The sequence below is a fragment of the Triturus cristatus genome, chromosome 11 (genome assembly GCF_964204655.1).
Source record: "Triturus cristatus chromosome 11, aTriCri1.1, whole genome shotgun sequence".
Classification (NCBI taxonomy): domain Eukaryota; kingdom Metazoa; phylum Chordata; class Amphibia; order Caudata; family Salamandridae; genus Triturus; species Triturus cristatus.
The window spans coordinates 608,966,803-609,038,891 of record NC_140594.1 but is presented as its reverse complement, the minus strand read 5'-3'; positions in this window follow the sequence as shown (position 1 = coordinate 609,038,891).

Below are 72,089 nucleotides of genomic sequence, written 5' to 3'. Positions count from 1 at the left end.
GTGAGACCGATCTGCCAGTAGCCCGCTGTCAGGTCGAAGATGCTGAGGTAGCGGGCAGCCCCCATGCGGTCGATCAATTCATCCGCTCGGGGGATGGGATGAGCGTCGGTCCTGGTGACAGCATTCAAGCCCCGATAGTCGACGCAGAATCGGAGTTCAGGAGTGGTGCCGGGGGCAGCAGCTTTGGGGACCAGCACGACCGGGCTGGCCCAGGGGCTGTCCGAGGGCTCGATGACCCCGAGCGTGAGCATCTTGGATACTTCCTCTTGGATGCAGGCCCGCACCCGATCTGGTACGCGGTATGCCCGGTGTCTGATAGGGGGACTGTCCCCAGTGTCCACGTCGTGCAAGCACCAGGGGGTGACCCCTGGGGTGAGGGAAAACAAGGTAGCAAACTGCAGCAGGAGGTCCTGGCAGCCTTGGCGCTGCTCTGGGGTGAGGGCATCGGAGAGCCGGACCCCGTCCACGGAACCATCTTTCTCCTGAGTCTTCAGGAGATCAGGTAGAGGCTCGGAGTCTTCTTCCGCTCCACTGTCTGTAGCCATCAGGAGGCTGAGTTCCGAGCGCACAAAGTGGGGTTTGAGTCTGTTGGTGTGGAGGACCCGGAGGGGGTTCCGGGGAGATTCCATATCGATGAGATAGGTGACGGGGCTCTTGCGTTCGACCACTTTGAAGGGCCCCGTCCACTTGTTCTGCAAGGCACATGGTTCGGTGGGGGACATCACCCACACTTGTTGACCAGGTTCGAATTCGACGGAGGAGGCATTTTGATCGTACCATTTTTTCATGTCCTCCTGACTGGCCTCAAGATTCGCTTTTGCCATTTCCCTGAATCGCTGGGTCTGATTGCGTAGTTTCAGGAGGTACTTGAAGACGTCTGGAGGGGTCTTTAGGGGGGCCATCTCCCAACCTTCTTTGACTAGGCTGAGGGGCCCTCACACAGGGTGCCCGTACAAGAGTTCGAAAGGGCTAAAACCGAGGGACTTCTGGGGAACTTCTCGATAGGCGAAGAGGAGGCACGGAAGTAGTACATCCCACTGGCGACGGAGGGGCTCTTCCAATCCCCCAATCATTCCCTTGAGCGTGCGGTTGAATCGCTCAACTAGTCCGTTTCCTTGAGGGTGATAGGGGGTCGTGAATCGGTAGGTGACCCCGCACTGTTGCCAGAGGGACTTCATATATTTCGAAATAAAGTTTGTGCCTCGGTCGCTGACGACTTCTCGGGGGAAGCCCACCCGGGAGAAGATCCCCATTAAGACCCGGCCGACCACCGGGGCTGTTACAGTTCGTTCGGGCACAGCCTCGGGGTAGCGGGTGGCGTGGTCCACCAGTACCAGGATGAACCGATGTCCTTGTGCTGTGCGGGGGTCCAGGGGCCCCACAATGTCTATTCCCACCCTCTCGAACGGGGTGGTGACAACTGGGAAGGGTTGCAGAGGTGCTTTGAGTTTGCGGCCGCTCTTCCCGCTGGCCTGGCACGTGGGGCAGGACCGGCAGTGGTTGAGGACGTCGTTTCTCATCTTCGGCCAGAAAAAGTGGGTCACCAGGCGACTGTAGGTTTTGTCCTGGCCCAGGTGTCCAGCCAGAGGGACATCGTGGGCCAAATTTAACAGGAAGTCTCTGAAACGGAGGGGCACCACCAGCACTCGACTGGCCCCTAACTCCGCGATTCTCTGTTCACTGTATAACAGGTCGTTATCCCAATAGATCCAATGGGCTCCGGTGGTGTCCCCTGCGCTCTGGGCGATGGCTTGCTGGCGGAGTCCCTCGAGGGAGGGACAGGTCTTCTGCTCTTGACGGAACTGTTCCTGGGTGGGCCCCCCTTCTTGACGCCACTGAGCCAGGTCGGGAAGGTCCTGGGGCTGGGCGACCCCTTCGGGGGTTTGCTCTGGGGGGTTGGTATAGTCGGTGTCCTCTACTGGAGCGATCGGGGGAGGAGGTGCAGGCCATTCTGGTTCTTCTGGTCGGGGGATGGCACGGGCGGCCATGGACCGGGTGGTTACGCACGCCCAGTCTGGGAGGCCCAACATCCCCAGGTGCTCTCTTCTTTCGACGGCGGCCCACGGGGAACTCTCAAGATCATTCCCCAGGAGACAGTCCACGGGGGCATCATCCCGGACCGTCACCTTCAACATGCCGGAGACCCCTCCCCATTCGAAGGGGACGCAGGCCATTCGACATAGACTCTCTGAATTGTCGGCTGAACGGACGGGGCAGAGAATGTTCGGCAGGATCTGCTCTGGTTTTACCAGGTGACAGCGGACGGCCGTCACACTGGCCCCTGTGTCACGTAGTGCTTCGGCCCGGCGCCCATTAATGTTCACCCACTGGCTATATTTTCTGGTGTTGGCGGGTAGGGGGGCCCGCGGGACCATGTCTTTTCCCCCTAGGCACGCTAGAACCATGGCGGCCGGTTCCCACTCTTGTTGTGCCTGCTCGTATTCTTCTTGTTCTTCGGAGATTTGTTCTCCCCCCAGGGCGGCGGCAGCTACCTGGCGGGGTTTTGGAGTTTGGTTCTGTGGACAGTTCGGGTCATTGGCGTAGTGGCTGACTCGCTGGCATCGGTGACACGTGACGTTGGCTCGGAACCCCGGGCGCATCGGGGGGTTGCCCCGGCTGGCCGGGGGCGGGGTGCTGGCAGCGGGAGCGGCCGGGACGGTGTCTCTCCCTCGCCCCTGGCCTCCTTCTCCTCCTCGGGGACGGTGCTGACCTTGGTTGTTCCGGTTCTGTTCGTGTGGCCCTCTCCGGCCCACTCGGGTGCTTTCCCACCGGTCAGCTTCGGCGGCGAGTTGCCGTGGGTCAGTCAATTTACTGTCGAGGAGGTGCTGCCTGAGCTCGACGAAGCAGTTGTTAGAGAGGTGCTCCCACACCATGAGATTAAAAAGTTGCTCGTAGGTCGTTACGTGGCTTCCCTTGATCCAACCCTCGAAGGCTCGGCTGAAATAGTTGACATATTCCACCCAAGTTGTACCCGGGATCCGGGTGCAGTCCCGAAACCTCTGGCGGTACATTTCGGGTGTGAGCCCATATCGGGTGAGGAGGGCAGCCTTCATGTGGTCATAGGATGACATCTGATGGTCTGGGAGCTGTAGCAGGGCATCGCGGCCTTCGTTGACGAACCTCCCCCATAGGCCGGCTCCCCAGTCACTTCGATCGATCCGGTGGGAGGTCATGGCGATCTCGTAGGCCTTGAACCACTGTTGTATGTCGTCCTCTCGGACATACTCTCGAACGACATCCTTGGGGATGTGGACTTTCTTTTCTGTCGCTCCCGGGGTGCGCGGTCGCTCGGGCACCTCCGGTTCTTTGTTCTGCTTCTGTAGTTCTATTTCTGCCAGTTTGCGCTCGTGTTCGTATGCTAATCTCTTTTCTTCGAGCTCTCTCTGCCTCTGTTTTTCTTCCCGTTCTTCTCGGAGCCGCAGATGTTCTAGGTTCAGTTTTTGCTCGGCTAATTTTAGTTCACCGTCCATTTTGAGCCATGCCATTTCTAACTCATGTAGTCTGTTTTTTTCTCTTTCTTGGATCTCTTCCTGCGAGAGGCCCGTTCCTCGCTCCTCGGGAGCCGTGGCGTTCCTCTCTGATGCTGCACTGTTTCGGTCTGGGGATCTGGCGACCCCGGTTTCTGCCCACGACTCAATGGCGTGCTTGAAATCGTCTTTGGTACTCAGGCCGGTGGTAGCAATGCCTAGTTCCATGCAGAATTGTTTCAATTCACGATGGCTGTACTCTTCCAATTTATCCATCTGGAATTTCTCGGTGGATCCGCTCTCTTTGGTTGACATTGTGGTTTTTGTCGTGGGGCGAGCTACTCTCTGTACGATTACGCGTTGATTCGGATCGCGCCGCTGGCCACCAATGTTAGACGGACCGGGAGGGTCGGCCGAGGACAAGGGGAGAGGTCTCCGGGGAGAGCCGTCTCCAGCGATCGTACAGATGAGTAACTTCCCCCCCACAGATGTACACCACACAAGGATAGGATTTAACGTTCTTTATAAGCGATTTCTTAAGGTACGATGGAATGGTACAAGGAGGTCTGGACTCAGGGGTCCCCTCGATTCTAGTCTCTTGGTTTGGGAAAGGGGGTAGCGGGACAGTCTGGTTACCAATCTGGTAGATGTGATGATGGATAGCTCACAATCCTCGAGCTCGGTGTTCTAGCTTGGACGGGCCGCGGCAGCGCCAGCAGGTCCCGGTGAAGGTGGTCGTTACACGGTCCGCGGCAGCGCCAGCAGGTCCCGATGAAGGTGGTCGTTACACGGTCCGCGGCAGCGCCAGCAGGTCCCGACGAGGATGGAGGATGCAGAAGGCCGCGGCAGCGCCAGCAGGCAGGACGATAGTTCACAAGGCAGGGCTACGGCAGCGCCGGTAGTCCGTCAAGGCTGAGTTCTTCTCGGTGTCTCTCGACTCCAGGATACAACTGCCTTCCTGCTCTGGAGCTGCCCTAGTTATAGGTCTGGCGCCCTTTGATGTCCGGACCCTCGCACTTGGAGGTCGGGAGGTCCGGGATGAGGGAGTCCAGACAACCAGCAGGGGGGTGGAGCCAGCGCCGGGGGGAGCTGGAGGGCGATCGGCACCTGGCGGGGGAGAGCCATCGACACTTCTTTCTCCCATCGACCTGCCAAGTGGTCCGTTCACCTCCTGGGTGGATGGTGGTGCCGGGATGTCGGGGCCTGGCCAGGCCCAGGGTTAGGGTCGAGCTGAGGCCACGCGGCCTCGTGGTGCCGTGTCCAAGATGGCGGCTGGTCCGGCCTGGGGAGCCGGTGGTGGTTCGGCCCCATGAGACATAGATGTCCGGGGGCAGGAGCTCCGTCTGGAGACGGGGTGCGGGTTGTTTCTGTGGGTAACACCTGGAGGGCCGGGGCTTGGGCCCTGTCATGCGGGGAGGGAGCAAGCCCTTCATGTGGCCTGTCCAACATGCGTCCCCCCCAGCTGAAGGCGGGGAGAGTCACCCATCCTCTTGGGGACTCTCCTCGTCGAGGCGGGAAAAGCGTGACAGGCCATCTGCGTTGGCGTGGTCTTGGCCCGGTCGATGTTCTACAGTGAAGTCCATCCCCTGCAGGGAGATGGACCAGCGCAATAGTTTGGGGTTTTCCCCCCGCATCTGCATTAGCCACTGCAGGGGTCGATGATCTGTTTGCACCCGGAAGTGGGTACCGAAGAGATAGGGCCGGAGCTTTTTGAGGGCCCACACCACTGCGAAGGCCTCCCTCTCGATTGTGCTCCAGCGCTGTTCTCGGGCCAGGAGGTGTCTGCTGATGAAGGCCACCGGCTGGTCAAGTCCCTCGGGGTTCAGCTGGGAGAGGACCGCCCCGATGCCGTGGTCGGAGGCATCCGTTTGCACAATGAATTCCCGACTGTAATCGGGGGCCTGGAGCACAGGGGCAGTGCACAGGGCGGCTTTCAGCTTCTCGAAGGCCGCTTGACAGTCTGGGGTCCAGTTAATCTTCTTCGGGTGGTTTTTGGATGTGAGACCCGTGAGGGGCCCCACAATGCTGCCATAGTCCCTCACGAACCGCCGGTAGTAGCCGGTGAGCCCCACGAAGGCTCGGACCTCGGTCTGCGTGACTGGGGGCTGCCAGGACTGGATGGCAGCGATTTTGAGTTGCAGAGGGGCCACTAGACCGCTTCCCACCTGGTGTCCGAGGTAGGTCATGGATCCCTGACCAATTTGGCACTTGCCGGCCTTGATTGTGAGGCCGGCCCGCTGGAGGGCCTGCAGGACCTCTCGGAGGTGGTGGAGGTGGTCGGACCAGTGGCGGCTGTACACAGCGATATCGTCCAGGTAGGCGGCGCTGAACTCCTCGAGCCCCGCCAAGACCTGGTTCACTAGTCGCTGAAAAGTAGCTGGGGCATTCTTCATGCCGAAGGGCATGACTTTGAAGTGGTAGTGGCCATCGGGGGTAGAAAAGGTGGACCGTTCTTGGGCCCGGGGCGTGAGACCGATCTGCCAGTAGCCCGCTGTCAGGTCGAAGATGCTGAGGTAGCGGGCAGCCCCCATGCGGTCGATCAATTCATCCGCTCGGGGGATAGGATGAGCGTCGGTCCTGGTGACAGCATTCAAGCCCCGATAGTCGACGCAGAATCGGAGTTCAGGAGTGGTGCCGGGGGCAGCAGCTTTGGGGACCAGCACGACCGGGCTGGCCCAGGGGCTGTCCGAGGGCTCGATGACCCCGAGCGTGAGCATCTTGGATACTTCCTCTTGGATGCAGGCCCGCACCCGATCTGGTACGCGGTATGCCCGGTGTCTGATAGGGGGACTGTCCCCAGTGTCCACGTCGTGCAAGCACCAGGGGGTGACCCCTGGGGTGAGGGAAAACAAGGTAGCAAACTGCAGCAGGAGGTCCCGGCAGCCTTGGCGCTGCTCTGGGGTGAGGGCATCGGAGAGCCGGACCCCGTCCACGGAACCATCTTTCTCCTGAGTCTTCAGGAGATCAGGTAGAGGCTCGGAGTCTTCTTCCGCTCCACTGTCTGTAGCCATCAGGAGGCTGAGTTCCGAGCGCACAAAGTGGGGTTTGAGTCTGTTGGTGTGGAGGACCCGGAGGGGGTTCCGGGGAGATTCCATATCGATGAGATAGGTGACGGGGCTCTTGCGTTCGACCACTTTGAAGGGCCCCGTCCACTTGTTCTGCAAGGCACATGGTTCGGTGGGGGACATCACCCACACTTGTTGACCAGGTTCGAATTCGACGGAGGAGGCATTTTGATCGTACCATTTTTTCATGTCCTCCTGACTGGCCTCAAGATTCGCTTTTGCCATTTCCCTGAATCGCTGGGTCTGATTGCGTAGTTTCAGGAGGTACTTGAAGACGTCTGGAGGGGTCTTTAGGGGGGCCATCTCCCAACCTTCTTTGACTAGGCTGAGGGGCCCTCACACAGGGTGCCCGTACAAGAGTTCGAAAGGGCTAAAACCGAGGGACTTCTGGGGAACTTCTCGATAGGCGAAGAGGAGGCACGGAAGTAGTACATCCCACTGGCGACGGAGGGGCTCTTCCAATCCCCCAATCATTCCCTTGAGCGTGCGGTTGAATCGCTCAACTAGTCCGTTTCCTTGAGGGTGATAGGGGGTCGTGAATCGGTAGGTGACCCCGCACTGTTGCCAGAGGGACTTCATATATTTCGAAATAAAGTTTGTGCCTCGGTCGCTGACGACTTCTCGGGGGAAGCCCACCCGGGAGAAGATCCCCATTAAGACCCGGCCGACCACCGGGGCTGTTACAGTTCGTTCGGGCACAGCCTCGGGGTAGCGGGTGGCGTGGTCCACCAGTACCAGGATGAACCGATGTCCTTGTGCTGTGCGGGGGTCCAGGGGCCCCACAATGTCTATTCCCACCCTCTCGAACGGGGTGGTGACAACTGGGAAGGGTTGCAGAGGTGCTTTGAGTTTGCGGCCGCTCTTCCCGCTGGCCTGGCACGTGGGGCAGGACCGGCAGTGGTTGAGGACGTCGTTTCTCATCTTCGGCCAGAAAAAGTGGGTCACCAGGCGACTGTAGGTTTTGTCCTGGCCCAGGTGTCCAGCCAGAGGGACATCGTGGGCCAAATTTAACAGGAAGTCTCTGAAACGGAGGGGCACCACCAGCACTCGACTGGCCCCTAACTCCGCGATTCTCTGTTCACTGTATAACAGGTCGTTATCCCAATAGATCCAATGGGCTCCGGTGGTGTCCCCTGCGCTCTGGGCGATGGCTTGCTGGCGGAGTCCCTCGAGGGAGGGACAGGTCTTCTGCTCTTGACGGAACTGTTCCTGGGTGGGCCCCCCTTCTTGACGCCACTGAGCCAGGTCGGGAAGGTCCTGGGGCTGGGCGACCCCTTCGGGGGTTTGCTCTGGGGGGTTGGTATAGTCGGTGTCCTCTACTGGAGCGATCGGGGGAGGAGGTGCAGGCCATTCTGGTTCTTCTGGTCGGGGGATGGCACGGGCGGCCATGGACCGGGTGGTTACGCACGCCCAGTCTGGGAGGCCCAACATCCCCAGGTGCTCTCTTCTTTCGACGGCGGCCCACGGGGAACTCTCAAGATCATTCCCCAGGAGACAGTCCACGGGGGCATCATCCCGGACCGTCACCTTCAACATGCCGGAGACCCCTCCCCATTCGAAGGGGACGCAGGCCATTCGACATAGACTCTCTGAATTGTCGGCTGAACGGACGGGGCAGAGAATGTTCGGCAGGATCTGCTCTGGTTTTACCAGGTGACAGCGGACGGCCGTCACACTGGCCCCTGTGTCACGTAGTGCTTCGGCCCGGCGCCCATTAATGTTCACCCACTGGCTATATTTTCTGGTGTTGGCGGGTAGGGGGGCCCGCGGGACCATGTCTTTTCCCCCTAGGCACGCTAGAACCATGGCGGCCGGTTCCCACTCTTGTTGTGCCTGCTCGTATTCTTCTTGTTCTTCGGAGATTTGTTCTCCCCCCAGGGCGGCGGCAGCTACCTGGCGGGGTTTTGGAGTTTGGTTCTGTGGACAGTTCGGGTCATTGGCGTAGTGGCTGACTCGCTGGCATCGGTGACACGTGACGTTGGCTCGGAACCCCGGGCGCATCGGGGGGTTGCCCCGGCTGGCCGGGGGCGGGGTGCTGGCAGCGGGAGCGGCCGGGACGGTGTCTCTCCCTCGCCCCTGGCCTCCTTCTCCTCCTCGGGGACGGTGCTGACCTTGGTTGTTCCGGTTCTGTTCGTGTGGCCCTCTCCGGCCCACTCGGGTGCTTTCCCACCGGTCAGCTTCGGCGGCGAGTTGCCGTGGGTCAGTCAATTTACTGTCGAGGAGGTGCTGCCTGAGCTCGACGAAGCAGTTGTTAGAGAGGTGCTCCCACACCATGAAATTAAAAAGTTGCTCGTAGGTCGTTACGTGGCTTCCCTTGATCCAACCCTCGAAGGCTCGGCTGAAATAGTTGACATATTCCACCCAAGTTGTACCCGGGATCCGGGTGCAGTCCCGAAACCTCTGGCGGTACATTTCGGGTGTGAGCCCATATCGGGTGAGGAGGGCAGCCTTCATGTGGTCATAGGATGACATCTGATGGTCTGGGAGCTGTAGCAGGGCATCGCGGCCTTCGTTGACGAACCTCCCCCATAGGCCGGCTCCCCAGTCACTTCGATCGATCCGGTGGGAGGTCATGGCGATCTCGTAGGCCTTGAACCACTGTTGTATGTCGTCCTCTCGGACATACTCTCGAACGACATCCTTGGGGATGTGGACTTTCTTTTCTGTCGCTCCCGGGGTGCGCGGTCGCTCGGGCACCTCCGGTTCTTTGTTCTGCTTCTGTAGTTCTATTTCTGCCAGTTTGCGCTCGTGTTCGTATGCTAATCTCTTTTCTTCGAGCTCTCTCTGCCTCTGTTTTTCTTCCCGTTCTTCTCGGAGCCGCAGATGTTCTAGGTTCAGTTTTTGCTCGGCTAATTTTAGTTCACCGTCCATTTTGAGCCATGCCATTTCTAACTCATGTAGTCTGTTTTTTTCTCTTTCTTGGATCTCTTCCTGCGAGAGGCCCGTTCCTCGCTCCTCGGGAGCCGTGGCGTTCCTCTCTGATGCTGCACTGTTTCGGTCTGGGGATCTGGCGACCCCGGTTTCTGCCCACGACTCAATGGCGTGCTTGAAATCGTCTTTGGTACTCAGGCCGGTGGTAGCAATGCCTAGTTCCATGCAGAATTGTTTCAATTCACGATGGCTGTACTCTTCCAATTTATCCATCTGGAATTTCTCGGTGGATCCGCTCTCTTTGGTTGACATTGTGGTTTTTGTCGTGGGGCGAGCTACTCTCTGTACGATTACGCGTTGATTCGGATCGCGCCGCTGGCCACCAATGTTAGACGGACCGGGAGGGTCGGCCGAGGACAAGGGGAGAGGTCTCCGGGGAGAGCCGTCTCCAGCGATCGTACAGATGAGTAACTTCCCCCCCACAGATGTACACCACACAAGGATAGGATTTAACGTTCTTTATAAGCGATTTCTTAAGGTACGATGGAATGGTACAAGGAGGTCTGGACTCAGGGGTCCCCTCGATTCTAGTCTCTTGGTTTGGGAAAGGGGGTAGCGGGACAGTCTGGTTACCAATCTGGTAGATGTGATGATGGATAGCTCACAATCCTCGAGCTCGGTGTTCTAGCTTGGACGGGCCGCGGCAGCGCCAGCAGGTCCCGGTGAAGGTGGTCGTTACACGGTCCGCGGCAGCGCCAGCAGGTCCCGATGAAGGTGGTCGTTACACGGTCCGCGGCAGCGCCAGCAGGTCCCGACGAGGATGGAGGATGCAGAAGGCCGCGGCAGCGCCAGCAGGCAGGACGATAGTTCACAAGGCAGGGCTACGGCAGCGCCGGTAGTCCGTCAAGGCTGAGTTCTTCTCGGTGTCTCTCGACTCCAGGATACAACTGCCTTCCTGCTCTGGAGCTGCCCTAGTTATAGGTCTGGCGCCCTTTGATGTCCGGACCCTCGCACTTGGAGGTCGGGAGGTCCGGGATGAGGGAGTCCAGACAACCAGCAGGGGGGTGGAGCCAGCGCCGGGGGGAGCTGGAGGGCGATCGGCACCTGGCGGGGGAGAGCCATCGACACTTCTTTCTCCCATCGACCTGCCAAGTGGTCCGTTCACCTCCTGGGTGGATGGTGGTGCCGGGATGTCGGGGCCTGGCCAGGCCCAGGGTTAGGGTCGAGCTGAGGCCACGCGGCCTCGTGGTGCCGTGTCCAAGATGGCGGCTGGTCCGGCCTGGGGAGCCGGTGGTGGTTCGGCCCCATGAGACATAGATGTCCGGGGGCAGGAGCTCCGTCTGGAGACGGGGTGCGGGTTGTTTCTGTGGGTAACACCTGGAGGGCCGGGGCTTGGGCCCTGTCATGCGGGGAGGGAGCAAGCCCTTCATGTGGCCTGTCCAACATGCGTCCCCCCCAGCTGAAGGCGGGGAGAGTCACCCATCCTCTTGGGGACTCTCCTCGTCGAGGCGGGAAAAGCGTGACAGGCCATCTGCGTTGGCGTGGTCTTGGCCCGGTCGATGTTCTACAGTGAAGTCCATCCCCTGCAGGGAGATGGACCAGCGCAATAGTTTGGGGTTTTCCCCCCGCATCTGCATTAGCCACTGCAGGGGTCGATGATCTGTTTGCACCCGGAAGTGGGTACCGAAGAGATAGGGCCGGAGCTTTTTGAGGGCCCACACCACTGCGAAGGCCTCCCTCTCGATTGTGCTCCAGCGCTGTTCTCGGGCCAGGAGGTGTCTGCTGATGAAGGCCACCGGCTGGTCAAGTCCCTCGGGGTTCAGCTGGGAGAGGACCGCCCCGATGCCGTGGTCGGAGGCATCCGTTTGCACAATGAATTCCCGACTGTAATCGGGGGCCTGGAGCACAGGGGCAGTGCACAGGGCGGCTTTCAGCTTCTCGAAGGCCGCTTGACAGTCTGGGGTCCAGTTAATCTTCTTCGGGTGGTTTTTGGATGTGAGACCCGTGAGGGGCCCCACAATGCTGCCATAGTCCCTCACGAACCGCCGGTAGTAGCCGGTGAGCCCCACGAAGGCTCGGACCTCGGTCTGCGTGACTGGGGGCTGCCAGGACTGGATGGCAGCGATTTTGAGTTGCAGAGGGGCCACTAGACCGCTTCCCACCTGGTGTCCGAGGTAGGTCATGGATCCCTGACCAATTTGGCACTTGCCGGCCTTGATTGTGAGGCCGGCCCGCTGGAGGGCCTGCAGGACCTCTCGGAGGTGGTGGAGGTGGTCGGACCAGTGGCGGCTGTACACAGCGATATCGTCCAGGTAGGCGGCGCTGAACTCCTCGAGCCCCGCCAAGACCTGGTTCACTAGTCGCTGAAAAGTAGCTGGGGCATTCTTCATGCCGAAGGGCATGACTTTGAAGTGGTAGTGGCCATCGGGGGTAGAAAAGGTGGACCGTTCTTGGGCCCGGGGCGTGAGACCGATCTGCCAGTAGCCCGCTGTCAGGTCGAAGATGCTGAGGTAGCGGGCAGCCCCCATGCGGTCGATCAATTCATCCGCTCGGGGGATGGGATGAGCGTCGGTCCTGGTGACAGCATTCAAGCCCCGATAGTCGACGCAGAATCGGAGTTCAGGAGTGGTGCCGGGGGCAGCAGCTTTGGGGACCAGCACGACCGGGCTGGCCCAGGGGCTGTCCGAGGGCTCGATGACCCCGAGCGTGAGCATCTTGGATACTTCCTCTTGGATGCAGGCCCGCACCCGATCTGGTACGCGGTATGCCCGGTGTCTGATAGGGGGACTGTCCCCAGTGTCCACGTCGTGCAAGCACCAGGGGGTGACCCCTGGGGTGAGGGAAAACAAGGTAGCAAACTGCAGCAGGAGGTCCCGGCAGCCTTGGCGCTGCTCTGGGGTGAGGGCATCGGAGAGCCGGACCCCGTCCACGGAACCATCTTTCTCCTGAGTCTTCAGGAGATCAGGTAGAGGCTCGGAGTCTTCTTCCGCTCCACTGTCTGTAGCCATCAGGAGGCTGAGTTCCGAGCGCACAAAGTGGGGTTTGAGTCTGTTGGTGTGGAGGACCCGGAGGGGGTTCCGGGGAGATTCCATATCGATGAGATAGGTGACGGGGCTCTTGCGTTCGACCACTTTGAAGGGCCCCGTCCACTTGTTCTGCAAGGCACATGGTTCGGTGGGGGACATCACCCACACTTGTTGACCAGGTTCGAATTCGACGGAGGAGGCATTTTGATCGTACCATTTTTTCATGTCCTCCTGACTGGCCTCAAGATTCGCTTTTGCCATTTCCCTGAATCGCTGGGTCTGATTGCGTAGTTTCAGGAGGTACTTGAAGACGTCTGGAGGGGTCTTTAGGGGGGCCATCTCCCAACCTTCTTTGACTAGGCTGAGGGGCCCTCACACAGGGTGCCCGTACAAGAGTTCGAAAGGGCTAAAACCGAGGGACTTCTGGGGAACTTCTCGATAGGCGAAGAGGAGGCACGGAAGTAGTACATCCCACTGGCGACGGAGGGGCTCTTCCAATCCCCCAATCATTCCCTTGAGCGTGCGGTTGAATCGCTCAACTAGTCCGTTTCCTTGAGGGTGATAGGGGTTCGTGAATCGGTAGGTGACCCCGCACTGTTGCCAGAGGGACTTCATATATTTCGAAATAAAGTTTGTGCCTCGGTCGCTGACGACTTCTCGGGGGAAGCCCACCCGGGAGAAGATCCCCATTAAGACCCGGCCGACCACCGGGGCTGTTACAGTTCGTTCGGGCACAGCCTCGGGGTAGCGGGTGGCGTGGTCCACCAGTACCAGGATGAACCGATGTCCTTGTGCTGTGCGGGGGTCCAGGGGCCCCACAATGTCTATTCCCACCCTCTCGAACGGGGTGGTGACAACTGGGAAGGGTTGCAGAGGTGCTTTGAGTTTGCGGCCGCTCTTCCCGCTGGCCTGGCACGTGGGGCAGGACCGGCAGTGGTTGAGGACGTCGTTTCTCATCTTCGGCCAGAAAAAGTGGGTCACCAGGCGACTGTAGGTTTTGTCCTGGCCCAGGTGTCCAGCCAGAGGGACATCGTGGGCCAAATTTAACAGGAAGTCTCTGAAACGGAGGGGCACCACCAGCACTCGACTGGCCCCTAACTCCGCGATTCTCTGTTCACTGTATAACAGGTCGTTATCCCAATAGATCCAATGGGCTCCGGTGGTGTCCCCTGCGCTCTGGGCGATGGCTTGCTGGCGGAGTCCCTCGAGGGAGGGACAGGTCTTCTGCTCTTGACGGAACTGTTCCTGGGTGGGCCCCCCTTCTTGACGCCACTGAGCCAGGTCGGGAAGGTCCTGGGGCTGGGCGACCCCTTCGGGGGTTTGCTCTGGGGGGTTGGTATAGTCGGTGTCCTCTACTGGAGCGATCGGGGGAGGAGGTGCAGGCCATTCTGGTTCTTCTGGTCGGGGGATGGCACGGGCGGCCATGGACCGGGTGGTTATGCACGCCCAGTCTGGGAGGCCCAACATCCCCAGGTGCTCTCTTCTTTCGACGGCGGCCCACGGGGAACTCTCAAGATCATTCCCCAGGAGACAGTCCACGGGGGCATCATCCCGGACCGTCACCTTCAACATGCCGGAGACCCCTCCCCATTCGAAGGGGACGCAGGCCATTCGACATAGACTCTCTGAATTGTCGGCTGAACGGACGGGGCAGAGAATGTTCGGCAGGATCTGCTCTGGTTTTACCAGGTGACAGCGGACGGCCGTCACACTGGCCCCTGTGTCACGTAGTGCTTCGGCCCGGCGCCCATTAATGTTCACCCACTGGCTATATTTTCTGGTGTTGGCGGGTAGGGGGGCCCGCGGGACCATGTCTTTTCCCCCTAGGCACGCTAGAACCATGGCGGCCGGTTCCCACTCTTGTTGTGCCTGCTCGTATTCTTCTTGTTCTTCGGAGATTTGTTCTCCCCCCAGGGCGGCGGCAGCTACCTGGCGGGGTTTTGGAGTTTGGTTCTGTGGACAGTTCGGGTCATTGGCGTAGTGGCTGACTCGCTGGCATCGGTGACACGTGACGTTGGCTCGGAACCCCGGGCGCATCGGGGGGTTGCCCCGGCTGGCCGGGGGCGGGTTGCTGGCAGCGGGAGCGGCCGGGACGGTGTCTCTCCCTCGCCCCTGGCCTCCTTCTCCTCCTCGGGGACGGTGCTGACCTTGGTTGTTCCGGTTCTGTTCGTGTGGCCCTCTCCGGCCCACTCGGGTGCTTTCCCACCGGTCAGCTTCGGCGGCGAGTTGCCGTGGGTCAGTCAATTTACTGTCGAGGAGGTGCTGCCTGAGCTCGACGAAGCAGTTGTTAGAGAGGTGCTCCCACACCATGAGATTAAAAAGTTGCTCGTAGGTCGTTACGTGGCTTCCCTTGATCCAACCCTCGAAGGCTCGGCTGAAATAGTTGACATATTCCACCCAAGTTGTACCCGGGATCCGGGTGCAGTCCCGAAACCTCTGGCGGTACATTTCGGGTGTGAGCCCATATCGGGTGAGGAGGGCAGCCTTCATGTGGTCATAGGATGACATCTGATGGTCTGGGAGCTGTAGCAGGGCATCGCGGCCTTCGTTGACGAACCTCCCCCATAGGCCGGCTCCCCAGTCACTTCGATCGATCCGGTGGGAGGTCATGGCGATCTCGTAGGCCTTGAACCACTGTTGTATGTCGTCCTCTCGGACATACTCTCGAACGACATCCTTGGGGATGTGGACTTTCTTTTCTGTCGCTCCCGGGGTGCGCGGTCGCTCGGGCACCTCCGGTTCTTTGTTCTGCTTCTGTAGTTCTATTTCTGCCAGTTTGCGCTCGTGTTCGTATGCTAATCTCTTTTCTTCGAGCTCTCTCTGCCTCTGTTTTTCTTCCCGTTCTTCTCGGAGCCGCAGATGTTCTAGGTTCAGTTTTTGCTCGGCTAATTTTAGTTCACCGTCCATTTTGAGCCATGCCATTTCTAACTCATGTAGTCTGTTTTTTTCTCTTTCTTGGATCTCTTCCTGCGAGAGGCCCGTTCCTCGCTCCTCGGGAGCCGTGGCGTTCCTCTCTGATGCTGCACTGTTTCGGTCTGGGGATCTGGCGACCCCGGTTTCTGCCCACGACTCAATGGCGTGCTTGAAATCGTCTTTGGTACTCAGGCCGGTGGTAGCAATGCCTAGTTCCATGCAGAATTGTTTCAATTCACGATGGCTGTACTCTTCCAATTTATCCATCTGGAATTTCTCGGTGGATCCGCTCTCTTTGGTTGACATTGTGGTTTTTGTCGTGGGGCGAGCTACTCTCTGTACGATTACGCGTTGATTCGGATCGCGCCGCTGGCCACCAATGTTAGACGGACCGGGAGGGTCGGCCGAGGACAAGGGGAGAGGTCTCCGGGGAGAGCCGTCTCCAGCGATCGTACAGATGAGTAACTTCCCCCCCACAGATGTACACCACACAAGGATAGGATTTAACGTTCTTTATAAGCGATTTCTTAAGGTACGATGGAATGGTACAAGGAGGTCTGGACTCAGGGGTCCCCTCGATTCTAGTCTCTTGGTTTGGGAAAGGGGGTAGCGGGACAGTCTGGTTACCAATCTGGTAGATGTGATGATGGATAGCTCACAATCCTCGAGCTCGGTGTTCTAGCTTGGACGGGCCGCGGCAGCGCCAGCAGGTCCCGGTGAAGGTGGTCGTTGCACGGTCCGCGGCAGCGCCAGCAGGTCCCGATGAAGGTGGTCGTTACACGGTCCGCGGCAGCGCCAGCAGGTCCCGATGAAGGTAGTAGTTACAACGGTCCGCGGCAGCGCCAGCAGGTCCCGACGAGGATGGAGGATGCAGAAGGCCGCGGCAGCGCCAGCAGGCAGGACGATAGTTCACAAGGCAGGGCTACGGCAGCGCCGGTAGTCCGTCAAGGCTGAGTTCTTCTCGGTGTCTCTCGACTCCAGGATACAACTGCCTTCCTGCTCTGGAGCTGCCCTAGTTATAGGTCTGGCGCCCTTTGATGTCCGGACCCTCGCACTTGGAGGTCGGGAGGTCCGGGATGAGGGAGTCCAGACACCCAGCAGGGGGGTGGAGCCAGCGCCCGGGGGAGCTGGAGGGCGATCGGCACCTGGCGGGGGAGAGCCATCGACACTTCTTTCTCCCATCGACCTGCCAAGTGGTCCGTTCACCTCCTGGGTGGATGGTGGTGCCGGGATGTCGGGGCCTGGCCAGGCCCAGGGTTAGGGTCGAGCTGAGGCCACGCGGCCTCGTGGTGCCGTGTCCAAGATGGCGGCTGGTCCGGCCTGGGGAGCCGGTAGTGGTTCGGCCCCATGATACATAGATGTCCGGGGGCAGGAGCTCCGTCTGGAGACGGGGTGCGGGTTGTTTCTGTGGGTAACACCTGGAGGGCCGGGGCTTGGGCCCTGTCATGCGGGGAGGGAGCAAGCCCTTCATGTGGCCTGTCCAACAAGATGTAAGCAAATATTTTGCAACATTTTGACCATGGAAACTGGTAATTTGCTTGACTCTGTTTGCGGAGCATTTTTAGGAAAGAGTGAACGTCTCATGTAAGAGATTTCTATACTTAGATTTTATTATGCAGCTTTTCATGATCATTTCACATTGCAGTGCCTCCAAGATGGACGCTTATTATATACAGCCACAGGTTTCAGCTGTCTATCTTACATGAGGACCCTATCACTTTATTGGGAAAAGAGCTGGAAAATCAATGGTTTATGACATAAAATGGAGAAGGCTGTACATCATTAGCCTCTTCTGCCAGACAGCCTAATGGTGTTTTTATTTGCTAAGTGATTGATTCTTTAATGGATAGGTCCAATAGCAATCCTTTCTCAGCAAAAGCCACAGCAGCCCTTTCCGCTGTTAAGGTATGTGCCAGAATTTCTGTGCCTGCGCTTGAATGGAGGGATGAGGGAGTAAATTAAATGCGCGGGGGCTCTCAGTTCTCTTTTTCGCACAAAATGGTGCAGCGGCAGTATGGCCTCTCGTTTGTACTGTTGGATGTACTGTGCATACTTTGTGTCACTTATGAGCGCTGTAGCAGGGAAACATTTTAATGTGTCTTTCGCAAACTTCGGCTCTTTAATTTTTACTTTATTAAAAAGGCCATGTTATGGCGCACAAATCATTATTTTATGCCATTCTCTTTCTACAAATGAAATACCTCAAAATTCACTGTATGGTTGCAAACCTAACATACTTCTTGAGTTTAAGATGTCCGCTGCCACAAGGAGAAACACTTTGGGGCATATTTTTGAAATAGTGGCACAGTGCAGGTTATCTTGCTGCGCTATGTCACTGTGAAAGGCCAGGAATGCACTGTATTTAAGGCATATGGCACATTCCTGACTTTTCCCCCTGTGCTGGCTCACAATGGGCTGGCTAGCACCAACGCAGGCACCCTTGCACCATAGTGCAAAGGGTGTCTGTGTGGCATTCAGGATTGTTTTTGTGCAGGAACAAACACCTTCCTGCGCAAAAGTAAGCCTGATCGGCATTTTCCTCTTTCTATGTGTGTTTTGCAAAATGCGGCACACATAGAGGAAGTAACGAGGAGAAATGAAGATATTTCTCCTCGCTACGTCTCTCCTGGAGAGGCGGGTTCCCAGGTTTACAAGGTCTTGTAATTCTAGGAATGCGTCAAAATCCACGGGAATTGTGTGGGAACACCCATGCAGTGCCCATGGAACGTGCAGCGATTTCCATTGTGTTACTTCAGATTTCTGGAGCCACTCAAAGCCACGCAGTGCCTTTGTGTGGCTTCAAAATTCTGATTTAAGGTTTGCGTCGCTCTTGCATCAATGCATGATGCAAACTAGGTCATAAGTATGGCCCTTAGGATCTAAAAAACAGCAGGATTATCCTTCATGCTCCCTGAGTTACCGAAACAGCAGGCACCAGCAATCCTGGAAGGGCAGAAATACCCAAGGCTACATGTTTTCCAGGAATGACATGCAGGATTTAGTGTGTCTGTTAGCAGTTCCCACATGCTTTTCACTATTTTCCACAGAGTTCTAACCAGACATTTTGTATGAAATTCTTATAATCCCAATAGTGCTGTTAATTTCTGGACTACAGGGGAACTCATACTAAGGCCCAAGGCCCATAGGAGAGTGGTTGATTTTCATCCACCTATAATCTGTCACATGATATCTTTATGCGTTCCCAACGTTTCAAGTAGCACCATTCAGGGATTTGTTGTTCTGCCTTAGCGGATACTCTCCTTCTAATGTATCAAGCTAACAAGAAACGTGCTACAAGAATGTCCCAGTTATATGTGGTAATCCTCAGTACTTTGAGTCAACTGTTTCCCTTTGCTATTCATTGCCAGATGAAGCTAATCACACTTCCCAAGGAAGGCTTGCCATTGTTGCACTTCCACATTTCAATTAAAGCTCAACTGCAAGCAGGACATTACCTCCTTGTTGCACTTCCTCATTCCAGGCTTTACTAGACGAGGACATTCCTGAGTATGTAAAAGTAGACCCCAAGCCTGGAAATAAACAAGAAGACCACCAGCAACTACTGCAGCATCCATGAACTTGCTAACAAAAATCTTCTAAATGTCATTCAAGCATAACAGAGAGGCAACCAGAAAACACGTCCTTTGGTTCGAAGGATCTCATCATCATGCCATAGTACACTGCAACGTAGATGGATTCACCCAAGGTCATTGTCAGGCAAGTCCAATATAGCAGAACTATCTCTACCTCTGCTCAGAAAGCCCCATATCTCTACCTAACCTACCCCCATTCTCTGGATGCAACGTGACCTGAGCCTGAGTATATGTTGCATTTATCACCACTCTCTTCCAACCACAGAGAGTAGAGGACATCGGCCTCAACGAACTCCTGGACATCAGAAAATGTACATAACTGATGGCCAAATCACATCGATTCTGCTGATCTTGTCAAGTAACAGAGTGGTTTTTGGCCTCGCAACCTGTTAGCACCCTCTTCTTTGGAGCACACTTTGGCTCTAAAAACACACATGGGCATATTTAAGATGGGGCCTGTTATGTTTTCAGTCACATATCCATGGCAGCCTTTTTAGTCTCCTAGCAACTTGAGTTCTACTGCTGGAATCCGACTTGTGGAAGCCAGCCGAAGAGTTTAGCTGTGGAGTTTTGAGGTTGGCTTCTGCGGGTCGTTGCACCTATGTTCAATAAACCTTCTATAATCAGGAACTGTGTTTTGTCATCTCAAAATTGGTGACAATAATGGGATGCTCCAGAAGAGGACATGCACAGTACTAGGAAAAGGATTTAATGCAAAGGAGAAGAAGATTTGAACTTTTGCCGACATTGTTTACTTTGAAACCAGTTGGGCATTTGAGACCCCCAGCCATGACCAACTAAGTGCCGTGATCGGATTCTCCTCAATATTCCAAAGGTGAGCAATCTTCTTGGGTCGTGCTCTGAAATTGCCTATTTGGGAGAATGTGGAGCTACTATACGGTTCTTAGGAGAGCGTGAAGGATTTTAGTGAGAGTGTGACGTTACGGTTTGAGCTCAAACATACACAACTCACCGTCTGGCTCAGCGCTCTGTTACATGGCAACCCTGCAGGGAGCGTAAAGGCGTTTGTGATCATTGGAGTGGAGACGCGTCAGAAGGGATCCTTGCCTCGGTGACAGCACGAAGTTCCAGCGTTCTGCGGTTGTTGACGTTTTGAATTTTACGGTCCACATACATCTGTGTGCGTGCAACGACGTGGTTGCTTAGTGATGCGATGACACTGTGCGTGCCACCATTTTGAACTGGTGCAGGCACTAAAAATGACATGGATTGTGGTGTTCATCCGCTGTACGGTGCATTTGAAGAGCCAGTGCCAACGGAGACTGTGGACCGCACAGTACTTGAAGGGTCGATGCGTGCAGCCAGCTGTGGTGAGACATCGGTGATGGGCACACCACTTGTCATACTTGAGTAACTGGTATTATATTGAACTTGGGCAGACAAATTGTGTACTTTCCAGTCGGTGACGAGCACACAAACTGCGATATATAGAGGGTCATCAACATTTTGGACAATCAACATAGTTGGGTGTGATTGTTCAGTCGGTACTGTGCTAACATCCTAGGTTAAATAAGGTTGGGTTGAGATATTTTCCTTAGAAGTGGACTAGTTCCATCGTGCATGGAGTGGGAGGACTAGAAGGAGTCTTTTTGCTTTTTACCTAGAGGCTCTAAGCGGGATGTGTATGTTGCTAAGAGAAAATTGGCAATACTCAAACACAGTCTGGGGGTGGAAGGTAGGAGAGGGCTAAATATGTTACCTAAACCACAGTTGGGAAGAGGAAATGTTAATGCAGGGTCAGACGAGGAAGAAGAAGTTATATGTGAGAGTGCTATGGCAGCATTGGCAGAAAATGATGGTAAAAAATTGAGCATAGTGATAGAAAGGCACAATTCTGTTTCTCGTGTTCAAGTTCAAGGAGAAAATATAGAGCAGTATGTGGCAGCTTTGAGGAGATTAACAGTAACGTGCAAATTTAATGAACTCAGGGATAAGATCATTAGAGATCATTTAATAAATAGAACTAACAACTTAACGATTCAAGAAAAATTATTTGATTTGAAAGATCCTACGCTAGACAAATCTATTGAGGTAGCCAGATGCATTGAAAACACTTCTCAGTATGTAAAGCAATTAGCTGGACCAAAACGTAAGGATGAAACTGATGTGTGCAAAGAGTATGTAGTGAAAACTAGTAATAGAAATGCACGAGTTGTAGGAGATGAAAACAAAAACCCTAACAAGAAACAAGAAGGTGGTTATAAGAGGTTATTCTTCAGATGTGGGAGCAATAGACATAAAGCTGAAGCCAGCCATTATCCCACTACCAAGAGTAGATGCTTCAAATGTAAAAAAAACTAGGCCATTTTTCGAGGGTGTGCAAGGTGGATGAATTTTACAGAGTACAAAAATCTGTGAATGTGGTAAAGAATCCTGTAACATAAAACTCAGAAGATGAAATGTATATGAGGGATGAAGCGGATGTGGAAGTGTTGGTTGTTAGCAATGTTGATGCGCTATGCAAAGAATGTTGTAATGGATATAGTCCTTCCATGTGCATTGTAAACATCAACAACAAAGATGTGCACATGTGGGCAGGTTCATGTTTGCCTTTTGCTTTACTTGACAAACAGAAGTGGGAAGGATTAGGTGCCATGAAATTGAATCCTACTGATGTAGAACCGGAGGGCTATTGTGGCAAGAAGTTACCTATTTTGAAGTATTTCAATGCCGAGGTGGGATTCCAAAAGAGAAAAGCACAAGCAAAAATATATGTGGTTGAAATAGGGAGCTCTCTGTTAGGTTGAAGGGAACAAAAAGCTTTTGTGATTATTCTAAATCCCAACCATCCTTTGCAAGTATTGTTAATGGAATCTCAAGAAGGTAGTGAATGGAATGAAAGGTTCCCAAATCTTTTTAAGGAATAACTTGGATGAATTAAAAATTTTGCACATCACATAGTTCTTAAGAAGGATGCCAGACCCAAAGTGCACAAGGTACGAAATGATCCTATGGCATTAAGAGGTATATTAAAGGAAGAGTTACAAAGGTTTTATAAGGAGGATGTAATAGAGCCAATAGAGGCCTCAGAATGGCTAAGTCCCATTGTGTTCGTGCACAAACCCAATGGAAATATCCGCATGTGAGCGGAATTGAGAAATTTGAATGAGTGCATTTGGGTAGATCGGCATCCTTTGCCCTGTATAAAGGGAAAGCTGACCAGTGTGGCTGGAGGAAAGTGCTTTACTACGTTAGATTTGTCCAGCACTTATCACCAGGTATGATTACAACTGTAAACAAAACATTCAACATCTTTCATTACACCGGAAGGTGCATTCCAATTTATTTGGATGCCCTTTGGACCGGCCTCGGCATCAGCCGTATTTCAGAGGGTACACAAATGTGTTCTGAAGGATTTGTCTAATGTGTTCGTGTTTCAAGACGATGTTTTGATCTGGGGAAAGGACAAAAAGCATCATGATAAAATCTTGGTGGAGGTACTTGCAAGGTTGAAGAAAGCTGGGCTCACTATCAGTCTGCAAAAGTGTAAGTTTTGTAGATCGGAGGTAGAGTATTTGGGACACACGGTATCATGCAATGGGACTAAGCCTAAATTAAATCTAGTGTAAGATTTGGAGAAAGCTCCCCCTGCGCGTGACAAAGATCAGCTGAGATAATTTCTTTGTCTAGCCAGGTATTATGCTAAATTTGTGCATCATTTTTCTGAAAAAGTACATCATCTGCAGGAATTGATGAAGAAAGGGATGGTGTTTCAGTGGACAGAAGAATGTCAACAAGCTTTTGACGCTGTGAAAAAAGCAAGTAGATGCTACTGCTTTGAGACCTTATGATCCCAAGGACAGAACCGTTATAGTAGCGATGTCAGTGGTTATGGTCTGGGAGCTGTACTGATGCAAGAGCCCAAGGGTAAAGAAAGAGTTGTGGCTTTCACATCGCACACTCTCAAGGGAGCTAAAAGCACATATTCTACTGTGGAAAAGGAAGCTTTAGCGTGTTGGTGGGGAGTGCAGCACTTTGGTGTTTTTGTATGGGGCACTCATTTTGAACTACTCACTGATCACAGGCCTTTGATTGATATATTTTCCACTGAGGGAGCGGGCAGGGCTACTCCACTCATAGCGAAGTGGCTCTATTGGTTAGAGGAATTTTCATTCACTTTGAAATATGTGCCTGTGAAAGAAACGTGTATGCGGATTGTTTGTCGCGTCTAGCAGTTGAGGAAACAGGAGAAGAAACCTGAAGAAGAGTGGGCGGTAGTGAACATACTGGATGTGTGCCAAGCCATCAGTGAAGAGGAATGGAAAGAAGCTATTTTGGCTGATGCTGTTTTAGTGAAGGTATGGGAAAATGACCTGTTGTTGGTGGATGGAAACTGGATGAGGAAGTGCTAATATACAAGGATGTGTGGGAGGAATTGTCAGTGGTGGATGGTATTGTAAGGAGATGTGATAAATTAGTTGTCCCAGATCGAGTGAGGGTCGGATTGATGGAGTTATTACACGTAGGGCATGGTGGCATGTTGGCAATGAAAAGGAAAGCCAGAGTGGATTTTTGGTGGCTGAGGATGGACAGACAGATTGAAAGGTTTGTAAGGGAATGCGTGGATTGCACGTGCAATGATAAATCACATGTGTTAAGTAAGACAGCGATTAAACCAGTACAGCTGCCAGAGTGGGCGTGGGAAAGAGTTGCCATTGATATATGTGGTCCATTTGAGGGGCTGGCAGTGTGTGAAAAATATGCTTTGGTGATGATGGATTACTATTCCAAGTGGCCGGAGGCGGCGTTCGTCAGGGACGTCTAGCAATATTATTGTTTTTTTTGTGAGGACAGCTTCCGCAGGGAGGGATGTCCTGCGGAAATGTTAACTGACAATGGTCCACAATTTGTCTCGGTGGAGTTTTGTGAATTCCTTAGTAGGTGGGGCATCACGCATAGTAGAACACCAGTTTATCACCCTAGGGGAAATGGTTTAATCGAACACTTCAACTGTGTGCTGGGGGAAAATATCCAATTGGCTGTGTCTATGAATGAAGTCAGGTAAAGAAAATGTTGTGGAGTTACAGAACTACTCCGCATTCTGAAACTGGGAGACTCCTTTTTGTTTATTAAAAGGAAGGATTCCCTGCACGGTAGCTGTACCGGCTTGGATGGCAAGGAGTGGAAGAAAAGAAATTAATGAAAGTAAGTTATGAGAAAAGGTGGGAAAATACTAGGATGTTTATGAGCAAAGACATAATGAAAAGAGAAAAAAATAACTTTTGAAGAAGGGATATTTGTAAGAGTGTGTTCTGGCACTGCAGTGAAGAAGCGAAAATCAAAATTATCTGAACCTAGGAAAGTGAAGAAAGTTGTAGGTGATTTACTTAAGTTGTCGGACAGTAGGTGGTGGAATGCGAGGTGAGAAGCTAAGTGCAGTGAGGTGGAATTATGAGAGTGCAAGGGGAAGTGAGGTGCGTGATGATGTGTATGGGGGAGATTCTAGCAAGCGTTTGAAGATAACACCAAGGAGACTGGGTGGTTACATTTGTACTTAAGAGTTGAGCATCAATACAAATTAGAATATGTGTATATATGTGTCATATTTTAATAAGAGGTAGTTTTGGTAAGGAAGGGGGATGTGTTGTGTTTTCAGCCGCATATCCTTAACAGCCTTTTTAGTCTCCTAGCAACTTGAGTTCTACTGCTGGAATCTGTGGGAATGACACCAAACAACAGTGAAGCTTATTCAACACAACTTTATTCTGATCGAGTAGCACACAGTGTGATAACACCTTCGCCAGCCACGGAGCAACATTGGGGAAACATACAGCAAAGCACTGTGCAATGCAAGTGCTACAGTACAACACACCTCCCTCCCTTCTACCCAACAATGAACAGCCCAAAGCAAAACAAAGGAAAAACAAAAGGAAAAGACAAGTAACGACAAACGGAAAGAAGCAATGTACCAGTAATGGGGAAAAGAAGGGACCCTCCTCATGATAGGACAAAATCTTCCAAATAGTGAGGCAGTCTGCAAAACCAGGGGAAATGAACAACTCTGGCACTCACATGACAAGTCAAGTCGCTGGAAAGGGAAGTGGGGGCATCCCCTGAGCAACCCGCGCTACTGGCATACCCAGAGCCACCAGCTCTACTGGCCTCAGACCCATTGTTTGTCAACTCCGCATCACTCAGCAACAGAAACCCATTCAAACTGTCACCAGAACGGACACATACAGGTTTGGTTGCTCTGGAGGTCAAACCCTCCCCTTTCCGATACAACGCAACCTTGCATTTGTTTCATTTATTACCATTGTCGAGAAGCACATAGTTGTCAAAAACTTGCCTCACTCTGAAGGAACCCCAGAACTTGGACAGACCTTTGCAAGGTCTGCCATAATTAATTTTGAGCCAGTCACCGACACACACACCACTGTCCTCAAGCATGACACCATCCTCCCGGTCGGATGCCAGTCTAGGAGAGACGAGCCAAGCAGGTAAATGTTTGGTGCCAGGCTTTGTTCCACGCATTTTTTTGAACGGGGTAAATCCAGTTGTACTGTGGGACATCGTGCGATGAGTCCAAACCATTTCACTCACCATCGCCCTGACATTCTTCCCACTCTGTAAAGCCATGGAAATGGTACCCATCACCAGGCGATTAGCCCGTTCCACCATGCCATTGGCTTGGGGGTTGTACAGAGCTGTGATGGTGGGTAATTCCACATTCACTTAGAAAGTCCCTCATCTCATGTGAAACAAGTTGAGTGCCAATGTCCGTAACAAGGATGACATCAGAAATGAATCTGACAATAAGCCACTTAGAATGAGAATCAATCAACACCAAAGCATTCTTTAACCTCTCCTCCACACCCTGCATAGGCCCAATAAAGTCCAATCATACAGCACCCCAAGATACACCAGGATCTTCGATATGACCCAGAACAGCATGACTATCCGTCTTGAGTCTCTTTTTACTCTCCCAGCACAAGTCACACTCCACAACCCAGGACGTGATCTGTTCATCCATGCAAGGCCACCGGAAATTTTCATGCACTCTTTTTTTAGTCATGGTTTGACCCAGGTGCCCTTCATGGGTGAGCTTGATGATCTTGGGCTCAAGCCCTCGGGTGGCACAAACTTATCATTCGTCATGAGGACTTTAGGATCACTTACGCTCAACTCGTCCAAAACCATCACAAATGATCTTACAGAGGGAGGCAAAGTGGTCTCTCTCCCCTCCCCCAAACTAACATACGTTCCACACTCTTGAGCATGGCGTCCTGACCCATGAATTTACACCACTCATCAGCCGAGAAGGCACAACCAACGCACTCCTCCTCATCGCCCAAAGAAGCCACAGCACCATCCTGCTCCCAAGACAAACCAAGACAATGATGACCAGTGCCCTTCAACTGAAAACGAGACAAACAATTGGCCTGTGCATTTTTCCATTCCGGAATGTGTGCCACACGATACCTGGATTCTTGGAGCCTAGAAGCAAGTATAGCCAGTCTGGCAGAGCCTTTACCCGCACCTCCAGGACTCAACAACTTGACCAAGGGCTTGTGGTCAGTACGAATACAAAAATAAACACCCCAAAAGAAGGTCCTGAAATGCTCGACTGACCAGGCCGCTGCCAGAGCTTCCTGCTCGATGACCGAATAGTTACTTGCTCATTCGGACAAAGAGCGCGAGGCAAACGCTACTTTTCTCTCAACACCCGCATGCACTTGGGAAAGCACAGCCCCCAAACCACAAGCAATCGCATCGACGGTTAGAAAGGTTTTAAGATGAGTGTCAAAGGGTGCGAGAATCCCTGCCTCGCAAATGTTCTTCCTAATCAAATCAAAAGTATGCTCTTGGACATCACCCCACAAAAAAGTACACCCTTTCCTCAACAGAATCCTGAGTGCCTCGGTCTTCGTGGCAAAGCACTTTACAAACTTGGCATAGTACTCTATTAAACACATGAACGATCGCAGCTGGTCCTTGTCATGGGGAATGGGAGAATCCCTGATCACCTCTAGGAGATCGACCTTAGGACGGACACCCTGCCCAGAAATGGTGTGGCCAAGGTATTCAATTTCTTCCACTAGAAAATTGCACTTGTCTTTCGTAAGGGTAAGACTAGCCTTTCTCAATCTGCCAGGGACCTCCCTCAATGTCTTAGTGTGCTCTTGGACAGATTTCCCCAAAACAAGGATATTATCATAATTGTTTTTTACGTTCTTCAAAACCCTGAAAACCTCAGGGGTTGCTGAAAAACACTGCCCACGGAGGACAACCCAAAGGGCAACCTTGTGAAATGAAAAGTACCCTCCATGGTACTGAAGGTCGTGAGATTTTTTGACTCTTCGTGTAGCTTGATCTGGTGGCAAGCACTTTTCAGATCGAGTCTGGAAAAGTACTTACCACCCTTAAACAAAAGTAGCAGTTCATTGATGTTGGGAAGTGGAAAAGTATCAGTAACTACATGTTGGTTTAGGCTACGAAGGTACACACAGAAACTGAGCTTTCCATCACTCTTTTTGGTGATAACCACCGGAGAGACCCATTCAGTGGCCTCAACCGGTTTGAAAACACCTTCATTGAGCATGTCTACTAAAAGAAATTTGACCTCATCCCTCACAATAACCGGAACCCTCCTCAACTTATGGTTGACAGGGATAGTTCCTTCCTTCTAAACAATCTTATGTGTGTACCCCTTCATTTCACAGAGTTTTTTCGCTAAAGACATCACCCATTTCACTCAAAACTTGATCCGTGGTGACATCAGTTAAGCACAAAACTTGACCAGGGGCGTGGGGATCAATATATATATATTTACATATATATATATATATATATATATAAATTTATAGAGCACACAGCTACCTCCAACGAGGTGTCCCAGCGCTGAGGCAGACGACCGACAAAGGGTACATTCAGGATTAGGAACAGTTGAAGAGCCAGGTTTTTAGAGCTCGCCGGAAGGCCGCTTCTGGTTCAGTCAAGCAGAGAGGGAGCGGCATGGCGTTTCAGAATTTAGCGGTCCTGACCGTGAATGCTCTGCTGCCTGTCCTCGCCTTGGGAAAGTGGGGAATGGTAAGGAGATTCAGATGGTTGGATCTCAAAGGCCCGGTCGTGTTGGTAGTGTTGTAGTTATGAAGGTCAAATTGGTGTCCCCAACCCAGGATTGGAGGACCATCTTTTGCTAAGTAGATCTTACCCACCACCTGTCTTGACTTGAACTCGATAGGAGATGAAAAGTAGCCTAACACATTGATTCTCTCCCCCTGGTACCCTCTAGGATCAATGCCCTTTGGCAAGAGTGGCACAAGAGGCCACTCTTTCTCCCACATCCACTTCAGCACAATGGTATACAAGGAACCACAATCTACCATCAGTTCCACTTGTTTGTCCATGATCCCAAAGGATGCTTTCAGATGGCGCTTTCTCTGGGTTTCACCACTGCCAGGGAGAACCATCAGCACACGATTTTCACTGTCTCTGTCCAGACTGAATTACACTGTCACAGTAACCCTGGATTTGTTGATGTCTCTGCACATTTAAGCGTAATGACCCCTTCGACCAAATTTCCTGCAGTCTTGCTTTGAAGCAAAGCACCATTTAGAGTCACTGGGATGGTAAGTGCTACCGCACCTAGACCAGCCCTTAGACCTGGTGAACCTTTGTGCCTTGAGATTGAACTTGCTGATGGAGACTTTGGTGATTTCATCTTTTCTTCCAACAGCCGCTACATCCCCTTCGACTTCCTCCTTATTGCTCATCTCTCAACAACTTTGGCAATGGAAATGGCATCCTTCAAGGTTGGGTTCTTTGTAGCCCAAAGACGTTCTTGAGTTTTTTTACTGTGACATTAGACTATCAGATGATCCCTGATAAGTTCATCAGTCATTTGCCCAAATTTACACTTTAATGACAGCTCCCGTAGGCTAGAGACAAATTCGTCAGCTTTTTGTGGCCTGGTGTAAAACTTGTAGCGAGACATGACAATGTTTTCTTCCTTGGCAAATCTTGTCTCTAGGCGAAGCTTGGCCTAATTAAAGACATCCTCCAAAGGTTGATTAACATTACCTAACATCTGAGGTGAGTATTTAAAAATGCAATGATCTTCTTTACCAATAGTACCTAACAGTAACGTTTTCTTCCTTTCAGACGGAAATTCAAGGCCATCTAGAGCTATAATGTAATTGTTGAACAAGTCAATCCACTCCTCCCTTTGCATGGACCGTTGACCTGGTTGCGCAAGGAAAGGGGAATAATTACTATTGATGAGACGGCCATATTTGAAAGCAGTAGTAACTAACAGAGCAAAGGGAAGTAGAAGTGTGGCAATGAAAGCACGCAATGAAAGCATTTAGAACCAGGAAGCAAAAACCATAAATGCGCAGGAAGGAACTAGACTTAGTGCACTGCAAAAATAGGAGTGAACAGCAGGGACGAACAGTAAAGATCCTTTCGAAGAAGGAGAAGGCTCCACTCCTCAGACGATGTGGGCTTTTCCTCTAATAGTCACATGACCACAATCTCTTTTAAGCAGGCTCCAGAGGTTCAGGGTACAAGGAGAGCTAACTTGGAGAGAAGCGTGAACAGAAATAGAGGGGAGTGCGTGTTGCAAGTTAACAGGTTTAAGGTATGTTTAAGGTATGTAACAGCGTGTCTCTCCTCACATCAAAACCCGCGTCTTCTGTGTCGCAGGCCGGTGGTGTGTCAAAACTCGAGGTGGGCAGCGTATAAAGACACAGCGGCCTTCTTGTACTTAAAAACCGCACGTTCCACTGTGCGGACCATATATCGTGGGTCAGCGCATTTAAAATTCATGATTGTCTCTCCACACACTCCACGCGTCAGTAGCGTGTCAAAAGTCTAGGCAGGCAGTACATACAGACACAGCGGCCCCCTCGTACTTTAGAACAGCACGTTCCATACCGCAGGCCAATATATATATCGTGCAAGGCCTTTAAGACTCACAATTGTCTCTCCACACGTTTCACACACCAGTAGTAAGTCGGAAGTTGGGACGGGGCAGTGCAGGGAGTCACAACGGCACCATCTAACTTCAGACGTAGTCTTCGTTAAACACTGTCAAACAGCACCTTCACACAGATGGCTAGTTTCTTCAGGACTGTTGCGGTTCAACTCCTCCAGCTCCTCGTGCTTGCTCTTTTCATGCCTCTGTGCTACTATGGTGTCACCACATGTGGCTGACAATCATCGCCAAAATGTGGTAATGACACCAAACTACAGTGAAGCTTATTCAACACAACTTTATTCAGATCACACAGAGCGTGATAACACCTTTGCCAGCCACGGAGCAACTGTTGTTCATGGAATCATGCAACCGTGACATTGTAGAGGCATAGAACATTGGGGAAACATACAGCAAAGCACTGTGCAATGTAAGTGCTATATTACAACAGAATCTGACTTGTGGAACAGGCAGAAGAGTTTGGCTGTGGAGCTGTGAGGTTGGATGCTGGAGATCGTTGTACCTATCTTCAATAAACCTTCCATAATCTAGAACTGTGTCTTGTCATCCCAAAAAGGTCCTCAAACATATAGATACAAGTTTTCTGAAGACAGGTCAATAAATATCAATCTTCTTGTCTACCTCCTCCTTCAGGATGCTTTATGAGGATAAGGATATCTGGGTTGAAAGGTTTGACAGGATGACCTTGTTCTGAAGCTTCCTATAGCTCTTTTTCGGCATCATCGAGAACATTCCTTTTACTCTTGATTTAAGGTAAGGAAATCTTATCAAAGGCCTTTACTTTGAGCAATATGTACTACTTTACCTCATGTCATGGTTGTTTGGGTGCAGGAACCTAGTACTATTGAGTTAACTCTACTGGGCTTTGACAAAAGCTCTGGATCCGGAAAGCTGAGATTCTTCATTAAATGCTCCCAGACCTGCAACATACCTTCCTTGTGAACATATATGCCCTTCTCTTGTACAGAGATCAAGATCCTTTCCTCCTCTGAAGATGTATGTGACCTATCAGACAAAGACTAAGCCGGGAAAGGAGACTAGCAGGCAGTGTATTTGGAAGCTTCTTGGTCCTCCTCCTTTATGCTCTTACTTTGGACAAGATCACCACCACCACTGTCTCATCCACAAGGTCTGATCTACTAGTGAGGTGCATGAGTAGAATTATCATATTCCCCGCAGCTGTGACTCAGATTCATGTACCATTATTTGTAACTGAGGATTACACGGAAAAAGTAGACATCTGAGCGTGCGACTCTAACCACAAATACATCTATGTGATTCTTCCAATCTGTTTCCTGATCAAATGCAATTCTACCAAGTAAATACTGACAAAATTCTGCCTTCACATATGGAGTGCAAACCTATCAAAATCTTACTAAATATTTATTTGGTATACTAGCACATCTGGTATTATATCGACCTAAAGCTTATTGCTCTACTACATCGACCTAAGAACTACATCAAATGGAAAGTCGAGGTCAGAGAAGTTAGAGTTAAGGAGAGTAACTATAGACTTACCTTGAAGATGTAGTTGTTGGCAATGTAGTGCACTCAATATCATTGTAGGTCAATAGTATCGTCCTTAATACACTGTCATATAAGTATTTATTTGCTTTCATTTTTCTTTCTTCCATGGTCTTGATTGACAAGTTTCTAAAATACATTGAATTCCATCGTACTGTTGCAGGGACAGTCACTTTGCCAACTTTGGGCTAAACTCCTCTGTAACAGCACTTCGTGTCTTGCTGTAATTGCCATTGACATATATCATGACTAAAAACCTTAAACTGATTATTTTACTTTTTATGGCATAGAATGGGTTTTCTTTAAAAGATATATGTTATTAATATTAGCCACGTTTTGGGAATTGTTAGACAATTTGCTAACATTTCATAAACTTTTTATTTCCCACCCTAAGAAAAATTGAACTGGAGTTCTTTGGTTAATGTTATTGGCCAAAGTGAATCTTTACGTTTCATGAATGTGGTTTTTCATCTGAGTCTTACTTGTTTATGCTTTGTTTCTTTTTCCATGCGAAGTACTTCACTCTGATGTAATCCTCCATGATGTTAACTTCTTTCAGTTTTGCCTTTTGGACTTATGTTTCTTGTGAGCATAGTTCACCATCACTCCAAACAACTCCAGACTGCAGCAGCACAATCATGTACTCTGGTAATAGACCCTGTGACAGGGTGCCTTTCTTGTTGGTGTCTCTAAAATGTGCCTGGAATATATCAGAACCAAACACAGATGGTGCCTGGAATGGTTTTTCTATGGCTCCTTTAGCAGTCAGAGGTGGCTAAGCATTACTGTTGTGGGAACTGTTGATTACCACAGGCGTCTCATGGTCTTGGAAAGGAAAGCTCGTTAATTGTACAACATTATCCCATCGTAACTTTGCTTTCCAAGTGAAACAACTATAGGCAGTTAAGGTTTGCATCAGAATGTGGTGGAGTGTGTTTAAGTCATATAATAGGATTCTAATAAATCCACTTAATAAACTGAGGGCCAGATTTATCATTCTTTCACACAACATGGTGCAGCAAGAGAACTTGATGTGCTTTATGAAAGGGGGATAGAAGTAATGAACCATATTTACTAGCATATGGTGAATGTCTTCTCTTGGCCTGTGCTGGTGCCCAATCTGTTCCCTAGACAAATTCAGGCACCCTCGCGTCTTGTGTAGGGTGCCTGCATTGCAGGCGGGATTGATTTTGTGCAGGAAGGGACATCTTCCTGCATAAAAACAATTCTCTGATGCCTTTTCTTCTTTCTAAGGGTGCTGAAGAAACAACCAGGAGAAATAAAGATATTTCAGCTCCATGCAACTCCCCTGGGCAGACATAGTAATTTTGCACATTCCCAGGTTTACCAGTGTTGTTAAATCGGTGAATGGGCCAAAATCCATGGGTGGATGCGTGGGAACACCGATGCTCTACCCACGGAACGCCGCCTTCCCAGGGCAGAGTAATACAAGGCAGTGACATTCACCGCCTTGTTTTACCCCAGTTATGGCTAGCACCACAGGGCCATGCAAGGTGGTCTTGCATTGCTTGGTAAATCTGACTTATGGATTGCGTTGCCCTAGCTGCACCTTGAATGACTCAAGGGCAAAGCAATCCCTTGATAAATCTGGCTCCCAATGTTCTGTCAGAGCTATACCTTTAAGAAAACTGCATGACTCATATTAGCAAAGAGGCTGACAAGAGCATGAGACACTTTTTTGCTCTAATTAATACCTTCAGTATTAATGAAGGAGACACAGACGCTTGAGCAGTATGCCTTACATGGATATAATTTTGAGTCTTTGGAACACTCGACCCCATGCACATCAGAAAATGCCTTTGCTTATGCGCCTACAACATAATACTAATGTAGGCACATGTTTAGAAAGTCTCTTGTGAGTCCTTCTAACTATGAGCAACCTAGGGGTAGGGGTGGGAGATAAATTCCACTCCGCTGGCGGAGATAGCAGAGTTTTGGCCACTCTGTATTACGCAACCCTGCGTTACAAATGTAGCACGTAATTCTGGACAAGTTCTGCTAATCTTCATGTGGCGGAGTTTTTTCACACTCGCAGCTTGCCAACTGTAAGTTGGTGAGCACAAGTGAGATTTAGTATCCTGTAGGATGATTTTCTGTCGCTAGGAGGGTACCAGGTGAGATTTCCCCACTGTGGGCGGTCGTGACCATTTGCGGTAAAAAAAATGCCGCTTGAGTAGAAAATCTACACAAGCAGCAGTAAAATCAACTTGAGAAGCAACGTCATCTGGCGCACCATGTGGTGCCGTTTGTGCTGAATTTTTAAAGGTGGAATGAGCTCCCAGAGCTAAAAATCAACACGAACAGTGTAATGTACCAAATTCTGCCTGTTCGTGCAACTCCACGGAATCTCGCAGAATTTTCATGTAACACCGCAGAATTCAGCGGAGTGAAACTCTGCGAGTTCCGCCCACCCCTTCCTAGCAGGTGATGATAAGGTGCCTCTGAGAGCACCGTCAGGGAGAGGGCATGAAGGGTACCATGCACCAAACAGAAAGGTGAAGTCACACACTGCACTTCTTCTGCCACAGTGTTTTCTGACCCATCCAACTGCAAGCCACAGGTGTACCTGCAAAGACACTAACCACTACTAGCCATGTTGTCAGTGTGGCTGCAACATGCCCTGCATCCAGACATCTGAGCTGGGATTTCAAGGGACCCCGGGATGGGAGCGGTCTGTCATTGCATCCACCCTTGTGGGGTCTTCAGAGCACTCTCAAGCCTCATAGGACCTCCTCAGGGTCGGACTTGCCTATAGAGCAAACAGGCAATGCCCAGCTGGTTGACCTGATGGGTCAGTGCGTGGGTCAGTTTCTTGGCTCTTTGTGGGCCTGTTTTATGGGCTAGTGGGATGGTTTTTTCTATAGGTCTCCCTGATTTTATCAAAAACATCATCATTTATCACATTTATCATTCAGCAGGCTCAAATCCATGCAGTCTCCTATACCTTGCAAAAGACTTATGCATCGTGTCTTTACAAGTTATAAATGGCAACAAATTAGAAAAAAAGAATTGCCTCTTTTTGTTCTATTGAATTCTCTAATGGGAGGCCTTCTATTTTGGTGCCCAGCCTATTTTCTCTCCCAGTCTCACCCTGGCACCTGCTCCAAAGAACTAGTTGGGGAATCAAAAAACAAAAACAAAACAACAGATGTAATGCTTCAATCTCAGCCCATGGCTCCTGCCAGGGGCCACATCCCAATTCATTATTTTTAGTCGACCAAGCCACCTCAGTTTGAATCCAGCTATACGCATATCAACCTTGACCCTGCGCCAACAGGAACAATTTAGCTCGAACTGCCAAGCTAGATCCTCTCTAAACTGGAACAAAAACAACCAAGGGCTGGTTTCACCCTTATTATGGTATCAGCATCCAGGGATAGTTTGTTTCCAGTAGCACAGTGAGTGTGGGACCCCCGTCTTGGTATACTTGCCACACTTAGGACATTAAAAAACAAAGCAATGGATAGAATGCTTGAATTAATCTCAGCCACTGGCGATTGCTTGGGCCGCATCTCAATCCATCTTTTTTTGCCCACCATGCCACCTCAGTTTGGACCCCGGGCATATGCAAATCAACCTTGACCCTGGTCCACTGGGAACAGTCCTCTCTGAACTGCCAAGCCAGGTCCTCCCTGAACCGGAAAACAAGTAACCTAGGACCGGTTTCATCGTTATTATGGACTCATTAGCGAGGTATAGCTTGATTTGATTGGCGCAATGAGCACAGGACCAAATTTAACAATTTAAACAATTATTGAAATGGCTGTCGAATCATTAAGCTCATTCTGTTTTTATATTTCTTTGTTTGACACCACAAGCAGCAAGATGTGCACTTTTTAATTTGTATGACATATTGTTCTTGAAGAACATGCAGGAAGAAGCCTTTTGCTACTTTCAAGGTTCTTCCTGCTAGCATAATAAATTGAATTCACTCATGGTTGTTGCTGTTGTTTAAGTAACTAGTTTGTTCTAACACCACTAGATGGCATTAGGTTAGAAGGGATGAATCAATATTCATGTAGTGGGTTACTGTTAAGATGGTAGGGTTATGTGACATTTAAGAAATAATAAAATATGATTTGTTGTAGAAATGTTCACACATGATGACTTTGTAGTTTCTTATACTGCCTGTGCTGAAAATTGCTATTTAAATCCTTGGATTTACAGGAAAGGCAGATCTTTTATGTCATCACTAAGGATGCTGCCTGATTCTCTATTGATTTGCTGCACACTTGAGTCTATGGACCTAATTACGATGCCGGTTGGACGAGCGTCCGACCTGCATCGTTGCGGTGATAGAACTGGCCGACATGTAATCGGCAGTCCTGCCTTTCAATTAGGATCCGACCATTGTGGAGGCTGTTGGAAACATGTCTCTTTGCTTTGAGGCTTGTGCTGCGGCCCGGAAAAGGGCAGCAGCACAAGCCCCAATGCCAAAAGGCATGTTTTTAAACATCGCTGTACCTGTGGCAGGCACCTCACGGATGTTTGTGGGGGCACCTGTTCTGCCCCCCCCCCCTGGCCTTATAGCGGAGGCCGCGGAGGGACGGGGCCCTTCTAGGGGTCCCCAAAGGCCTTTTCCAACAGCCTTTCAATGGCGGTCGGCCCGCCATTGAATGGCCATCAGAAAGGTCCATCATAATCCTTACGGCAGTGCCTGCTCAGGCCTCATTGTAGGGATTACATTCCGACTGCTGGGCCGACGGGGTCCTTGTGCCCGTCAGACCCGCAGCAGTCGGTCCCTCACCTCTGTGGTCGGACCGACCGCATTGTAATGCGGCGGTCTGACCGCTGCTTCAGATGTCGGTGAAACCAACACTGACGTGCCATTGGTGTCAGTCCCACCAACATAGTAATGAGCCCCTTAGTTTATTTCTTGATTTTTGTTTATTATTGCATTATTCTGTATTTGAGAGCCTTCATAGCAAATACTTCTAAGAAATTTAGTGAAATTACTGATGCCTTTGCATTTTCCAAATTTCTGTATTGTACTTTTGAATTTGTAATATAAACCTTCATGGTTTTCTCAATATATCTGATCCTGAACTCCCTTTTCTGAACAGTTCATCTTATTGACTTTATTTATGACATGCTGTTTGGATCTTATCTCTATCAACACATTACCTTTTAGACTTTGAGGTTAACACCTTTCACGAACCCCACAAACAGGATGTGCCACTGTAATGCAGATTGTCTAAGAGATAGCACACTTTCAGGGGTGACTTTGCCCCCTATATTTCCCAAAGCAGCACGTCATACACATCACTCCGGTATCAGAGCTGACCCCAATCGGTCATGTTCCCCTTTTTTATCCCTTCAGCCATGCCGACTGCATGGGGTGCATTTTAGCCAGACAATGTGCTTTTGTCAGTGCTGGCTGGCGAACTACAGTAGGCTCTCCTCCTTTGCAGCCCAGGTTTGACTCTTTTAAGTTATTTATTCTGGTCTAATTCTGATGACCTTGGGTTGATTTTTGGCAAGTGGACCATAGAGTCCTTGAGTACTCCTATGGTACACTTTGTGGAATCATCCACTACATCAGTGGTTCTTAACCTGTGGTCCAGGGACCCCTGGAGGGGCAGAGACTGCTTAGAAAATGAAATGATATTAACAGATTGATAAATAGTATATACCTAAAAAAGTTAAATGTATAATTGAACATTTTAAAAACGTTCCGTAAATGTGAAGGAACTTGAAAATGGAGGCTAAAAATTCAGTTAGTATCCTCATATGTATTCATGGGAATGATGCGATTGTATCATACAGAACATAGTGTGGACGATGAGTGACCTCTGTGTATTGCTTTACAGTTCAGACCATTGAAAATGCTTAGACCTGGGTCCCCGACTCCCAGGAATGACTTAGTGGGGGACCACGGATTCCAATAATGATTCACTGGGGGTCCCCGGCATTCAGTTGTGATTAAATGGGGGTCCACAGTAGTCAAAAGGTTAAGAACCACTGTGGGACAGAAATGGGGCAAATTGGCTCACTCATTTAGGCCGTTAGTGATTAGCTGAAAATTACGGTTTTCTGAAAAGTTTTTAAAACACCATTGGGCAGCTTCGTTGTGTCTCTGCGCACAAAACGAAAAGAAAGAGGTTTGTGAACCCCATACTCTAGTGTTAAGCCAGAGACTAAGGCGGGTTTCACAGGGTGCTTGAGTGAGTTACACGTATGATGGGCTCTCATTGAAAGCCAGGTGCTGTTGAGTGATTTGAAGCGACTGATAGGCCCTATGGAAGCCACGCAGCTGTGTTTGCAAAGTTGTTACCCAGAAAGTTCCCAGAATGCACCACGTCACACTACGGCGTGTTGCATCTCTAACAGCTTATTAAGACTTTCAGCTGAACGAGGAATTTGTCCGATTTTTTCCAGGGACTACAAAAAAGGCATAGGGAGGGAATTTAATACAGGGTGCAAATACTTAGGCTGAAGTTTAGGCCCGAAACTCAACCCCTTTCCCAGGGAAATAAATCACCTGGTAACGCAGAGCTGTTTGGATGTAAGTGGATATTGCACTTTGTATAATACTTACATGACAGCCTTTGCTATGAAAGACTATACACTTTCCTGGAGGACATGAAAGTCTTCACATGTCTCGATGTTTGGACTAGCTGATGCACGGCTTTGATCTTGGTGACCCGATTGCTGATGTATTTTTGAATCAATGACGTCAGCATGAGTTGGTAATGGATGCAAGAGCCTTTCGGGATACCTCTATAAGAACTGACAGTGGTTCTAGGAAACGTTAGTGACCCAAGTAAAGCTTCATTTTGCTTCTTTCTTCCACCACTATGTACACTTCCATCTTTTTCTCACTCTATGGGCTCGTTTTTATCCTTGCATTCTCCCTTTGCGCCCTTTTCTAATCGTTCTCTTAGTTGCCCTTTCTCTCTTTTCTGCCTTGCTCTCTTTTGCCGGAACAAGCATTGGCAAAGCTAGTGGGTCTCGCTTATATGAGAGCCATTGGCTTTGTCAATGACTTTTAGGCATGTTGTAGAGCAACGTGGCTTCTGTCCAGCATGGCTAAAAGTTATTTCAAAAAAGTGCTATGATACGGAAACGGGAAGCTGAAAAAGAAATGTGCTAAAACGTGGCCAGTGCCGGCTCCTCATAGCGCTTTTTTTTATCTTTTGGTGAGTGGAGGGCAAAACAGACAACAGGAGGGTGGAGTTGGGTGAGAAAAGGTATCGTGGACAATGGGGGAGAGAAGAAGCAAAACGGACAACGGGAGGGCGGGGTGTGGAAGGGGAGAAGCACCATGGACAATGGGAGGTCTGGGGTGGGAGGGAAGAAGCCACACAGACAAGACAGGGTGGGGCATCGGAGGGAAGAAGCAACAAAGATGGATGTGCTAGCTAGATAGAAGAATAGTACATGAATCACAGCGCCAGCCCCGGAAGGACTCTAATCAACATGAAGCAATCAGAACCAGGTTCATGGTCCAGATGAAAGAAGAAGAGGTGAAGCTGGCACCCGCTGCCCAATTAAGAGGCACCAAATGAGAGTGAAAATTAAGCCCACAAACGGTAAGCAATGGGCAGGTTTCAAGGCCCTTGTAGAAAACAATATCTTTCGCAAGAGTACATGCTCTAGCACACTAGAGTACAAAACACTTCCTGCTGTAGTGGGTCCATTGATCTGCCTCTTGTGCTTGTTGACGATGACCTGCCATATGATTGCAGATTCACAATAATAGGCAATGTCACAGCTCCTTCCTTGCCCACATGCATGAATGCCACATGCACCATATGCTCACAGATGCTTAGAGGGGCGGCAGTGCCATAGTACGGCCAGGCTTGTAGTATAGAGCTATGAAGTGTAGTTATGTTACTGAAGCACATATAACCACCATACAACGAGTTTCTGAAGTGACTTGTGCATATTCCACTCTCTATCACGAAAACTGGTTGTTCTGAGTATCATCAGCATTCAGTGCTAGGAACAGTCCAGCAACTAACTAATGTTATCAATCAGATCAGCATCAATCTTGGTGACTGGCAGAGGAGCTCATGTATGCCGTGTTGTCATAAGCAACCATATTGACCTGACAATTGGGCCCATTGTTCTCACAAACACCAGGATACTCACCCACGACTCTCTGACAATAGCGTCAGCTTGTCATGGCACTTTGTGCAGCTATAAACCTAACATCACTCAATCCAGGGGACATACTGGCAGTGGTGGCTGGCATCTACAGTGAAGGGGGCAGGCACACGTGCAAAAATAATATATATTTTTTTTAAACTTACCTGGAGTCGAACACGACGTCCTCCAGTGCAGACGTCTGTCTTCCACAGCAGCCCGGACACCAGGAAACTCCCTTGCCCAATCCTGGCCCTACTCACATGCAGCATGTGGGCAGCGCTCTGATTGGAGGGAGCCGCCTCACTCAGCGCTCCACTGTGCTCTGGAGGTCTGCACTTTCTCTCAACTCAGCTGTCTTAAGACAGCTTGGTTGAGAGGTTTAAAGTGCGCATGTGTGTGAGCTCCATCTCTAATTATTTTCCCACACTCTCCTCCTTCCTTGCTCACCCATTCCACACAGTTCCCCCACAGTGTTTTATGTTAGCCTGGTTCTAACCTTTTTTGTTTTCTTGGCTCCTTTTCCCTTACCCACTTCTATGGGTTTGAGGTGTGACATAGCTGTAACTTGAAATATTATTCTTTTTGAAGATCAAAGGTTGTCCCTCACAGATTAGGGATATTTAGGGATATTTAATAATTCCAATCTGGAAAGGATTAGGATAACTGGTACTTGTTTTTGATATACTAACACAACTGCTGACATGTCCACTCTTTCCATTTCCCGCCCACGTACATGATCCTGTATTTTTACAGCCAATATCTGTGTACGCCTCATTACGTCTGGTGTTAGCCATGACCTATTGAGTTTACTAAAACCATATATAACTTCATCATGAGGGATAGTATCTATTTTCTAACCTGTCCCCGCTTATGTTTTTTTTTGTTACCTTTTACCAAAAGAGGAGACTAAGTCCCTGAGTCCTAAAATGGCTGGCGCCACATCTTTGTTGATGAGGTGGTAGCTAATCAGATTTTGTCTTTGGATCTGTTGAAACTGCATAACCTCCTCGTCTCTATGAATACATGAATTATTAACCTTAATTTCTCGAAAACTATTGAACAGATTTACACCAAATCACAAAAAGCATGCGTTCTGGACTAGCTTTTTGACAAATTTGGTCTATTTCTGTTCAGCCACTTTTGCGTTATCGCTGTTCAATCTTCCTATGGAAAATTGCAAGAGGAAGATGCCTTTTGGGACCCCACTTTTTCTCATCCCCCATTTGATGGATCACCCCAAATCTTTCCATAAAGAAGTTGAGGTGTATGAACTTGTTTTTTTGATATTTTTGTGAGGATTATTCAAAAACGCCAAAGTTATAAGCAAACCCCAAAATCTTTTTGCTTCATTGAGGTAAGGGTTTTTCTAAAGAAAATCAGGGCAATGCTTATTCAATGAGAACCAGGACAAAATTATTTCCAAAGAACAGAGGCTCTCATTAGTGATACAGTTACCAAAGAAATATAAATGGCTGTATACAAGTATTATGTTCTCAATTAATTTCAAGAGAGAAACAGAGCCAATTATAAGAAAGATCCATTACCCAACATAATAATTATTATTTTGTTTTTTTTAGGTGTTCCTAAAATTGTTGGTCCCGATGAAACCCTACATCTAGTACAGGGTCGAAACATCGTTGACATTTAAACACTCAAACAAACCAATTTTCCTAGCCTCATTAAAAAAAGGTGTGGATTTATTAGAATTCTTAAATTGAACTAATGTACATAGATGTTTGTTGTCTATGGAACATAATTGCCTGTTGTTTCTTTGTTGTATATGTATGTATCTACTGTGTATTATTCAAATATATTGGTTCCTTTTTGGGTCAAGCATTCGAGACCTCTTAGTATATACTTATATGTGTATGTACTTTGTGGGCTCTGGAGATCAGCCCTAGGACTTGTCTGCTTCCACTTAGGGACTTTGTTTTTGTTCAACTGCCTCTATTTAACTGTCTTGATAGAAAACGACCAGTAGAGGTCAGTAAAATACCTGAATTGCATTCTGCTTGTTCAACTGCCTCTATTTAACAGTCTTGATAAAAAACGACCATAAAAGGTCAGTAAAATACCAGAATTGCTTTCTGCTGAGGGACTTTCTTTTTTTCATTTTTCTGGCAACTGCCTCTATTTAACTTTCTTGATAGAAAACAACCAGCAGAGGTCAGTAAAATACCAGAATCACTTTAGCATTCTCTAGATTCCAGTCCATAGAAATTGTCTTCCAAGAGCACTTGTAGACAAAAATATTTTTTTCAGATGTTATATTTTCAGTGATAGGACACAGTGCACTTGCTTAAGATACATTATAAAAGTAATAATGATGACGCTGGTAGATGGCTCTTTCTTTTTTACTCAGATTCTGTTTAATAAATGTTTGCACAGGACAAAACAAAACAATAGCCTGGAAAGGTATAAATTGAATCAGCATCTCGGACTTGAGACCCAAGCTAGGAAGCTACATAGGCAATGATACAAGAGGTATATCAGATTTAACAACAGCAGTGTCAAATTGGCATAACCCACCGAACAATCCTAACAAACTTTGCTTGCTAATAGTGTAGCATTGGAAATCAGGGGAGAGGACAGCCTGTTGGTGCAGATCTAATCTCAAAAAAGGAAGGGGAGTATCAGTGGTGAAGCCTAAAGCCTAAATTAGGTGTGAATAATAACAGAGGGGTATGCCGGCTCTTTATTATAATGGCCTCTGTTTCGCCCTTGAAATTTATTGTGAACATAATACATGTATATTGCCATTGTTGCAATTAGAATCATTTATATTTCTTCTGCAACTGCATCACTAATGAGAACCACTGTTCTTTGAAAATATAATTGAGTTGAGGGGGCATGCAGCCCTCCTCCTGAGGATGCCAGAGGCCCTGTGGACCCCATCCCTCGGCGGCGGTTGATTCCTTAATCACATGCGCTGGGGACCCCCAGGGCCAATTTAGGCATTGAGGGGTGGATAGCCATCATGGCTCTGCTCCCTGATCTGACACCATCCCCCGGGGCAGTAAGTATGGATCACACCACAGACAGGAGCAGTAAGCACTAGTGCTCCTACCTGGTGGGAGCAAACTTTTGCTTTGGGAAAAATGTTTGCTCCCGCTGCAGGAGCAGATCTAATTTCTGCTCCTGTAGGCTAGGAGCATACTATTTGCTGGCTACCACGATGGGTGCTGGGTGGGGTGCTCCACCCACAGCCCCCAACATACTTCAACATGTGGGTGTCCCTTGTGGGCACCGGGACACCCAATAAAGACAAAGTGACTGACTCCCATCAGGTGAGTCAGAAGGGGCCACATGGGCAATGGTGCTCCCCGTCACCCCCCAACATGCTTTTAGATGTGGGTTCTCTGGGTGGGCACCGGGGCACCCACCAAAAGAATAGGGCCTGCTTCAGCAAATGAAGCTTGCAGGGGCTGTGTAGGACCTTGGGGTTCCCCCTCAGCCCTTAACAAAAAATCTGCTGTGGTTTCCCAGGTGAGACCATGACACCCACAAAAAGAATAAAATAAATCTGAGCAAGAATAATAAATAAGTGGCAAGAGCCACTCATTTATCATTCATTGCTCTACGAAGGAGCACCCCATAAAGACATGATCCTTTTTTAAATTATGTTTTTTAACCTTGGTGGTGCCTCTAGAAGAGGCAAGGATACCACCAGCCATTTTTTAATACTATGGGGGCTACAGGGAGCTCAGCAGCACTCAAGCAACATTTTTTTAAAAACACAGTAAGTCTCCTGAGTCATTGAATCTGTGACCTAGTAGAGCTTGTCATATTTTATTAAAGCTGTCTGCTCTTCAGCTGGACTGCAGGGTCCTCTTGTAAATGGTCTATAGTTGCACTTTGTGGCCTGAAAAATGTTGACAAAGACTCAGTATTATTTACTTTTTTTTATCCTGTATTGAAATTCATATGAGACAATCACTATTATTAAATATTGCAATGCGTGAATTGATTATAATTATTGTTGACTTTTTGACAAATAAATAAAAAAATAAAACTTAAAAATAAATAAATATTATTAACTTTCATATCTAGACAGGGTAGAACCACTTTTGTTTATAATAGACTTTTTGACAAAGACAGTAGTTCTGCTCTATATATATATTGATGTGCTGACTCCTTGATAAAATCAATAGGCCTTCTTTTTATATGTTGGTGTTCTGACCCTTTGACAAGGACAGTCGGTCTGCCTTAATTAAAATTACACCTTTATATTGTTATTTCACACATAGTCAGCCATGCACAGCTGCAGGGGTTGGGCGCAATGCGTGGCAGCAGGCCAGGCCCTGCACACAATCCCAGGCTGTACACAGCTGAAGCAGGGTGTTGGGCGTCAGGCCCTGCATCCAACCTCATGCTGCACACAGCCAAAGACCATGTGCTGTGGGGGTAGGGCACCTGTGAGGGGTTAGAAGCAGGACCTGGCCACAGTCCAGGCCCTGTGCCCAACCCTACACCGGGCATGGCTCAGGCCCAATGCATGGCGGAATTTTGCTCCCAACCCCACGCAGGGCAAAGCAATGGACATCTTAATTTATTTTTTTTGCAGAGTTTTATATAGCGCAAACTTGACCCGAAATGGGTATCAGAGTACTTTACATAGCACCAGTTACGTTACATTAGGACACACATTAATTTATGTTAGGCACGGGGAGATTAAGTGATTTGCCCAGAATCACAGGATGTTCAGCGTCATTGCCAAGACTCAAACCCAGCTCCCCAGATTCGAGGTCCACCGCCCTAGCCGTTCGTAGAAATTCACTCAAAAACCAAAAGGATAAGGGGAGGATATAGTTAGGTGAAAATGTAAGTTAAAGCTAACTATCTTAAATGAACTCAACAAGTTAAATTCACCAGTTATAGTTATCCCAAGTAACTGTAACTCGTGCCCTAAAGTAACTATAACGTGCGCCCTCGCCATACACAGCTAATTACTTCACATATTATATCACTCATGGCATGCTCTATATCATCATTGATGGTATCACTGGAATATCTGAAATTACTTCATTGATAAGAACGCTCTCCATGCTGGGGGAACGAGGTTTAGTTACTTTAGGGCATGAGTTATAATTACTTGAGATGGCTAACTGGGAAATTAAAATAAGTGGTTTTGTTTGTTTAGAATAGTTCAAACTGACATTTTTACCTAATTATAACATCCCTTTAATCCCATAGTTTTCCATCATTGACCATCTCTTTATCCAACTGTCCAGCACATTTGTGGGAGATATCTTCTAATTATTTGGGTTGTTTCATTATGTTTATGCCAATGACACCCAAACCTTTTTCTCTCTTCCTACTTTCTTACCCCGACTCCAGTCACGTATCTCAGACAGCGTTAAAGCCATCCTTCTTAAAATGGCTTTGCTGTCTCTTATGTAAAACATCAGTGAAATTGACGTCCTCTTATTTACATGCTCGTCAATCCTCAATGTCTTATGACTCAAACGCCTTTCCCATAGAGTAAGGCCAAAACGTAAGGCTTTTCCTCAGCCCACTTGTGACAATGGATTAAATCATAACTAGCACAACCAGCTAAATACTGAACATATGCACGATCCTTTCTCAGCACCCATTGAACACAGTGAAATCACTCATCCTCGCACCTGCATTCAGTAAGCTGGACTACTGCTATGGGTTACTAGTAGGCCTCTCTCAATGCTCTTCTGCACCATTTGGCAGATCTTAACATTCGCCACAAGAAATTTGCATAGTATTCCTTGTCATACTCCCACATCACCAAATTACCACCCACTGGCTGGCACTCCATTGTAAACTGGGTCATAGACAAGCTACTGCCGCTTGCTTTTAAACTGAATGGCATGGCTCCCAGCTACCTCATTAACAATCTATCTCGCTACAAGTCTAATTGCAGTCTAAGATCCACCTAACAAAATCTCCTGGACACACCCAAGTTACCTTCTGCCCTTTGGAGTTCTGGTTCTTTTATCATCTGTGTGCACTCCACTGGAGCCTCTTACCACCAGGGATTCAAAATAGCATTGCAAGGTCTTGTGCTACATGCTAATTTATATATAGAAATGTGATTACCGTAGATGGGCCATTATCTTCCCTAAAGATATCCTGGCAACCAGTGCTTAATTTGAGCCGGTGCTTTCCGGTGCAGAACACCGGCACTTAATTGGTTTCCGGTGCTCAGCACCGGCACCTAATTATCAACACCACACTTAAGGCAGTCTGCCACGTGGTGGCGCTGCTCATGTTATTTAGAGATGAGCAGTATAACAGTTGTTTAGGAAAATAATATACATTAAAAAATTGCTAATACCTGCCCCCCCAGCCATTCCTTTAGATTTGGGGACCTGGAATAATTTGAACTGTCACATTTACATGTGAGAGAGATGGTTAGTAGTTGTTTTGGTAGCAATGACAAGGGCGATGGGTGGTGCAAGCTGCAGTGGCCCCCTGGTCAGAGCCCTGGCACTTAATATTTTACAAATCAAGCACTGCTGGTAACTGACGATCAATCCATATGTTTATTGTTATTTTTTGGATTTCTATGCTAACTTCTTCACCATCACAGTTATATGTACTGACTTTGCTGCTTTTGTAAAACCTTTTTGATCAAAACCTTACTGCTGCTAAATGAATAAATAACTAAATAAACTGGATGCTAACATTCCCCTACATTTTTTAGTATCATTCCAACTACGTGAATAAATCAAAGAGTCTGACTAAATGAATACCTTTGGGAATCAATTTATCAAGGATGTACATAGTAGTTGCAAAAACTTGCACATCCATGTTGTGATAAAAAAAATGTTGTATATTATAGCATATTCCTTTTACTCTTCTGGTAATTGTTTAGTAATATTACCACCTTGATCATTGGCATTCTAGTATTACATACCCACTATAGCTATAGTATTGCTGCAGTTCCAATAAATATTTCATTAGTGTTACATAAATGGTAATTACTTTAGTAGCTTTCACTTACTGTTATTTGAATGATTAGCGACAGTCCTAGCCTGACAACGCACTACTCGTCAAAATATCAAATGCCAACTCCTCAAATCACACCACAGTGCTATATTCAACTCAGAGTTTACGGAACTACTTTAATTTTTGTGTCTATGCTGTGGGAATGTAAGGTGCATTAGTTGCACTAGGCTTCAGTCTTAATTGCACCATGTAGGGCACTCCCCTGCTCACTGGTGCCCCTCCAATGGGGGTAGTATGACCCCCACAGCCCCACCTTTGGTGATGACTGAAGATAACATTTTTGTTTCCAGATTTATGACAAAATTATCTTCTCATTGAAATGCTGTTAAGCTAGGCCAGTGAGTTGAGTACTAGCTGTCGAGATTGCAAGTTGACTCAGCCTTTTGTCTGCCTTCTGAGGCCTGTAAAATATGCAGCAGTTTGGATTAGGTAATATTAATTGTTTTAGAAAAGTTCAAATATATAAAATACATATATATACATTATATAGGTATATGTTTATTTATATATTTATTTATGTCTATATATATTTGCCACAATAATTACTACTACTTCTACTATGACTACCACTAATACTAATAATAATGATAAATGAATAATTATTATAGTAACATCCTAGTTTGGATTGTTGCATTCTGGCATTGATTGGAAATTACTGTTATTTGTATACATTGATAGTAATCTGCCACATGAATGTCGTGACTATTTTTTAAAAATTAAAATGTAAACAAGAGGCACACAGAACTAAGGGAGAATATATATAGTCTTTGCTTCACATTTTATTCGACCGTGCTTTCCTATGAGTATGAAAATTGGCAGGAAATACCTGTGTCTTAATGTATCTCGTTGGGGGAAGAAGGAATGATTGGAAAAAATGAGACTGCTATCAAGTGACACGCTCATCTACATCTGTAAATATTTTGCGATTCATTTTTCTTTTGTGCTCATGTCCTGTACCACCTTCTTACATTTTAGAATGAAAGTTTTTGCCCTTTCCAAATATTCAGTTCCTGTCTAGACAGACATGAACCATTCGTTGTATTTTTAGCAGGTCACTATTTGCCGTGCCCATATTATCTCTAAGTAAGTCTAGGTCTGTCTCCTTCGGCGCATACTTTTTAAATCAGAACGAAAAATACAATACAAAGAAAATATAATGAGAAATTGAAAAAATAATACCATATTTCAACTTTATTCGCTCCTGGTTTCAGCTCAGAATTCGATTTTACTTTAAAGCAGCATTAGCCTAGTTGAAAGAAGTGAGGTGTAAAAAAATCTTTATCAAGTATCACCTAGGAAGTGAGCAAAATAAGCGAGCCTAAAGTTTTACGTTAGGGAAAAAGGATCTGAAGGCCTGAGAAAATCCAGAAAGAAAACAGAGCCAAATGGTACATTTTACAATAACATTTTCACATTAAGGGGCCGATTCCGATCTGAGTCGGAAAGCTCTCCGACCAAGCTGGATCCGGAGTGTTTTCCAACCGAGCCGGACTCCTTCAGTCCGCTCGAGTGAGTACGATGCGGCCGCATGCTGCCGGATTTGGTTCGGTCGGACTCCCACAGAAGTCAATGGGAGCCGGTCGTACGACGCGTACATGGGCTCCCATTGACTGAATGGGTACGTCTCACACAAGGGCGCCCCCTACAGTGGGTATGCATTGGTGCCATCCGCATCATATATGCCCTTGTTGAGGAGACCCTTCGGTCTCCCCCTGTGTCTGAGTCGTAAGGCTGCGGGTGATGGGGGTCCGATGCGGACCCCCAAAGGCAGTTTCCCAGACATTTTGCGAGCTGAAAACTTCGGCTCGATCTGGCTGTCCGACGCGTGCATTGTACTGGCTTGGTCGGAAATCGCCACCATTGCACGGCACGGTGTGCTTACGGACGAGACGTATGGAGCGGTTCGGACCCGGAAACGATTCGGTCATCAAATTTCGCATTGCTCGCATCGTACTTGCTCGCTCGTACAGCTGTACACGTACGGCTCATACTTTTTCCGTCTGGATCGCGTTCGGAGCCCTTCCGAGCGAGATCGGAATAGGCCACTAAGTTGAGTAAAAATGCAGAGGTTCTAAAGCAGATGAAATTAAATATTTCAATAATTTAGTAATCTTCCATGCCATCCTTATCTTACACAGGAGTCTTGAAATTCATGCTCCCGAAAATGTTGATAAAACAGTGATTTTACAGTACCACTTCCTTAAAATTGGATGAATTTCTACATGTGCTACAAGAGGTTAAGAGAACTACTGGTTTTTAAAAATAAAGCATCTTTTTTAATGTCATTACTGTTATGTGGTCACATTATATGCCTGGGTATAAATACCACCATTTTACATGCTCACACTTTTAAGGGCTAAGTTCACAATGCAAAATGTTGTTATATGTTTTGCTCTTTTGGCGGTAGAGCTATCACAATAGCATAAACAATAGTGGGCTGATTGGGGCTTCGGCATTGTAACATGGATGATGTTTATTATATAAAGAACATCACTCCCTTGCTCAGACAGAGGAGCATTTCGCTGGCACAGAGAGGCCTACCCATGCCAGAATTCAAACCCAGCTGATTCCTGTTTACCTCATGTGAGGGATGCTGCCTAGCTTTCCACCAAAACAGGCGGCTTGATGACACTTACCCACAGTTAACGGTGAGTTAGATCACCCTACAGAGATTTAGCAGATTCACTCACCCTAGTCACACTAGGTTAGGTAGCGCTTGGAAGAAGTACAATATATTACAGTACTAATATGCAAGCATATTTCTCTGTAATAGCAAAATGGTTGAACTGTTTATCTTTTCCACCATTCCTGTTATGCTAATAAAATTATTCTGTTTCTTTCGATTGATTATTGCAGCACACACATTTTACTCAAGAATCACTATGCTTCAATAAATATTGAAACTGCATGTTGTGTAGTTATTTATGCATCTCTTTGGGTATGCATGAGTAACCAAATGAAAAGGTTCTAGCACTGTTACCACGGTTTCCTTGGAGAGTCAGGGTTGTCATGTTCTGAGTTTGAAAAATCCTTTTGCTACCTTGTCAGGTTAGGGTGACATATGGTGCACTGTGAGCTAGCAGGACTAAGGCCAACATATCTGGATGGAGTGCTTGGGGTCAGTCTCGCAGAGTTCTGATGTTTATGTTGTCCAACAAATGCACAGTTTTTACTAAGAAAGTATAAGCTGTACGACATTACCAATAAGAAATCTCACAATCACAGGCCACAGAACTCTAGAGCTACATAAAGCAAACAACACACAGTAAGGCTGGCACTCAGTTACACAGAGATTATTTGATAAGACAGGAGACCAGTTACCACAATTATACATGCACAAACCCTAGACAGCACTAGTAATATGATAGAATGATTCATCAATATTGACAATGATTTTGCATCAATAAAAGTCATGAAATTTATTTTATTTTATTTAGAGGTTTGTAAAGCGCGCAGCTACCTCCAATGGAGGTGTCCCGGCGCTGAAGACAATATCTCGTGAGGTTCAGAGGAGTTCAGGAAGGAAAGATTGGGCTAGATCAGGGAGAAGAGCCAAGTCTTAAGTTTCTTCCGAAACAGAGGCTCGGAAGTCAGGAGTCTCAGTTCTGTTGGAAGGTGATTCCACAGTCTGGAGGTGGCTACCGCAAAGGCTCTTCCTCCCGTTCGCGCTAGACGAAAACGGGGGCAGATCATTAAGCGAAGATGGTTAGATCTGAGGTTTCGGGATGCTTTTGAGATCTTCAGTCTGTGTTTCAGGTAGGTGGGGCCTCGACCATTAAGAGCTCTAAAAGCAAGGGTCAGTGATTTAAACTGGATACATAATCTCACTGGGAGCCAATGGAGTTTGATCAGATGGGGTGTAATGGAATGACGGTAGGGGACGTTACAGATCAGCCTAGCAGCTGAATTCTGTACTGTCTGTAGTCGATTTAAGAGATACGCCGGGGCTCCAACGTACAGACTATTTGCGTAGTCCAAATGGGAGGTGATGAGGGCGTGGACTACTGTCTTACGTGAGTCTAATGGCAAGAAAGGGGTGATTTTTTTGATCATACGAAGCTTTCCAAAACAAGACGCTGTAACTTTGTTAATTTGGGTTTTACAAGAGAGGGCAGTGTCAAAATGGAAGCCCAGATTGCGGGCAGCTTGGACAGGTACAGGGGGAGGGTCTAGATTAGCCGGCCACCAGAGGCTGGAAGGGATGGGGGATTTCTGGTTAAAAAATAAGACTTCCGTCTTATCTGTATTCAGTTTTAAATTGTTTGAGGACATCCATGCGGCGATATCCACCATGCAGTGGCGAAAGTTTAGCAAAGAGCTTTCAGAATGATCTTTGAAGGAGAACACCAGCTGAGTGTCATCAGCATAGAAGATCACTCTGACGCCCCGTGATTCCACCACTTTTGCCAGAGGCTTCAGATATAAATTGAACAGGAGCGGACTAAGGGCAGATCCCTGTGGTACTCCCCATGTCAATGGTTTCTTGGCGGAAAAGAAGGAGCCCAGCATCACTTGTTGGAATCTTTCCATAAGGAATGATTTGATCCAGGCGAGAGGGGTCCCACCAACTCCCACCTCTTGCAAGCGTGTGAGTAGTGTTTCATGGGAGATGGTGTCGAATGCAGTGGATAAGTCGAGGAGGACCAACATGGCCTCCTCTCCCCTATCCGTGCACTCACGTATCGACTCGGACACTTCTAATAGAGCTGATTCGGTGCTGAAGTCCGGCCTGAATCCTGACTGAGAGTCATGGAACAGAGAATTTGACTCAAGATAGCTGGACAGCTGTTCTTGTACCGCCTTCTCGAGCACTTTGGCTGGCTTGGGTAGGAGTGAAATCGGTCGATAGTTGCTCAAACATGTTGGATCGATACCGGCTTTTTTTTTAATGGGGATTAACAACGCGTGTTTCCATACGGAGGGGAAAACACCTGAATATAGGGAGGAATTCCAGATTTCAAGCAGAGGGTTAATAACTAGCGGGGCTATCTCATTCAGGATCAGAGCCGGGGCTGGATCCAGAGGAGAGCCTGATCTGCATTTTAAAAATAGATTCAGGGCATACTCCTTGGTGAGTGGTTTAAAAGCAGTAAATTAATTAGTGCAAGTGGTGTCAGGATCTAAAGTGATTTCAGTACGATTCTGAAGGATTGTTGCCGTAATATTGGCAATTTTTTCCACAAAGAAGTCAGATAGGCCTTCGCTAGGTGCTTGGGAGGGGGTGACGGGGGCGGACAGAGCAGTGGGATTGGTAAACTCTTTGACGATGTTAAAGAGAGCCTTGGTAGAGTTTTTTGCGTTAACGATAGTTTCTGCAAAATATACACTCATGGTGTTACGTTTGAGTTTATGAAACTCTTTAAGGGCCTGTCTATAAAGAGATTTGGTAGCGGGATCATAGGTCCGGCGCCATTGGCGCTCCAGTTTTTTACATCTGCTTCTGTTTTCCCTTAATTCCAGGGTAAACCAGGGAGCTGACGGTTTTGATCTACGGGAGGTAAGGGTCTGTAAGGGTGCGACTTTCTCAATGGCGGTCATGAGGTCTTTATTAAATGTGAGAACCGCTTCATTGAGATCGTCCGGGAGTAAGTCTAAGCTATTATTGTACGATTGCTCTAAGGCAGCATATGAGATCTTGTGCCATTTTCTGCCTTGTGCTCTGATGGCAGATTGCTTCTTAAGAGATTGGGGTGACGACACCTCGAACGGAATTAGGAAGTGGTCAGACCATGTCAGAGGTATGGAAGGAAGAATTTTAAGCTTCGTGCAGTTAGAGAAGATTAGATCAAGGGTGTGTCCCGCAACATGTGTAGGACCCCTAACCCCTTGAGTCAGGTTCATAGTTTGCATGGAGTCTAGGAGGTGGGTGGCGCGACTGCAGCCGCTTACATCTACGTGATGGTTAAAGTCTCCCAATACCGTAAAGTGAGGATGTTTAAGGGACAGATCTGCGCTCACTGCTAATAGTTCAGCGATAGCAGACTGTGGGGTATTAGGGGGGCTGTAGACCAGGATCCCTGAGAGGACGGCTGTAGTAGTGTCCGAGACGGAGAAACATAGTGCCTCTATGGGCCCTATATTCAAGATTTTTCTCGATGTGATCGTCAGGTGGGTCTGTAAGATTACCGCAATTCCGCCTCCCGTCTTGGGGCCTTCGCGACTTATTCCTGTAAAGTGATAGCCCGGGGGTGAGGCAAGGGAAATGTCTGGGTTGGAGGAGTCTTTAATCCATGTCTCTGTCAGGAACAGAAGGTCCCAGGACATGGAAGACATTAGCAGCCAGATGTCATTAGCATGGCATGGTAAGGAGCGGCAATTCAATAATCCCATGAAATAAGTTTTTATGGGTGTGGGATGACTGACTAATGAGTCATGGGAGCAATTTGTGTAGGGGGAGAAGGAAAAAGGGCAGCTGTTACATTTGAACAGGGGAGGGCTAGACAGAGAAAGGTTACATTGTATGGAGGGAGTGCAGATTGTCTTACCTAGATCAATGAGCTGTGATCGTGTCCAGACCTGTCTCTGTGCGGGGTGGAAGCCGACAGCATGGCTGGCCCCTGGCCCGGAGCTGGTGCGGACGGGCGCAGATGGGCTTGCCTTCGGCGCGCTGACGGCGCGCCCGCTGCGCCCGCCCGCTGCGCGACCGGAAGATGCACATGACTTATAAGAGATGGAGGACGGCAAGGGGGGGGGCGTGGCCTCGCGGAAGGGGCGTGGCCTGAGGGTTCGCCAGTAATGGCGGCAGTGGTGTTTGTTGCTGATCCCGCGGCAGCGCTAAGATCCGCTGCGTGGGCTTGTCAGGAGCGAGCTTGAGCCCTGATTCAGTGCCAGGAATGGAGGTTAGGTGAGTTTAAAATACACAACAGAAACAGTGACACTCAAAGTTTAAAATGATTAGCGGTCGTGCTCCCGGCTTCCGCCTCAGGAGGTTAAAGTCTCTAACTGGCGCTTGCAATCAGCGTCCTTTAGATAGTATCGGCGGGGGGCATGGCCTCACGAAAGGGGCGTGGCCTGAGGCTTCGCCGGTAATGGCGGCAGTGGTGTTTGTTGCTGATCCCGCGGCAGCGCTAAAATCCGCTGTGTGGGCTTGTCAGGAGCGAGCTTGAGCCCTGATTCAGTGCCAGGAATGGAGGTTAGGTGAGTTTAAAATACACAACAGAAACAGTGACACTCAAAGTTTAAAATGATTAGCGGTCGTGCTCCCGGCTTCCGCCTCAGGAGGTTAAAGTCTCTAACTGGCGCTTGCAATCAGCGTCCTTTAGATAGTATCGGCAGGGCGTGGCCTCACGAAAGGGGCGTGGCCTGAGGGTTCGCCAGTAATGGCGGCAGTGGTGTTTGTTGCTGATCCCGCGGCAGCGCTAAGATCCGCTGCGTGAAAATTGTCAGGAGCGAGCTTGAGGCCTGATTCAGTGCCAGGAATGGAGGTTAGGTGAGTTTAAAATACACAACAGAAACAGTGACACTCAAAGTTTAAAATGATTAGCGGTCGTGCTCCCGGCTTCCGCCTCAGGAGGTTAAAGTCTCTAACTGGCGCTTGCAATCAGCGTCCTTTAGATAGTATCGGCGGGGGGCGTGGCCTCAAGAAAGGGGCATGGCCTGAGGGTTCGCCGGTAATGGCAGCAGTGCTGTTTGTTGCTGATCCCGCGGCAGCGCTAAGGTCCGCTGCGTGGGCTTGTCAGGAGCGAGCTTGAGCCCTGATTCAGTGCCAGGAATGGAGGTTAGGTGTGTTTAAAATACACAACAGAAACAGTGACACTCAAAGTTTAAAATGTTTAGCGGTCGTGCTCCCGGCTTCCGCCTCAGGAGGTTAAAGTCTCTAACTGGCGCTTGCAATCAGCGTCCTTTAGATAGTATCGGCGGGGGCGTGGCCTCACGAAAGGGGCGTGGCCTGAGGGTTCGCCGGTAATGGCGGCAGTGGTGTTTGTTGCTGATCCCGCGGCAGCGCTAAGATCCGCTGCGTGGGCTTGTCAGGAGCGAGCTTGAGCCCTGATTCAGTGCCAGGAATGGAGGTTAGGTGAGTTTAAAATACACAACAGAAACAGTGACACTCAAAGTTTAAAATGATTAGCGGTCATGCTCCCGGCTTCCGCCTCAGGAGGTTAAAGTCTCTAACTGGCGCTTGCAATCAGCGTCCTTTAGATAGTATCGGCGGGGGGGGCGTGGCCTCACGAAAGGGGCGTGGCCTGAGGGTTCGCCGGTAATGGCGGCAGTGGTGTTTGTTGCTGATCCCGCGGCAGCGCTAAGATCCGCTGAGTGGGCTTGTCAGGAGCAAGCTTGAGCCCTGATTCAGTGCCAGGAATGGAGGTTAGGTGAGTTTAAAATACACAACAGAAACAGTGACACTCAAAGTTTAAAATGATTAGCGGTCGTGCTCCCGGCTTCCGCCTCAGGAGGTTAAAGTCTCTAACTGGCGCTTGCAATCAGCGTCCTTTAGATAGTGTCGGCGGGGGGCGTGGCCTCACGAAAGGGGCGTGGCCTGAGGGTTCGCCGGTAATGGCAGCAGTGGTGTTTGTTGCTGATCCCGCGGCAGCGCTAAGATCCGCTGCGTGGGCTTGTCAGGAGCGAGCTTGAGCCCTGATTCAGTGCCAGGAATGGAGGTTAGGTGAGTTTAAAATACACAACAGAAACAGTGACACTCAAAGTTTAAAATGATTAGCGGTCGTGCTCCCGGCTTCCGCCTTGGGAGGTTAAAGTCTCTAACTGGCGCTTGCAATCAGCGTCCTTTAGATAGTATCGGCGGGGGGCGTGGCCTCATGAAAGGGGCGTGACCTGAGGGTTCGCAGGTAATGGCGGCAGTGGTGTTTGTTGCTGATCCCGCAGCAGCGCTAAGATCCGCTGCGTGGGCTTGTAAGGAGCGAGCTTGAGCCCTGATTCAGTGCCAGGAATGGAGGTTAGGTGAGTTTAAAATACACAACAGAAACAGTGACACTCAAAGTTTAAAATGATTAGCGGTCGTGCTCCCGGCTTCCGCCTCAGGAGGTTAAAGTCTCTAACTGGCGCTTGCAATCAGCGTCCTTTAGATATTATCGGCGGGGGCGTGGCCTCACGAAAGGGGCGTGGCCTGAGGGTTTGCCGGTAATGGCGGCAGTGGTGTTTGTTGCTGATCCCGCGGCAGCGCTAAGATCCGCTGCGTGGGCTTGTCAGGAGCGAGCTTGAGCCCTGATTCAGTGCCAGGAATGGAGGTTAGGTGAGTTTAAAATACACAACAGAAACAGTGACACTCAAAGTTTAAAATGATTAGCGGTCGTGCTCCCGGCTTCCGCCTCAGGAGGTTAAAGTCTCTAACTGGCGCTTGCAATCAGCGTCCTTTAGATAGTATCGGCGGGGGGCGTGTCCTCATGAAAGGGGCGTGGCCTGAGGCTTCGCCGGTAATGGCGGCAGTGGTGTTTGGTGCTGATCCCGCGGCAGCGCTAAGATCTGCTGCGTGGGCTTGTCAGGAGCGAGCTTGAGCCCTGATTCAGTGCCTGGAATGGAGGTTAGGTGAGTTTAAAATACACAACAGAAACAGTGACACTCAAAGTTTAAAATGATTAGCGGTCGTGCTCCCGGCTTCCGCCTCAGGAGGTTAAAGTCTCTAACTGGCGCTTGCAATCAGCGTCCTTTAGATAGTATCGGCGGGGGGCGTGGCCTCACGAAAGGGGCGTGGCCTGAGGGTTCGCCGGTAATGGCGGCAGTGGTGTTTGTTGCTGATCCCGCGGCAGCGCTAAGATCCGCTGAGTGGGCTTGTCAGGAGCGAGCTTGAGCCCTGATTCAGTGCCAGGAATGGAGGTTAGGTGAGTTTAAAATACACAACAGAAACAGTGACACTCAAAGTTTAAAATGATTAGCGGTCGTGCTCCCGGCTTCCGCCTCAGGAGGTTAAAGTCTCTAACTGGCGCTTGCAATCAGCGTCCTTTAGATAGTGTCGGTGGGGGGCGTGGCCTCACAAAAGGGGCGTGGCCTGAGGGTTCGCCGGTAATGGCGGCAGTGGTGTTTGTTGCTGATCCCGCGGCAGCGCTAAGATCCGCTCCGTGGGCTTGTCAGGAGCGAGCTTGAGCCCTGATTCAGTGCCAGGAATGGAGGTTAGGTGAGTTTAAAATACACAACAGAAACAGTGACACTCAAAGTTTAAAATGATTAGCGGTCGTGCTCCCGGCTTCCGCCTCAGGAGGTTAAAGTCTCTAACTGGCGCTTGCAATCAGCGTCCTTTAGATAGTATCGGCGGGGGGCGTGGCCTCACGAAAGGGGCGTGGCCTGAGGGTTCGCCGGTAATGGCGGCAGTGGTGCTTGTTGCTGATCCCGCAGCAGCGCTAAGATCCGCTGCGTGGGCTTGTCAGGAGCGAGCTTGAGCCCTGATTCAGTGCCAGGAATGGAGGTTAGGTGAGTTTAAAATACACAACAGAAACAGTGACACTCAAAGTTTAAAATGATTAGCGGTCGTGCTCCCGGCTTCCGCCTCAGGAGGTTAAAGTCTCTAACTGGCGCTTGCAATCAGCGTCCTTTAGATAGTATCGGCGGGGGGCGTGGCCTCATGAAAGGGGCGTGGCCGGAGGGTTCGCCGGTAATGGCGGCAGTGGTGTTTGTTGCTGATCCCGCGGCAGCGCTAAGATCCGCTGCGTGGGCTTGTCAGGAGCGAGCTTGAGCCCTGATTCAGTGCCAGGAATGGAGGTTAGGTGAGTTTAAAATACACAACAGAAACAGTGACACTCAAAGTTTAAAATGATTAGCGGTCGTGCTCCCGGCTTCCGCCTCAGGAGGTTAAAGTCTCTAACTGGTGCTTGCAATCAGCGTCCTTTAGATAGTATCGGCGGGGGGCGTGGCCTCAAGAAAGGGGCGTGGCCTGAGGGTTCGCTGGTAATGGCGGCAGTGGTGTTTGTTGCTGATCCCGCGGCAGCGCTAAGATCCGCTGCGTGGGCTTGTCAGGAGCGAGCTTGAGCCCTGATTCAGTGCCAGGAATGGAGGTTAGGTGAGTTTAAAATACACAACAGAAACAGTGACACTCAAAGTTTAAAATGATTAGCGGTCGTGCTCCCGGCTTCCGCCTCAGGAGGTTAAAGTCTCTAACTGGCGCTTGCAATCAGCGTCCTTTAGATAGTATCGGCGGGGGGCATGGCCTCACGAAAGGGGCGTGGCCTGAGGGTTCGCCGGTAATGGCGGCAGTGGTGTTTGTTGCTGATCCCATGGCAGCGCTAAGATCCGCTGCGTGGGCTTGTCAGGAGCGAGCTTGAGCCCTGATTCAGTGCCAGGAATGGAGGTTAGGTGAGTTTAAAATACACAACAGAAACAGTGACACTCAAAGTTTAAAATGATTAGCGGTCGTGCTCCTGGCTTCCGCCTCAGGAGGTTAAAGTCTCTAACTGGCGCTTGCAATCAGCGTCCTTTAGATAGTATCGGCGGGGGCGTGGCCTCATGAAAAGGGCGTGGCCTGAGGGTTTGCCGGTAATGGCGGCAGTGGTGTTTGTTGCTGATCCCGCGGCAGCGCTAAGATCCGCTGCGTGGGCTTGTCAGGAGCGAGCTTGAGCCCTGATTCAGTGCCAGGAATGGAGGTTAGGTGAGTTTAAAATACACAACCGAAAGAGTGACACTCAAAGTTTAAAATGATTAGCGGTCGTGCTCCCGGCTTCCGCCTCAGGAGGTTAAAGTCTCTAACTGGCGCTTGCAACCAGCGTCCTTTAGATAGTATCGGCGGGGGGCGTGGCCTCACGAAAGGGGCGTGGCCTGAGGGTTCGCCGGTAATGGCGGCAGTGGTGTTTGTTGCTGATCCCGCGGCAGCGCTAAGATCCGCTGCGTGGACTTGTCAGGAGCGAGCTGGAGCCCTGATTCAGTGCCAGGAGTGGAGGTTAGGTGAGTTTAAAATACACAACAGAAACAGTGACACTCAAAGTTTAAAATGATTAGCGGTCGTGCTCCCGGCTTCCGCCTCAGGAGGTTAAAGTCTCTAACTGGCGCTTGCAATCAGCTTCCTTTAGATAGTGTCGGCGGGGGGCGTGGCCTCACAAAAGGGGCGTGGCCTGAGGGTTCGCCGGTAATGGCGGCAGTGGTGTTTGTTGCTGAGCCCGCGGCAGCGCTAAGATCCGCTGCGTGGGCTTGTCAGGAGCGAGCTTGAGCCCTGATTCAGTGCCAGGAATGGAGGTTAGGTGAGTTTAAAATACACAACAGAAACAGTGACACTCAAAGTTTAAAATGATTAGCGGTCGTGCTCCCGGCTTCCGCCTCAGGAGGTTAAAGTCTCTAACTGGCGCTTGCAATCAGCGTCCTTTAGATAGTATCGGCGGGGGGCGTGGCCTCACGAAAGGGGCGTGGCCTGAGGGTTCGCCGGTAATGGCGGCAGTGGTGCTTGTTGCTGATCCCGCAGCAGCGCTAAGATCCGCTGCGTGGGCTTGTCAGGAGCGAGCTTGAGCCCTGATTCAGTGCCAGGAATGGAGGTTAGGTGAGTTTAAAATACACAACAGAAACAGTGACACTCAAAGTTTAAAATGATTAGCGGTCGTGCTCCCGGCTTCCGCCTCAGGAGGTTAAAGTCTCTAACTGGTGCTTGCAATCAGCGTCCTTTAGATAGTATCGGCGGGGGGCGTGGCCTCAAGAAAGGGGCGTGGCCTGAGGGTTCGCTGGTAATGGCGGCAGTGGTGTTTGTTGCTGATCCCGCGGCAGCGCTAAGATCCGCTGCGTGGGCTTGTCAGGAGCGAGCTTGAGCCCTGATTCAGTGCCAGGAATGGAGGTTAGGTGAGTTTAAAATACACAACAGAAACAGTGACACTCAAAGTTTAAAATGATTAGCGGTCGTGCTCCCGGCTTCCGCCTCAGGAGGTTAAAGTCTCTAACTGGCGCTTGCAATCAGCGTCCTTTAGATAGTATCGGCGGGGGGCATGGCCTCACGAAAGGGGCGTGGCCTGAGGGTTCGTCGGTAATGGCGGCAGTGGTGTTTGTTGCTGATCCCGCAGCAGCGCTAAGATCCGCTGCGTGGGCTTGTCAGGAGCAAGCTTGAGCCCTGATTCAGTGCCAGGAATGGAGGTTAGGTGAGTTTAAAATACACAACAGAAACAGTGACACTCAAAGTTTAAAATGATTAGCGGTCGTGCTCCCGGCTTCCGCCTCAGGAGGTTAGAGTCTCTAACAGGCGCTTGCAATCAGCGTCCTTTAGATAGTATCGGCGGGGGGCGTGGCCTCATGAAAGGGGCGTGGCCTGAGGGTTCGCCGGTAATGGCGGCAGTGGTGTTTGTTGCTGATCCCGTGGCAGCGCTAAGATCCGCTGCGTGGGCTTGTCAGGAGCGAGCTTGAGCCCTGATTCAGTGCCAGGAATGGAGGTTAGGTGCGTTTAAAATACACAACAGAAACAGTGACACTCAAAGTTTAAAATGATTAGCGGTCGTGCTCCCGGCTTCCGCCTCAGGAGGTTAAAGTCTCTAACTGGCGCTTGCAATCAGCGTCCTTTAGATAGTATCGGCGGGGGGCGTGGCCTCACGAAAGGGGCGTGGCCTGAGGGTTCGCCGGTAATGGCGGCAGTGGTGTTTGTTGCTAATCCCGCGGCAGCGCTAAGATCCGCTGCGTGGACTTGTCAGGAGCGAGCTTGAGCCCTGATTCAGTGCCAGGAGTGGAGGTTAGGTGAGTTTAAAATACACAACAGAAACAGTGACACTCAAAGTTTAAAATGATTAGCGGTCGTGCTCCCGGCTTCCGCCTCAGGAGGTTAAAGTCTCTAACTGGCGCTTGCAATCAGCGTCCTTTAGATAGTATCGGCGGGGGGCGTGGCCTCACGAAAGGGGCGTGGCCTGAGGGTTCGCCGGTAATGGCGGCAGTGGTGTTTGTTGCTGATCCCGCGGCAGCACTACGATCCGCTGCGTGGGCTTGTCAGGAGCGAGCTTGAGCCCTGATTTAGTGCCAGGAATGGAGGTTAGGTGAGTTTAAAATACACAACAGAAACAGTGACACTCAAAGTTTAAAATAATTAGCGGTCGTGCTCCCGGCTTCCGCCTCAGGAGGTTAAAGTCTCTAACTGGCGCTTGCAATCAACGTCCTTTAGATAGTATCGGCGGGGGGCGTGGCCTCACAAAAGGGGCGTGGCCTGAGGGTTCGCCGGTAATGGCGGCAGTGGTGTTTGTTGCTGATCCCGCGGCAGCGCTACGATCAGCTGCGTGGGCTTGTCAGGGGCGAGCTTGAGCCCTGATTCAGTGCCAGGAATGGAGGTTAGGTGAGTTAGGTATGTCAGCCATAGCAATGATGACTTTATTTTATCAGCGAACCAACATCAGCAATATCCCTCTTGAAATAGGCATGAATTATACCTCAAATATGAGCTTGCAAAATATTTCTAAAATGCTCTACTTTTTTCCAACAAATCAGCTTGCCATTTTCTTGGAATACAAATATTTTACGTCAAATGTGACAGCATAATTTCTACAAACGGTAGGTTGGCATTTCCACAAAATCTTTATTGTTCCAAAATACCAGATTTTAATTTTGTGCATCCATATTTGGGCCTCATCATCAATATGCCACTTTCACCAATCACCCAATTGTACTACTTGCACACATGAACAGATTATGATTTTCATGTCCACATATAATTATTATTGAATACCAGGTGTACATCAAAAGACATGGTTGTTTGCCACTATTTTGCCAAGGACATCCAAATTTATGGCCAGAATGGCCACAAAAAGTGAAGAATCTGTAAACTATGCCACGGCCACCAATATGCAACAGGTAGTTACAATTCTGTCAAGAACACCCCTAATAAGTGAAGAATGGACACCATTATGCCAAGTATAGCCAGAATGTTGTCAGGAATGCCTATAATATTTTAAGGAAGGGCCACTACTAATCCATGTACAGCAGAATGGCACTACTATGAAGTCGATAGGCAAAATGCCATCAGGCAATAGATGAAGGATTGAACAATGCTTTGCTATGAATAGCCACACTATTGTGAAATGCATGGAATGCTTTTATGCCAGGGAAAGCCATTCAAAATGTTGTCAAGAGTGGCAACAATATGTCAGGTATTGACCACTACAACACTATGGATAGCCAGCCTATTACCATGAATGTCCGAGTGTCCACAACATGTCAACTATGGGTCATTATTATGTCAGGAATAGCCAATATCTCAACAATATACCAGGTACGTGCACACACCCACACCCACACACACACACACACCAGCAGAAACACAAGGACTGGAGCACTGTTTTGCCAAAATTAATATAGCAAACCTATGTCTCTTAAACTAGCAGTACTAAAAGCTTTTTAAAATATTGCATTCAAGAGGAAAAGGAACAGCCACCCTTGTACTAGAAACTCCGTCTGTGGGCGAGGGAGTACAAGGACTATAACGTTGGCACTTGACACACATGCCAGAAACAACACTGCAGAATGGGGCTTACAAATTCAAATGTGCAGGTGCAGCAAACCAGAACAGGGCAATGTTATTACTCTCCACAGTCCAGCTTCTAAAAAGGTGTTATAGATGGTTGGTTGTCAGTGCCATATTATTCAAACTGCAAAAGGAAGCCTGAATCAAAATATTGCTTCATTGTTGTAGTTATAAAGGGCTCATTCACTCATGGAGCATTATGGTGCTAATCAAACTGAGTCTGCGGGGGTGTGACAAAGGGTGCTCACATGGAATGAAGAAGGGTTAGAAATGTAGGAAGGTCTTAAGTGCTAGAGGTGAGCCTGGAGATAATGCAACAGGTTGTTGCAGAGTGTAGGACCTAGGTAACTCAATGTGTGGCCACCAACATGCATAAGATTGTAAACAAGTGCATCCTGCAATGGGGAGAGCCAAAATGTAGACAGCATACCAGAGTGTGTTTGACAAATCTCTTTTTGTGGCAAGACTTTTCCTGTCCGTGGAAAGTTCTGGTTGTAATACAGAGGACTCTAAAGCAGACCCTACATTCACTGGAAGGCAATGAAGCTGTCTTTCAATTGAGCTATCTTCTGGCCAATGACAAAAACCTTCTCACTGCATAGTCCTTAATCCTTAAATTAATGTTCGTGTCCTTAATCATTAAGTTTATGCCATGTACTCTCAGGACACTCCAAATGAAGACCATTATAATATTCAATACAGGAAATTACACATGCAGAAATGCATTTTGAATTTTAGAAGTTCAGAAATAATTGAAGAGTCTGCCTCAAATCGTCTTATGCATGAAAAAGGAGGAAGGGACAGCATTGATTTGATATTCAAGCATTAAGATGTCTTCAAACCACACACACAAGACTTGTACTTCAATGCTGGTGTTCAGGGAGGGACCCAGTTATGTCAGCATTGTTTAGAGTTACCCACTCATAGGAGCTCTATTCTATTTCCATTTACCATTATGTCTCAGTTAAACTTGAATTTCCATCATACAGTGGCTGAGGCTAGCTAAGTTGAAGGCTGGGGCTCTGGTGGTCAAGGTGCGTGAGTAGCTGCTGGTCATCCACATAGATCAGTTCAAAGCAGCGGTGTTATTTTAAAATGAACTATGTCATTCATCACACATGTTTGTTTAGGAGCAAGGGAAACATGGATGATCTCTGAGATCTGCATGGTACCCACAAACTGTGCAAGCAAAATTACATGAAAGAGAGAGGAATTGGATCTTGTTAGTCAAGAAGGCGTTAAACCAGCCCACAAAACTGATCAGGAGATGTCTACTTCCCTAATCCTAAGATTTCAAATAATGTGGCCAGCAATGTCAAACGTGATAGTTTAACCAATAGGACCATGGTCATCATGTTACTTTCTTCAACAATTGCTCTCATCCCATTCAACATTCAATGCTGGGAGAAGCTCTGTCTCAGGGTCCCTGTCAGGGCAAAAACTTGAGCGGCTGGGGTCCAGGATCACATATTCTTCAAGGTAGCAAAAAAGTTGTTCAGGTACAATTTTTGCAAATGTTTTTCTAGTGTAGGAGTAAGGGTGATGGGTAGTGCTTGGTAAACAGCTGATTATTCTTGAAAACATCTGGAAAGACCTGGTTGAATTGAAGCAAGCAAACTAAATTATGAAAAAAATAATGTCTGCAGACATCAACAATACAGGGAATATCTACTGTTTCTGTAAACCTGAGAAACACTGACACACAGAAAATCAACTCAGCAGTGACATATAATCACCAAAGAAAATACACTAATTAATTCTTGCGCAAGGAAGAGATACTACCATCACAAGTTATAGAAATGGTTCTTAGACTAAATGCTAGAAGATCAAAAGATAAGTAATTGCTGGACTTAAATAAAGAAAGTTATACTGTAAATAATGTAGATAAACGTAAGGAGTGGTAATCACATCTAATGCTACTAAATAAAATATTGACATGATTAGGTTTTAAACTTATTGCAGGAATGATCAAGCACCAAAACTAAAATTGATCAGAGGAATGCTTGCAAAAAGTCTAACCACTAGCAATCACTTGTGCTAGCATTCCAACCCATCTTTTTTTCACCCAATGTGCCACTCTAGACAAAGGACAGTCATATTCAAATCAGTACTGACCCTGCTCCTAATGGGAACAGTCCATCCCTACCTGCTAGAAGAGGCCCCATTCTAGACAGAAACACAAGCAACCCCAAAACTGTTTCAGCCTTGTTTGGCCTTGTCAGTGAGGAATAACTTGGGTTCTATGGCAGAGAGAGGAAGGGACCCAGGCCTACGTATTCCCTTGGCCACGTAGGGTTTATAGCCAAGCACACAAAAGGTGCCCTTGCTCTTTTGTGGGTGGAGGTAGGTCCCTCCCTAAACCCCTCATTAAGTAGTTTTCCTAACTGATATTCCCAATTCAATGCCTATATTTTTCGACATTTCTCAAATAAAGTGCATGTCTCCTCCTCTTATATAACTCATGTTTCTTTTTCAATTTTTTTTTTTTTTTAATGCAGATTTATATAGCTCAAACCCGACCCGAAGGTATTAGAGTGCTTCACATGGGCATCAATTACGTGACACAAGGACACATTCAGGCATGGGGAGATTAAGAGATTTGCCAAGAATCACAGGATATGGATGCGACCCGAGGCTCGAACCCTGGTTTCTAGCACCAAAGTCGGCAATCTAGCCGTCAGACCACATCCTCTCATTCAGAATGTTTGCAATGATAAGTAGTAAATAAAAGTGAACTTAACAGGAAGGTCAATAGGAAACATAGTGTGACATCTAAGGAAAGCCAAAAGAATTGTTACTATCTCAATCAGTTGGGCCTGTCTATCACTGAGTGGTCTAAGAATTTGACTTTTCTCAGGTGAAGGTATAGAGCAGGGGTCTCCAAACATTTCTGTAATAAAAGCTACTTATGTTCAATGAACATCACACTGAGCTGCTAATAATGACCATATCAGACAGGATCAACAGCAGTGATCACCTCATTGCATCTGGCAGGGCTGTAGTTATAATGTGAAGTAGGTTTTATCAATTTGGAATGCCACCTTTACATGGTTGTTACATGATGGCCATAGCTGCAAGCCTGCAATGCCCCTGGCACATAGGTAATAATGTTAGTAATACGTTTCCTCAGCGCCTCATGATTTATCACTCAAATATCACCTTTAAATATATATTTTGGAAATCCAACCATTTTACTTATGAGTTCTGAAAATACTCACATTTTAATCTCGAGTACATGTCTTTCCCTTTTGAGATACATATGTTAATTCAACCAAGCAAAAGCTTCTAATTTAGTAGGCTGGGCTGCATACAGGAGAGCTACTCAGAGGTAGCTAGAGAGCAACCAGTAGCGCCCCAGATATTCGTTTGAGAAGCCTGGTATAGAGGTTGAAAGGAAGAAACAGTAGCATGTGAGATGTTTTCAACATTTCAATGTATAGATCGATAACAATCAGCAGAAAGACAGACATACAAGAAACAACCAAGGAACGTGTACTCACTTTAGGTAAGATGTTTGCAAATCACCTTAAATGTGAACTAAGCAAAAAGGCGAGAAAGGATAGGAAGGATAGGAAAATGCAGTGGAGTAGACAATGGCCAAACAAGGTAGACAGACGAGCAAACCTTAAACAATAGCAGAAGCCCAAACTCATTGACACACACAAGATGTACCCCTTCATTTCTGTCCAGGACAATCTACAAGGTCTGTGTTCTTAATTAAGCTATAGATTTGGTAGTCTAGGCATAGGACCCAAGTAGATGAGTGAGAAGGTAGGATTACAAGATGGTGTGGGGTGCTTTAAGTGCATTTTATTATGGAAAGCCCTGGAGTGATCAGAGCCCTAGTTCTATTTGAATCACTTCCTTTCCCTAGGGGGTCTGGCATATGATTGATTTGGTTTGGACCTAGTGTTGACTGAGATTGGCAGCACCATTTGAGGTCTGCAAATAATATGTCTTGTGTTCCTGATTAATGGTTGGGGGATTTCTTTGTTGCCATACGAAATGCGGTTGGATTGATTTTGGGTTGCTGGAGTACATATAAAATCTGCACGGTCAGGCCTGGTCCTGAAATTAATGAATGTATATTTTGAAAAGGAGTAAGATCAAGAACTTAGAATTATCATGTCTAGACTCTTGGCCCTTTCAGTTGTCAGTAGTGTGGACTGACGACGAGATACGTTGGGTAACCTTGATTGTACAGAAAACAGACTTCAGTGGTTTTCAGCTGACTGATAGAAACTGGCGCTCAAGAGATGAATGGCTTAGAGACAACTGACATGTCCAGAAATGTTTTCTGATATGTGGTAGTTAAAAATAACAAAAACATGTTTTTTGGGTGCTGTACTGATGTATCTTTCAGGATGTCTCAAAGTATGTTGCTGCACTAGGAAAGAGATATTCCACCTTCCCCCTTCCCTCACACCTTGTTCCACGCCATTATATTTAACACCCCGTTCTGAAGGCTAATGTCTCCAGCTCCCAGTAGGTGGCGCCATTGACGGCCACTAATGTGGCCTATGCTCAGAAATGATCCTGAAAACTTAGCACAGTGAATTCCCATTCTGAAGTTGTATTGCTGTTGTGCATGTGTGATTATGAACACACTGTTATTGTCGAATGGGCTGTAATTAATGAAGGCGATGCCGACTGCGATAATTACGGGCTCATTAAGAGGAATGCAGTTTAGAGATTACTGACTTTGTTAAGTTTGAATGTACATTTTGTCATGTACATTTTGTCATAATGTATTACTTTAAACTAGACTAGATAACGCAAATGTGGAATAATGTGAAAGGACCGATTTACTCGAAGTAATTGGCATATAGAAGGCACACGAGCGGGTTACACAAAGGAGGCAATAGATGTGACTCATGGCAATTGACAAAGGCAGGAGATATACGTTACATTTAGCCTATTGTAGTTCATCACTGGGCTTTTGGAAGTCATAAAGCAAGAATGTACATTTTAATTCTAATATGATGACAATCATTCTCTGGAACTACAGCTCCAAACATGAGTCTGTTGAGGTTTTCCATTAGTCAGTTCTCATTATCAAAGGGTGCCATCACAGGAAATGACATCATTTCCCCTCCTGGCTGATAGCATCGCAGAAAATGACATAATACAGCACCTTACCCCAACGCTATTTATATAAGAGCAAGATATGATCCCTAAATCCAATAACATCACAGGATAGGATACAGTCTATAAGTTAAGTTGCTCTAGCGAGGTGGCTCAGAACTTTCCAAACTGCAGCGCCACTGGCCCACTCAGCATAACTTCACTTGAGCTTCTTGCTAATGTCCAGCCTGTCTCTGCTCTTAAGAATATGCTCAGACTCCCATAGTTCTCTGCTACAAATTTGTCTTATTCACTCAGGTCCATCCATCAAACCTTTAATACATTGACACAAACTACTGTGATGGTGGTTCCTAACAATGTTTAGAGTTGTCCGCAGGGCAAAGTACTCTGCCATACCGATGGACCTCACCTGTCAAAGTCCAAGCCAGCCCAGTGTCAGAAACCTTAGTTCTCTGCTACAAATTTGTCTCATTCACTCAGGTCATAGTTAGCTCAGGGCTCTCAGTTCTTGGCAAAACCCATTCCACTCATCTATAGATAAAGCCCCCTCTTAGGAGCAACCAAAGTTGCCCAGATCCTGACAACGTTTGACCCATCAGCTCACGATAATAGCTACACGCTGCCAAGCTCTCCATAGTCTAGTATAGACATTGTGATGGATTTGCAATGCATAGATTGTCTCTGTGCTAGAAACTGTCCTCATATAGCCGACTCTGAATACTGTCCAGATTTACTCTACTCTGGACAGTACCCAGACTCACCCTCTTGTGGAAAGTGCGCAGACCAGCTCTCGCCTGCGCTGCACCCTGACCACTCTACTCTGGATAGTCCTTTGACTCACTCTGCTCCAGCAGTGGCCTGTGCAGGTAAGAGTGGTGGGGCCAGAATGGGGGGATTCGACAGACTACCACGAGGGAAAATTAAATAAATAATTAATTTTCACTCTGCAACGCCTGTCGAAATCCCCTCATTCCCGGCATCACCGCCCCGCCGCTCTTACCTGCACTGGCCACTGCTGCTCTATTCCACTCTCCAGATTTGCGCTGCTCTATATAGTGCCCAGATTCAAGACCGATTTTGAGCCGGACATTGTCCAGACTCCCTTTGCTACGGACAGCACCCAAACCCACTTTGTTCTGGACTGTACACACACTAACTCAGCTCTGGTAAGCAAGCACCCAGGCTTATCATGCAAAAGGCAGCACCCACGCTCATGTGGCATGGGAGAGAAGCTAGACCCATTCACTCTGCTATGGCAGTGCAGACTACCTCTGCTTCTTGAGAATCCCAAGGGGGAGGTAGTTCTGGATTTTACCTTGTTGCCCTTGAGATCTGGCTGAGACATACTATGCTCTGAATTTTGCTTACACCTTCTCTGCTCTGGATTTATCATAGCCATGCTCCGCTCTGGATTTTGCCAAGACACTCTTTTTCTGGATGGATGCATGACCCACTCTGATCTGGAGAGCATCAAAACTCACATTGTTCTGGATATTATTCAGATTTGCTATGCTCTAGAAGTCCTCTAGACTCATCCTTCTCTGGATATTGGTTGGATACATTAGGCCTTTAAACACTGCCCAAACCAAGGGGCTGTTTAGAATGGAAGCTGTTCTGCTACATTTAAAGTGTCACATAACATAAATGCAACATTATCTTTGGTCTCAGTTTGCACTTGAGCATTTGCCTATACGAAAACGTCTTGTTTCTCTTTGCAAAGGATTTGTACCAAGCTGTTTCAGGTTTGCATTTCGTATTCACAGTAAACGCATACAGTGTTGCATTCTTTTTTAGGACATTTAGGCTGATTTAGAGTTTGACGGAGAGATTTACCGTTAAACGGTAATGGAACAACCTCTCAGCCAAATTGAAGGTGCACCTGCCTGATTTACAGATGCCCGGACCTTAAGTAGGTCAGCGACTGAGACTACTCCATCTCTGTTGCTGATATACTCCTCTGATGGCCCACCAGAGTAATACCAGTTGGAGTTTCGGCCGGTCAACTGTCCACTCAATTTAGATTGAGTGGTTGAAGAGCTAGTTTTTAATCTCCCTAACCTTTGTGAAAAACGTGGTGGTAAAGAGCAGTAAAAACATGTATACGACCACTACACCATGGACGAAACCACCAATGGTTTGGGGGTAATTAGTCTTTGTTTTTGCGACAAAAAAAAATCCTCCTTTGGGATTTTGTTTTTGATAAAATAAAACATGCTAAAAGTTTGATGGAATGTGCTTTCATTTTGACAACACCATCCGTCAAACCTTTAATACATTGACACAAACTACTGTGATGGTGGTTTCTGACAATGTTTAGAGTTGTCCACAGAGCAAAGTACTCTGCGACACAGACGGACCTCACCCATCAAACTCCAAGCCAGCCCAGTGTCAGAAACTAGATTTTTGAACACTGGAATCTTCAGGGTACACTCACATAAAAAAAAAAAAAATGCTAAATTGAAACTAACATTCTTAAATTCCCACTCTTCAGTGTGAACACATACTTCGAAAATTCAATGCAAACAAAAACAAACCTTTTTATATAGTTATACTTCTGCATAGTCACTAAAAAAACATGTTTGTTTGCTAACTGAAACCAACTTTTAAAGAAAGATGCTCACACCCCCAGTTCTGACCATCAAGGAGGGGACTGTATTTCCACGGGCTAATAAACCATAACTTTTAGGTCGAAACCTATCAAACAGCGCAGCTGTCTGGTTTGTTTACGACTTCTTGTGGGCATTCTGAAAGCTTCCCTGGGAATGCATTTTGGCCATTGCTTACTTTGACTTTGTGGTTTGTAACTCACAGTGGCTTGCTTTCTATTTGCTGACTTTATTTGCTTTAGGGTATACAACTTTAGTTCGTCTCTCCCATGTACGTTCCTTACTGTACCCTTCTAAGTACTCGCTTTCACTAAACAAGCCTTTAACTCTTATTCATATCTAATCACATTTTCATTGCATTCAAACACAGAGGCCAAATGTCAGGCTCTTTCTTTCCAGGAAGCTTGGTGTTCAATGTCTTTCTCTCACTTCAAAGTAAGAGAATTTATGTGACAATCCTGCTGAGTATCCATGTGAGAAGAGAGGGTGTAGGATGTAATTGTTTCTTGCACACAACAAAAAATAAATGTGCTGATATTTCAGAATGGATCAGATTCAGGAAAGTACAAATGAAGCAATTTTTTTTGTAATATTGAAGTGTGGTGAAAACAAATATTTGAATACGATCAAAACACATCAATACAATAAGTGATGACAGAGTGAAAATCTTCATAGGTATTAAAGCAGGGGGTGGTAGGCGGGATTGTGGTTGGGGGATGAATAGTGTGCAGGGTTCAGGAGAGTGCCGAATGGAACCAATGTCTGGATTACTACCTGGAAAGCACTTCTCCTCTGAAAAGTACTTCAGTAAGCCTGAAGCTCAAGGCTCATGGTCAAATTATCGATACTGATAAATAGAATTAATGCTGTAGCAGGTGAGTCCTGACAGCAGGATATAATAGCTTAATACACCAATTGTAGGAGCCAGAATATAGTGTATCTCATCCTCTATCCCTGTAGAATGGGATATGTTGGTGAGACAGGCCGGGAGTTCAGAGTGCGTTACTCTGAACACAAATCGGCAATTAGGACCAAAAAACTTTCATCTCTTATGGTCCAACACTGTAATGAATTCAATCATAATGAGAATAAACTTAGATGGCTGATACTGGAGAAGGTCAGACCTATATATTGACAAGATACGACAGATGTACGCGAACGCAGAGAGACTTTCTGGATATTGAGATTAAATTCAGTAAAGGAGGGGTTGAATGAGGAAATTATGTGGAAGGTCACATGATCGTTGTATGATTGTTAGCTTTTTGTATATCAAAGTACCTGCCCACCAACTATATCCACATTCCCTCCCTCTCTCCATCCCTGGGTTGGGACGAATCGAGGATTAAATGATATCATCAGTATTTTCCTCATTAACCATTAGGAGCCATTCAGACAGTGGGATCTGGTTTTTTGATCAATGGTTGCGGTGGAATTGGCATTAGCTGCCAACAGAGAGTTCCTGGCCATACTTCTTGGTCAATGTTCAATATGTATTTTTAATTGTCCATATGATTACATCACAAAGTAACATACATTACCTTTATAGATGTTACAGAAGTTATGTCTCCATAAGCAATATGGCATCTTCCATTAGAAATGCAAAGCCTTGCTTCAAGGGTGGCTTGTTACTAACAAGAGATACACGCTGACCACTGCCACTTACTCAGAGAAGGGACAGTAGGCAAAGACAGCATTGCAATATCTTTAAACAACTGAAATGCTACCAGCATATATTATTTTATAATACTCGAACGTGGACTAATAACTATAGTTCAAGATGGTGCCCGCGAGACGGACCCCAGAGAGACTGTGCGAATATACTCCAGCTTCATATAGAATTTGAAGCAGCTTGTCACCGCATCCATTGGAGATATATTAATGATTGGGAATGTCCCTATCAGGGATAGCGGCAGAACAAAGTTCGATGAAACAACGCGCTGCTACCCATTTAGTGCAGAGCAGTATTCTTATGCAACATCACTTTAAGATGGCGCCTACTGGATATATACTGTCAGCACGATTCTGCAGACCTGAAAGTGAGTAAGGATTCTATCATATTTAAAGAAGGCGTCCGAAAAAATGCAAGCTAATCCATAGTATGACAGAAGCATGCCATATCGCGAAAACAATCAATCAATTAATAATGTCCCTATTTGAGATATTGGTACATTAAATCCAGTGTACTAAAGTGCTGTCAGTCATTTAGAGCAGAGCAGTACTTGTATGCGACATTACGCCAAGATGGTGCCCATGAGATACATATATTGTTAGCACTATCTTGCAGATCGGAAACTGAGTAAGGACTTTAACACATTCAAAGATGGCACCTGAAATAGTGCACACCTATTGGTAATATGATGTGAGCACGCAATATCGAGAGAACAATTAATCTTCAGCGAAAACTATTTCATTTGAATAAGGGTTCCCAGTTCTGCTTCTTTCTCAATGGAGGGGCAGAAGTTATGCAACCCTCTGAAGCACGAGGAGGGTCCACATACCCCAGGTAAGATGTGCACGCAGCGAAAGCTTCCTTT